Raw genomic sequence first — 56,382 nt, forward strand, 5'->3', positions numbered from 1 at the left:
TTGATGCAGTTTTAGTCATTTTGATGCATTTTAGCTCTGCATACCTGTTGTTCACTTGTTTCTGTCTGTAAAACCTATTTGACCAAGTCAAAATATTTAAACTGTGATGCTGACTGCTAATTACACCAGGTGAAGAAAAAACAGTTTATTTTATTGCATTGTTCTTTGTTAATTTTGTTTTTGCCTGGATTTTGACTGCTATATATCCATTTGGGTGCCACTTTATGTCACAGTTTGGTAAATATACACAAATTTGGCATCATAGTCTTCAGTAAACCCCTAGCGTACTTATTTAGGATTTTTTATTTTGTTGGTCCATTCCTAAATGTGGGGCATATAATGGGGTAAAAATTAAAGCTTTGTGACAATTTTCAGAAATTGTCAGAATGTTTTCCTTCCAAAAGTGCCAGCTGTGAAAATTCATATGCACTATTTTAATTTGGGTGCCTCTGTACACCACATAATTTGGTAAATCTCTGCATACTGGGCACCAGTGTTTAGTAGAACCCTGCTGTTCATATTTAGGATATTGTTTTCTTTATACCGAATGCTATGTGGGAGATAAGATGCTAGAAATTGGCAGCTTTAAAGGAAAACTATACCCCCAAAATGAACACTTAAGCAACAGATAGTTTACACCATATTATGTGGCATATTAAAGAATCTAATCAAAGGGGTCTATATATTTAAGTAAACGTTGCCCTTTTACATCTCTTGCCTTGAGCCACCATTTCGTGATGGTCTGTGTGCTGCCTCAGAGATCACCTGACCAGAAATACTTCAACTCTAACTGTAACAGGAAGAAGTGAGGAAGCAAAAGACACAACTCTGTCTGTTAATTGGCTCATGTAACCTAACATGTATGGTTTGTTGGTATGTTTGTGAGTACAGTGAATCCTACGATCCCAGGGGGCGGCCCTTATTTTTTAAAATGGCAATTTTCTATTTATGATTACCCATTGGCACATACTACTAGAAAAGTATATTATTATAAAAATGGTTTATTTACATGAAACAGGATTTTACATATGAGCTGTTTTATGCAATATCTTTTTATAGAGACCTACATTGTTTGCGCTTTGGAAATTTGGTAGTGTTTGATGTATACAAGTGAAAATCTCCATAAAACTATCCCTATTCGGTATTCCGCAAAAGTGGAATTGCGCCAAAAATTCCAGTACATGTTAAAAGCTTTGTTTGTCCTGAAAAAAAAACAGGGTAAACTAAACCAACCTCCCAGAAAACACCCCCCTAATGTGAAATGTGCAAAATGGTCTGGCAATTAAAGTATCAAATCTGTCCAATCAGCTGGCAGTAAAGGGGTTAACCCAATCAGTTCTACAAATGCTATTCTGCCCTTCCTACTAACTATACTGGACGAAATGAGTTTTTAAAGTTTTACAATTCTATTTTTTAAATATATGTGCAGAAAAGTTGTCGGAGCATCCTTGTGCTGTGTGTGTCTTTTACTAGGGCTAGTAAGTGTGTACCAGTTGTTCTCCATGCTAGCTCAGGACTAACCCTTGCATATCATTGCAAGGGGAATAAGTAGCATATAGGTGCCTGCAAGAAAACCAGGTTAGTAACAATTATGGGATTTATATTACAAAGGTGGAAAGATGACAGGACAGTAAAGGTCCAAAACTACCCTATAATTTAAAACATAGATAAATATATCTTTCATCAATATAAATGGATTGTAATTGGAATGACTTTCAAAGGCATAAGGATATTTCTTCTCAGTACTGTAATATAACAGTCATGTTAAAAAAAAATAAAAAACACATACACAAAAAACCAAATAAGCAGCATAGTATTTATTTGGTGTTGCCATAGGTGGTGCCCATCTTAAAAAAATATATATATTTATTGGACACAGCTTTGCTGTAGCATACTGTTATTCTGAAAGTTTATTTCTCTATCATGATTCAGACAATTTAATACATCATTTACACTGAAAGTTCAGTGTGTCCAGTTAAGCTCGAAATGAGTCCAGAAAAAAAACATCACTAAAATAAGAGAAAAACCACAATCAAGGTGAGTCACGTGATCAGAAATTTTATCCAAACAGATTACATGTACTGTACATACAGTACCTGGTTGAGAACCAAGTATCAAGACACATCTCTAATTTTACACACAATTAAGTCAAAATGCTGTACATCCTTATTAAACCATATATCTTTGCTAGTAAAAACAAAATGCATCGGGGGGGGTGAAGGGAAAGATCTCTAAATGTAATCAAACATTCCTACACTGAAAATTTATTTTATCAAAACCTGATTCCAATGACGGCTGTGAACAATTCCGATGAGACACTGAAATTGCACTTTCACAATTATATTGGACATTTGATTCTCATGATTGAAGGGATAATCCGCTTTAAAGTGTTTCATCAGTCCCCTTTTTTCCGAGAATGTTTGTACTTGTCTACATAAGCCTTTATAAGATTCGCAACTTTAGATGAATCCACTTCTCCACTCTTACTGTGGCAAACCTGAAAACCCAGATGATAAATCATACAAGGCATAAATTATATATATATATATATATATATATATATATATATATATATATATATATATATATATATATATATATATATATAAAAACATTATAAAGTAATGTGTTTTACAGTGCTTTTCATCAGGCAAAAGTATAATGAATATTTTCCAATACATCTGTCTGATCACCATTATATGCGAGTTTGCTTAAAGGGATTCTCAAAACGCATGAGTTAATAGTGCTGCTCCAGCAGAATTCTGCACTGAAATCCATTTCTCAAAAGAGCAAACAGATTTTTTTATATTCAATTTTGAAATCTGACATGGGGCTAGACATATTGTCAATTTCCCAGCTGCCCCAGTCACGTGAATTGTGCTCTGATAAACTTCAGTCACTCTTTACTGCTGTACTGCAAGTTGGAGTCATATCAGCCTCCTCCCTCCCCCCCAGCAGCCTAACAGAACAATGGGAAGGTATCGAGATAGCAGCTCCCTAACACAAGATAACAGCTGCCTGGAAGATCTAAGAACAGCACTCAATAGTAAAATCCAAGTCCCACTGAGACTGATTCAGTTACATTAAGTAGGAGAAATAGCAGCCTGCCAGAAAGTAGTTCCATCCTAAAGTGCTGGCACAAGTCACATGACATGGGGCAGCTGGGAAATTGACAAAATGTCTAGCCCCATGTCAGATTTCAAAATTGAATATAAAAAAATCTGTTCGCTCTTTTGAGAAATGGATTTCAGTGCAGAATTCTGCTGGAGCAGCACTATTAACTGATGTGTTTTGAAAAAAACATGTTTTTCCATGACAGTATCCCTTTAAGTATGCAAATCACACATATTTCTCAGTTAAAACAACTGAAATTTTGGTTCTAAACAAGAATATGAAGCCAGTATCACTTTAGCACTTCCTGGTCCTGCAGAGCATAAGAAGGGCTGTTAATACAAATTACCAATCCACAAAATGAGCTGCTCAAAGGCTGCTGCTTAGAAAAGGGAGGGGTGTGTTCGATAGAGCTGCCAAGTTTATAAACAAAGGGGGGAGGGGAAGGGCAGTTAAAAAATAGTAAGTAACTTTTTCTTAAATTTAAACCAATAGGCAGAATGTAATTTCAACGCAAGTCCAATTTATTAAACATTTATACATTCTTAAAGCTTTCCACAGCTTTAGTTTTCCACAAGCCAAATCATTTCAAGTGTTGGTTTAGCAGAGTGAACCAATACTTCCTACCAAATACTTTTTTACCCAAAGCCAGACATATTTTTTACTATATTATATTTGTATTTATATATTTTACTTACCTGAAGGTTGTCCAACTGCAGACATTAGGGCTAAGAGCGCCACAGAACTAAGTACGACAATTTTCACTGTATGGAAAACACAGACCTACCTTATCAACTGCTTTCTTTACAATCTCCTTGTATTCCTCTTTTGTTATATCTTTGTTTTGATAAAATGGTTTTATGGCTATTTTGACTTCCTGTGCTGCTCTTTCTTGTATGTGCACTCTCTATAATCAAATAAAACAGGCAATTAAAAACAATTTGAATTTATGGACAGATTTTTAATAATTAATATGGCACCAAAACATTGTAAACATGTCGAGCATTAGGAGTCATTTGTTAAAGGACCCATATGGTGGGCCAAAATTGTCTAATCTGATTTATACTAGAGGTAGGTCCAATTTCCAACCTTACTGGATGATTGTAAACTCTATACCTATACCTACAAGTCTACTATATCTAGTAATAGTTCAAAAGATAGATACAATAAATGAAAGGGGAACTAAACACGGTCATCATCAAGAAAACTTAAAAAAAGATATTTTTTTATTGGCAGTTTTATACCCCATCTCTGACAACTCCTGCCATATTCTTTAATCTAACAAGCTACCAATCAGCAATAGAATGGAGTATAAATGTGTCCAGAGATGCTTCCTATATCAGTAATTAACCCTCTGGCTAGACAAAAAAAAGAAGGGGGCCTCCATGTTTGTATCTTATGCTCAATTTATGAGAATAATCGATGTATTCTTTAAACAATATTGTAAAGTTATCCTTTATCTCTGTATGTTGAAGATGAAACCAAAAATAAAAAACTGAAAAAAATAAAGCAATAAAATAGAGTTGCCTGATGCCGCCAATATAATGTAGAAGATAACTCAGCAGAGCAGACCACCTGACATCTGAAAAAACAGCATAAGCTGACCCCTACACGTGAAAATAGGGCAAACAAAACAGAACGCTCACTCATTAATGACCCAGTCAGCCCTTTGAGGGGTGGACAGTTTCCGGCCAAGCTGTAATGCTATTTGCTAGGCCACTCACAACCCCACTTAAAATAAACAGGAGCGCAAGTAACGCATTTTCATTCAATAAACAAACTTTGGGACTAACCAGTCTAACATTATCTTACTGTGGGTTATCAGTCCAAGATGTTAATGGTGCCAAGACACAATTAATTACCTTTTGCTTGTTGGAGCTATCTGCAATGGCTTCCGCCGTTATGCTTTCTTTTCTTGCAGAGAATTTTACTGGATGACTGGAGGTTGCAACACTACCTGAATTTGGTCCCAGGATATTTCCAGCAATGCCTTGGGATGCTGTGGGAGCAGGCAAGAGCGGTGCACTCATGTTACTACTTACATGTGAGGCACTGGCATTCACCTGTCATCAAAAAAAACAAAACACGTTTATAGGTTGCTTAAAATTACATGTTCCAGTGTTGGGACATTTTGGGAACAACTCTTATATTTCACAGCAGAGACATTTTAAGGCTGGTCTAAAAGGGTTGGCCTTTGTTGATACAAAATATCCCTATTTTATTGATCTTCTGAAACACTAAGCCAAATTGCCTCTGCATAAAAACTATATATACACACACACAAACACCCCCCCCCCCAACATTTCGTGAGCCTTCGTCAGGGAAAAATACACAGTGCACAAACATACATTTAAATAGCGCTAAAAGGCGCCAAAAGGACTCTTTAGGCACCTGCCATTCTTCATTAGTGTGTAAATATATACACACACACACACACACAAACACACACACACATTAAAAGCTTACCTGCAAGTGTTTTCCATCTTGCTGTGAAGCAATGTAGTTAAGTTGTTGTGTTGGTGGTGGAGGAGGTGGAGGAGGAGGCAGTCCCTGAGGAACTGTGTTAGGAACAGCCACTTGAACGATAGGCAGCCCAGGGTGTAGATGCATTGGTAGTTGAGGAATATTAAATGGATTGTGTTGGATGTTTACCATGGGAGGATGGATGCCCACAGGATATGGGAAAATATTCATAGGCTGCTGAGGAGGTGGATTCATTAGTTGCTGCACTACATTCACTTGAGGCTGTACAACATTTACAGGGACTTGGGATGCATCTACTTGCTGACTTTCTGTCTCTTTAATGGTTTGATCTATGTGGAGATTCAGAAATAAAAACAAATATAGAAATTTAGCTTTTAGGTAGCTCAGCAGCTATTTCCAGCAAGAGGCCAGGCTATGGACAAAAACATGATACTGAAAGTGGAGGACTGAAAGCCGACATAATAAAGCACTTTAAATAAAGGCAGATAAAACCCATGTAATCTTTGTCCAGACGTCATGGGAAACATTTTTTTCCCCAAAATGAATCAGTTAATAGTGCTGCTCCAGCAGAATTCTGCACTGAAATCCATTTCTCAAAAGAGCAAACAGATTTTTTTATATTCAATTTTGAAATCTGACATGGGGCTAGGCATATTGTCAATTTCCCAGCTGCCCCAAGTCATGTGACTTGTGCGCTGATAAACGTCAATCACTCTTTACTGCTGTACTGCAAGTTAAGGTGAAGAAGAATTTCACCGGCACACAGGAATTGTAGTAGCAGGGCAAGCCCTTGCAATTTTATTATGCAGTAGTGCAACGTTTCGGGGTCACGCCCCTTTGTCAAGCATAGTGTGGACAAGTGCAGACATGATTTAAAGGGTGTGCAATTAACAAATTAGCATATTTAACAAGCATTGCTGTGAAAAAAGTACTTTGCATTGAAAAAGATTTTTACATATCAAGATGCCATTTAAAATGCAATGTTAAAGTGAAAAAATATGCATCCAGGTGCCAATTAACAATACACTGATATAAAATTTCATAGTGGAAAATGCAGTTAAAAAGGACAATGTTAAAAGATATTGCAGTAAAAACCTGTTTAGTAGAAAAATTTAGTGAAAATATTTTTATCAAAAATGCCCATCAAAAAGAACATAATAAAAGATCAGTTAAAGTCCATAAGTGGTAGTCCTTTATTTTGACTTCACGTAGTGCTGGAAGTGATGAAATATAAAGGTGAATATCTAAGAGAAAATTTTTTTAAAAAAACAATATGGCAACACAAAGGCCATGAAAAAAAAGTTAAAATTGTGACAGCTAGACAGATTCGATTAAAAGAGTAACAAATACTTAAAATAAGATAACCCTGCCTCCTAAAGGGATGGGGAAAAAAAAGGACACTTTACCTGTCCCTGAAGGGATCTCATAACAAAGTTTTTATCTGAAAGGAGAAGGAATAGCATTAGTATATATTTCTACCATTCCATAATTTTATAAATAACACGACATATTGTACTCCTCGTTAAGCCCCTTCGGGGCCCTGCTTTGCAATGCCCAGATCCAATAGCACTCCCTTTGTAGTAGAGCTCTTTTGATATCTTGGCCCTGTTTACACATAACTTTTTCTAACACCTGCCAGCGGAGCTGCGCCACCCTGTGGCCATGTGTGAAAAAGTGTTTGGCTAGAAGGGTTTCTCGTTTAGTTTTAACCAACTCCTTTTCTTTATCCGTAGTAGTTGCTTGTGTCCCTAAAGTTGTTTGACCAACGGCAGGTAGTTGATAATTCCTGATTGTGGACTTATGTTCATATAATCTTGTTTTAATGGATCTGGATGTCTGGCCCACATAGGCCAGACCACAGGGGCATTTCAGGCAATAGATCACATTGCTGGTGTCACAGGTGAAAAAACCTTTAATCGAATGTTTAGAACCTTGCAAAGGATGTGTGACATACTCCCCAGGGATAATCCCACTGCAGTGTCCACAATTCCGTTTTGAGTTTACATCAAAAGTGGAAATAAACGGTATTCTAGGGGATTTGCGTGTTTCAACCATCTTTTTCTCTAGTAACTGTTGTCTAGGAATAGCCCGCACCTCTTGTCTGTGTTTCTCTAGGGTACCTTCCTCGTATCCTTTAGCCAAGAACTTTTCAATCATCTGTGCAGAAGCATTATCATATAATTCCTCAGTGGTTGCTATGCGCCTGACCCGTAGCAACTGGCTCCGGGGCAAGCCCTTAAACAAACCAGGAGGATGATATGATGTGGGCCGCAATAAGTTATTTCTATCCGTTGGTTTGGATATTCCCCTAGAATACCGTTTATTTCCACTTTTGATGTAAACTCAAAACGGTGCCGTAAGATCGTACTTAAGTATTGGGGACTTCTTGGCACTGATCCGAGGTATGGTAAGCTGTTTCAGGCTCCTCCGCTATTCTCTTACCGGCGGGGGAAAAATGTGGGTGATTTGGTGAAAACGAAACCTAAGTGTAACCTAAACAACCAACAGCCTATGAGATCACACGGCACTTTCCCCTGCAGGAATTGTGGACACTGCAGTGGGATTATCCCTGGGGAGTATGTCACACATCCTTTGCAAGGTTCTAAACATTCGATTAAAGGTTTTTTCACCTGTGACACCAGCAATGTGATCTATTGCCTGAAATGCCCCTGTGGTCTGGCCTATGTGGGCCAGACATCCAGATCCATTAAAACAAGATTATATGAACATAAGTCCACAATCAGGAATTATCAACTACCTGCCGTTGGTCAAACAACTTTAGGGACACAAGCAACTACTACGGATAAAGAAAAGGAGTTGGTTAAAACTAAACGAGAAACCCTTCTAGCCAAACACTTTTTCACACATGGCCACAGGGTGGCGCAGCTCCGCTGGCAGGTGTTAGAAAAAGTTATGTGTAAACAGGGCCAAGATATCAAAAGAGCTCTACTACAAAGGGAGTGCTATTGGATCTGGGCATTGCAAAGCAGGGCCCCGAAGGGGCTTAACGAGGAGTACAATATGTCGTGTTATTTATAAAATTATGGAATGGTAGAAATATATACTAATGCTATTCCTTCTCCTTTCAGATAAAAACTTTGTTATGAGATCCCTTCAGGGACAGGTAAAGTGTCCTTTTTTTCCCCCATCCCTTTAGGAGGCAGGGTTATCTTATTTTAAGTATTTGTTACTCTTTTAATCGAATCTGTCTAGCTGTCACAATTTTAACTTTTTTTTCATGGCCTTTGTGTTGCCATATTGTTTTTTTAAAAAAATTTTCTCTTAGATATTCACCTTTATATTTCATCACTTCCAGCACTACGTGAAGTCAAAATAAAGGACTACCACTTATGGACTTTAACTGATCTTTTATTATGTTCTTTTTGATGGGCATTTTTGATAAAAATATTTTCACTAAATTTTTCTACTAAACAGGTTTTTACTGCAATATCTTTTAACATTGTCCTTTTTAACTGCATTTTCCACTATGAAATTTTATATCAGTGTATTGTTAATTGGCACCTGGATGCATATTTTTTCACTTTAACATTGCATTTTAAATGGCATCTTGATACCGTATATACTCGAGTATAAGCCGAGTTTTTCAGCAGCCAAAATAAGCTGAAAAAGTCTACCTCGGCTTATACTCGGGTCATTACGGTACCTAGTTGATTCACGCGACGTTCCCCCGGCAGCTCGCACACTTCCTGATTATGCGCATCATCACTCCGCCGTCAGCCGCACGTCAGGGAAGGGCGGATCATTTACGGTAGCTTGTTTGATTGCGTGTTTTGGCTCGTACCCCTGCAGGGCAAATAATAACAGCAAGCCCCATCATGTTGCTGTGCAGTGTCAATGCAGCTGCAAGGAACACTTTATGCTGCGCAATGAGGGAGCTGCCTTATTAAAAAGGGAATGACAGGCAACAAAAGTGTATCTACTAAGGAGCGTATAAGCCAATGATTTTCTGCTGGATTCATTGCAGTCATCTCCTGGAAAGCCTACACCGTGCCCTCATCTCCCTCCCTTTCCTCTACTGCATGGATGTAAGTTATTCCCCTTATTGTATTCTCCCTTGCTGTGAACTGCTGGAGCAGGCATCCTCACCCTATGGCCTATATGTACTACAACTCCCAGCACTGTGTAATCTGTCTGTGCCACTGCTTTGGCCTCAGTCTTTTGGGCTGTGTGTAGAATAAAGTGCATGGAATTGCTATTTAAATATATATGGAGAGGACTGCTTGTTTTTTCATATGGAGCATGGGATGAAAATTACCAGTAGCTGCTGCATTTCTCACCCTCGGCTTATACAAGAGTCAATAAGTTTTCCCAGTTTTTGTAGGTAAAATTAGGTACCTCGGCTTATACTCGGGTCGGCTTATACACGAGTATATACGGTATGTAAAAATCTTTTTCAATGCAAAGTACTTTTTTCACAGCAATGCTTGTTAAATATGCTAATTTGTTAATTGCACACCCTTTAAATCATGTCTGCACTTGTCCACACTATGCTTGACAAAGGGGCGTGACCCCGAAACGTTGCACTACTGCATAATAAAATTGCAAGGGCTTGCCCTGCTACTATAATTCCTGTGTGCCGGTGAAATTCTTCTTACCCTTGTTGTGAGGCTGCCGATTCCTCTATCACTGGGCACCAGGATAAGAACCTTTGGGAGTGTGTGGTGTGCGGCTTCTCCATATTCTATTGCAAGTTAAGGTGGCCATACACGGGCCGATAAAAGCTGCCGACAGACCGAGTCGGCAGCTTATTGGCCCGTGTATGGGGGCCCCCCGACGGGCTTCCCCGATCGAGATCTGGCCGAAAGTCGGCCAGATCTCGATCGGATGGGGTTAAAAATCCCGTCGGATCGCGGCCGCATCTGTTCGTTGATGCGGTCCCGCGATCCGACCGCCCGTTTGCGAACGTGAAGGATCCGATCGTTGGGCCCTAGGGCCCACGATCGGATCAGCCCGATATTGCCCACCTCAAGGTGGGCATATCGGAGGGAGATCCGCTCGTTTGGCGACATCGCCAAACGAGCGGATCTATCCGTGTATGGCCACCTTTAGAGTGCTATCGACCCCTCCCTTTCCCCCCAGCAGCCAAACAAAAGAACAATGGGAAGGTAACCAGATAGCAGCTCCCTAACACAAGATAACAGCTGCCTGGTAGATCTAAGAACAGCACTCAATAGTAAAAACCCATGTCCCACTGATTCAGTTATATTAAGTAGGAGAAATAGCAGCCTGCCAGAAAGTAGTTCCATCCTAAAGTGCAGGCACAAGTCACATGACTGGGGCAAATTGTCAATATGCCTAGCCCCATGTCAGATTTCAAAATTGAATATAAAAAAATCTGTTTGCTCTTTTGAGAAATGGATTTCAGTGCAGAATTCTGCTGGAGTAGCACTATTAACTGATGCGTTTTGGGGAAAAACATTTTTCCCATGACAGGATCCCTTTTTAAGGGATTCAAAAACAGACAATTTGTTAAGTCGAGAACTAGAAATATGCACTCAATGGGCTGATGTGAATGACCAACTGGTTCTTTTCTTATGTCAGATTCCATGTTTTTAGGCATATGGCTGATTTAACAATGAAAAAGGAAGACAAACAAGACAAAGTAGAGTAAAGAGAAAATGACTTGCATGACTGTGGATACCATAGGGTTTAGATTTCTTGACTGATATAATCTACAAGTTATGATTACAGAAACACAGCACAGCATGGCAAGATCAAAGAGCCCTGACACTAAATAATATTACATGGTGCTTAGCACTACAAAAAAATTCTAGCACTGAAGCTATTGCCTGACAAAGCCCACACTGCAAATGTAATAGCCTTTTTGAAGGTGAAAAAAAAGATAGTAGTTGAAGAATCAAACTAAACCAATGCAAGCGCAAAACACAAAGGACAAACAACCTTGTGTGCAGTTAATAGCCATTCACCAAGCCTTATTGCAAAATACTAGGTGTTACCACTTTTATAAATGAGGTGCATGTAAACATTACAGGGCACGTACAACAGACTTACAAGGGGCATGACTGGAAAAACTAATTTCAGTCTGCTTTGGTAAATGGGAACATACTGCATTGTGGAGATTTGCATGCACTTTTGTGCACTGCACTTGCATTAGTGAACGAGCTTTTGAATTCAATCTAAGTAAAGCGAAAAGGTACCTATCACTGAATGTGGTTAAATGTTATGCTCCTAATACAGGGCATAGTAAAATGTTAGAGAATAATAGGTGGGGAAATAGTACTACTGTTAGGTGGCAGCCAGAGGGGGTTGGCAGGTGCCAGTTGGGTGTAGTTTGCCCAAATGAACTGCCAATAGTCCCTACTGCATACTGTAATACCTACAGATCCCAGAGATCCTTTTTATGAAATTTGGGCGAATAAGCAATATTGTGCCAAAAGCTTGCCTTAGTTCTCAGTCTTGGTCACGTGACCGCCTCAGTCCTTTTAGAAACTACAAAAATCAAAAATGCTGTCCCCCCAATTTCCTTGAATGGGTAACACACTGGGGATCATTCTGTCCATATCACGGTTGGTTCCTAATGCATTCATAGGATTTCCACTAATTGTACTGCTTCCATACATTTAGGGCTACATCCTGCTTATTACAACTATGGATGTGTTCAGAATAAAAGCAGTCTGACATCACTAACCTCCTCAATCACTGTTTTTGGTAGAAATTATATTTCTACATGGCAAATAATTTACTAGTAGACGTAGTAGATTAATAGAAAACCAACAGATAACAGTTATGACATGCATGCTGCTGATTCTGTGTCATTGAATCATTAATTGAGGCTTGTTCCAAATAATAGCAGTGTGGAGTTCAATTAGTGAGGTCATTCATTTTGTGAAAAAACAGGTGTCAAGAAGGAAGGCAGGCAGCATATGCATGCTGGTTATAGTGCATTCCTCTCTGTAAAATGGGTCATTCCAGACATTGTTCAGCACAGCACAGGGAAAAACGTATAAAGAAGCGCAGAAAATGCTCAGCTAAAATGTTCTCAAATGCTTTAAGATGGCAACCAATGGATAGAATAGCCAAAATGGCTCAGCCAATGATCAGCTGCAGGGAGATCAAAGAAGGTGTAAAGTTACCTGTGAGTACTGTCACAATAAGAAGATGCCTATGTGAAGCCAAGCTATTGGCAAGAGGCCCCACGCAAAGGCCCATTGTTGAAAAAAATAAATAAAGACATGCTGAAGAGGTTACAATTGCCTAAGAAGACATTGACTGGTCTAAAGAGAAATGGCACAACATTTTGTGGACTGACGAAAAAAAAAAAAGATTGTTCTTTTTGGGACTAGGGGCCTCAGTTTGTCAGATGACCCCCAAACACTGAATTCAAGCCAAAGTACAGTGTGAAGACAGTGAAACATGGTGGCACAAGCATCATGATATGGGATGTTTCTCATACTATTTTTCAAACAGCCTAATATTCCATTTTCTTCACTTTCTGTAAAGGAATAATACAAATTTGATAATTTTTGGTTTGGAATAGAATGTGCAGTGTTCCCAATGCTTTTGCATGTATGGAAATAAAAGCTATTATAAGGATTTTGAGCAGTATGAGCAATATACTATAGAAAAATAGAGTCAGCTGAAACATTCTGTTAGGGAGTTAAACGCCTGTGATCCCACACAAACACACATTAGTGGATTATAAACAGAAGAACTATACTTGCCTTGATCCTGAGACACTTCTTGTCTTGACCACCCTGACTGAGGGCCTGCATTGTTTTTCCCCCTCTTCGAATAGTAACTCTGAACATCAGCTGGTAATGTTTTCCTCACAGCCCAGCTTGATGCAGATGACCATCCAGAGCGGTCTGCAGGTGGATTGGGTGGTTCTTGTTCATATTTGGGCCTAAAATTTCTATTATCAGTTAAACCAGAAGGATCAGGCCCAAAATATTGAGAATTTCCTGAAAAAGGCGGTCGATCATTCCATCGATTTTCATTTTGGTCACCAAAGCTTATTCCACCACGGAACCCACCTCTACCACGTCCTCCGCGACCTCTAGGTGCCCTCCATTCTGAGTTTGCATTTCTATTCCATGAATCCCCTGAATGGTACTGGTTATCAGACCAGGACGATCCCCTATTATAGCCTCTAGATCGGTTCGCTCCTCTTCCTCTTTTTTCAATGGATGTATTATTTTCTGCATTCCAATCTGGATAATTATTTTTATTTCCAGGATACTGCTCAGATCTCTCTCTGTTTATATTATGCTTTTCATTTCTAAATTGTTCATTTGGTACATCTGGCTCGTATGGCCAGCAATGGTTGTCTGGCCTCTCAGGCTCATTCTTCCAGAAATTACTGCGATTATTATCAGGTTCATTCCATCGGAAATGATCACTAGACTTCTCATGCTCATTCCTCCAGAAGCTTTTGCCGGGCCTTTCAGGGTCACTCTTTTGGAAATGATTTCCAGGCTTTTCTGGTTCACTGTGGTGAAAAATGTTGGCCTTTTCTGATTCATTGCACTGGATGGATTCACTTTGCTGCTCAGGCTCAGTTTGCCAGAAAGAATTGTTGGGTTTCTTAGGCTCCTGCTGGGAACAGTTATTGGGTTTCTCAGGTTCCTTCTGTTGAAAAGGAATAGAGGGCCTATCAGACTCATCCTGCTGGAGATTCTCATTCTGTAGGATATGTTCACTGGGTTTCTGTGGTTCATTGTGCATTAAATGTTTGGAGACATTTTCAAGCTCTTTTAGTGGCGAATGGTCACTGGGTACTTCTGCCTCATTTTTGGGAAACTTATTATTTTGTTCAAATCCCTTCAGTTGAAAATTGTCGCCAGTCTTCTCAGACTCATTTCTCCGGGAAAGATCACTGTGCTTATCGGCTTCATTCAACCTTTTTTCTGTCTCACTTCGATGCAAGTGCTCAGACTTTGCTTGCTCATTCCGTCGTGAATATTCATTTGACTTATACTGCTCATTCCGCCTTGAATGCTCAACAGATTTTTCATTATCACTTCTTCTGTATCTTTCATGTCCTCTAGAACCTCTCCAGTTTTCATGTGACCGCCTGTCTTTCCAGTGTGGAGAATGGCTATCATTGTTTCGATCAGGTGCAGAAAATCGGTTTTTAGTTCTGGGACGTGATCCAGAACGTGAACGACTTTTAGATCTGGACCTAGACTGTCTCCTATGTCTACGGTCTCTACTTCGACCTTTCCACTGTCCACCTCGGTCTCGATCTCTGTCCCTACTGTGTGTTCTAGACCTCCTTTTAGCTGGAGAGTCCCTTACTTTAGATCTTGAACGAGATCTTGGTCTATCTTTAATATCGGTTTTACTAGGAGACCATGTTGTTGACGGAGAGTGAAACCTAGATTTTCTTGTTCGGGTTTCTCTTTTAAGCTTTTCATTAACTTCTTTTGATTCTGAGTTTGGAACATTACTTTTATCTTCTTTTTCAGACACCTGAGAATCCGATTCAGATTTTAGAGTTTCCTTGTCCATAACTTCTTGCATACTGTCAATTTCACTTTGTTTTTTATCACTATTAACAAAATCGGAAGCAGATTTATCATCTTTACAAACATTTCCTTGCTCAGGATTAAGATCTGACTTATCACCATTCTCATTAACACTCAAGAGTAATTTGTGAGCCTCTAAATCAGCACCTGTGTTTATAGTGCTTTCCAAATTTTCATGCATTATATTACCATTTTCCATATCAACATTTACTTGCTTTTCACAGCCATCCACTTCGACATGCATTTGTGAAAAGGCAACAGTTGATTGTACAGGAAGCTCAGTTACCTTATTAGAAACAAAGTTAGGTTTGTCTTTATTTTCTTGTGGTGAATTTGCTGAACTAGCTTCTTTCCCAAAGCATTCTTTATGTTCTAAAAAGCCACTTGCTGTGTCATCATCTCCTGGTTTTGTTGGTAACATTTCCTGAAGCAAAGATTCACTACAATTTTGCATTTCAGGAACAGAAGATTCAAAAGTTTCTTCTAATTCAACAGATTGTTCAGTCACAGAATGAGTTTCCTTTGACAAAATATTTCCAAAATTACCAACTTCAGATTGTCCTTGTTTTTCTGAAGCAGGATGATATAGAGATCCCTGACCTGTCTGTGATACAACAATGCTTTCTAATGAAGGAGGAATGTTATAGCCATTTTGTGAAACAAGGCAATCACTGGGTTTGATTACTATGGAATGGCTATCACTGACTGATGAAGATCCATCAGAATTCTCTTTTTTACATTGCAATCCATCTTCTTCATTTTCCTCAGGCTCATTGAACTTTTCTATTGTCATGAATGGTAAAGTTGTTGCATTTTCAGATCCATCAGAATTCTCTTTTTTACACTGCAATCCACCTTCCTCATTTTCCTCAGGTTCACTGAACTTTTCTATTGTCATGCATGGTAAAACTGTTGCATTTTCAGACTCCAGAAGAGTATCAGAATCAGAAGAAGATGCAGAATGTAATGTATGCTCCATATCTTTCCCCTCAGATTGTTCTGATACAAAATCTGTACTCACTAAATTCTTTGGCTTCTCTATTCCTACAGTGCCAGGATTATGGTTTCCCTCCAAATGCAGCAGTTCAGGACACAAACCAGTATCCTCTTGAGCATCTAGTAGTTTTGGAGAAACAGACTGTGACAATACAATTTGCTCTGCAGGTGGTGAGCAATCTGTTTCAGCACCTATATGTTGTCCATTGTTTAACCCAGGAGATGCAATGTCTTTATTAAAATTGTCCTCCTTTTCAAAGTCAGGTGAATATTGAATTTTATCAGAGGATTCTATTTGAGGAGAGAGAGGCAAATGTTGTTCATCAAAATGTTTGTCAGTATCAGAAACTGGTATATCTGAAGACTGTTCATCCATATGATGCTCACACATTTCAGCAACTTGATCAGCAGATGTATCTGTATCAGTGTGTCCCATTTCTGAAGAGCTTTCTCTTGATATCTTTGACTTCTTTTGATAACTTTGCTCGGATTCACTTTCGGAATTCTCCTTACTTTCATCAGATTCTTCCTGTGTGTGTTTGTTGGATCGAAGGCTTTTTCGAACCTGTAATCTTTTTTTCGATGATCTTTTTTGTTTAGGTGGAGACTTTACTACATTTTGTGATGACTCTGCATTTGTGGAGGAGCTGTTGCAGCCAGTAGCACTGTGATCAGAATTGCTAGATTTTGGAGAACTCTGAAGTTGACCGACTTCCTCAGTTTTGCTATTTCGTGTAGACCTTCTCCTTGTGCTTGACTGAACAGGCTTTTTCCTTGTCCCTCTAGTACTGGAAGCACCAGCTGCTCGCTTCTTTTCAGTGCCTTCTTGTGTGCCTGATTGAGCACAAGTTCTCTTTGAGAAATCTATTTGCAATGAAGAGAGAAAAGCAATCAATTGTATGTGGTACAAATTCATATAAACTTGGTTGTCAATTTAAAAGGTCTACATATAAATAAGATACAAACAGGAACCCAACAGTTCCTTAAGCATCTGTAAGGTACTCGAAGTACCTCTGCTTGTTACCCTGGGTCTGGGTATTACAACTGCCAGATATTAGATATATATCCCTAAACATAACTGCTTTTTGTTTATGCATACATGGCAACTTTATGAGCAGCCAGGGAAACCAATGCAGACTTACTTTAAGCCAGGAAAGCCTACATTTTAGCTAAAATACATCCCTTTTAAGTGATGTTATTCCATTAGGGAATATTGCAAATTTTACATTTCTACATAAAATGTAACTTTACAACATTAGAGAAAGAAAGAAGGCTGTGTTGCATTTAAATTTAAAAAATATGATTTTCAAGTTACAGTTTTAAAACGCTTCAATTAAGTGCCTTGAACAGTTGCTAAAATTGACACCCAGCTCAAGCACTACAGGTGATCATCCAAAATACCTTATGCAGACTAAGTGGCTACAAAGATAGATATACTGTGCATCGTGTCCAGAGAACTATTTCTGTTTCATACAATATTTACCTCAAGGCCTGTGAAGGTAAAGTCAGAAAAAGATAAACCTAAGCACTAAACAACTGTAAATGTATTTCTGCTACAAAGGGGGTGATTAATGCTGTTATCACGCATGATTGAATACATTTAAATTCAGACCCATTATTAATCTGGAAACTGGAGGGACAAGTAAATCAAATGTAATTGGGTCAAATTTGGCTATAACTGTGTGACCAAACGAACAGTCAGAAAACATGAGAACATATCTACTATCTGGTAAAACTCATTTACTGGGGCTGAATTTTGATAAGCATAATTCCAATTTGGTCTTTATTTATGTAGTTTGATGTGTATGTTTATTTTTACTGCAGCCACAGGGGAAACCCCTCTGAGCAAATTTTAAGTTGATGCAAATTTATTAGGCACCCCATGTGAACATAATCATCTTATACAATCTTGGTCAACACTCTTAATTTGTTAAATTTGCCCTGGCAAAGGGTACTATGACCCAATCACCGCCCTGCCCTCTACTGATGTTCCAGTGAACTTCTGCACTGCCATGAATAGAGAGCACTCACAGTAGAGTCAAAGGCTGAACCTTAACACAGAATTGCTTAGTGCAGGTCAAAACTAATTGTCGATTGGTAGATATTGGCAACTGCATCTGTACAATTTAGCACTTATGCTAATAAATAAGTCCTAAAGCCTTGCCTCAGCTGTAGTAATAAAAATTAATATGGGTTGATCAAGGGTGGAATAGCTCAAGTTTAGCTTCTCTAAACTCAGGTTATAGCGGACACGGAAAGACCTACACAACTAGTTCAGCACAAATCTGAAGGATATTTTAAGGGCAGAGTGGTCCTTCAACAATACAATGTAAATCCACATAATCACATTATCCACAATTACATTACCTTGATTTCTGGACGAGTAGTGATTTAATGGGAAGATATGGTCAAAAAAAGAAAATGAAGGCAGTGGAAGCATCATTGTTTCCATTTCAGTAGAAAGAGGTGCACTGCTAGAAAAAAAAAGGTTTTTCAATCATTTTGATTATTCAAAATGTACGCATCAAATAATTAATTATCCCTTGTGTACACAGCATACTATTTTTTTTTTCAGTCTAATGTGACCAGTCTACTGTGTAAAACAATCAAGGAAGAAATCCACAGGGACTACTCCTCTTCTGAATGTTAATAAAATGTACTTGCACTAAACAAATCAGTCAAAATGTTTAAATTTTTTTGCAATCCACAATCCCAGCAAGCAGGCAGGCACTATTTTGTGGAGGCTGCTATCATGGTTTTTATGAATGAATGAATGAATGAATGGCAGGTGCCCTTTAACCATAATGCATACAGCCCCATCATAGAGGAACATGGGGGATAAGATAAGATACTATGGGACTAGGCAAATATTTATGACAAAATTATAAATACCATTAAAGGCAATGTTATAATAAATGTGTTATAATAAGGCTTCGTTTCTAGCGTCAGTATTGCGTTAAATGAGAACTAAAGCTTAACTAAAGAAGAAGGCTAAAAATATTGCACATTATGTTTTGGGCTTGTATACCAGCGGCAAACACAACTCTTTAGTAGTAAAGATTTGTGTCTTCGGAGATGCCCTAGTAACCCCCCCATTTTCTCTTAATTTAATAATCAGCCTTGTCGCAGCAGCTTATATTACAGGACAACCTTATTTTCTGCTTCATAATTTGCGACAACCCCTAAACTTTACTTCTCAACAGCTGCTCAGAGTGTCACAGACAAATTCGCCGGCGGGTTGTCACTCTGATCGCTTCATTTTCCAAATCGTCCAAAGTTTCCTCGAGAGGCAACTTCGGAAAACTAAGTGCTCAGAGTGTCACCCTGCCGTCGATTTTCATTCTAGCCTGCGGGAAGGCAGTTCGGGGAGATCAGTAGCCCCGAAGAAGAAGAGATTTGTCGCCGTGCGATTAATCTCCCCGAATCTGCCTGTGTGTCTCTGCCCTTAAAGGGGCTGTTCAGCTTCCAAACACTTTTTTTCAATTCAGTTGTTTTCAGATTGTTCCCCAGAAATAAAAAGTCTTTCTTCAATTACTTTCCATTGTTTATTTTTTACTGTTTTTCCAAAATCTAAGTTGAATGTTTCTGTCTGTGGTGTTTGAGGCATCTCAGTAATTCAGGCGCAGACTCTAAACTGTTACAATTTTGCAACATTTAGATGTTACATTTCTCAGCAGCATCGCTGGACTATTAGCAACTATTGTATCAATTCTAACAGCTGCCTTTAATGAAAAAAGATTATGCTCAGCAGGGACAAAGATAAGAAATGTATAAACTAAATGTACCCATTTGGAACAGTTTACAGGGTCGGCGACCCCCCTCCCAGAGCTGCTTCAGAAGGTGAAAAATTATACTTTACGCTTCAATTAGAAAAACGGTCACACATAGAAAATAGAAAGTCATTGGAAAAAGTTGTTATTTCTGGTGCTCTACCTGAAAACAACTAGTTGTTTGAAGGTGAACGGCCCCTTTAAAGGTTTTTTTTTATTACTTTGAAAACTGTGCCACAGTTCTGTTAGGTTCTTCAGTGCTATTTTAACTACCAGTGTTCACACTTTAGATACGGCAGTGCCAGGTTCCTATAGGGCTGTACTGCATGTTTACTGGACAACAAGATCAAATAGAAATGGTACTAAAAGAAAGGATTCCAAGTCATGTAGGGGTGCCTGTACAGACCTTTAGGAATGGGCTACATCACATACAAACACATACATATCTTACCATTGGGTTTGCCAAGCTACAGCAGGTGTCCTTAAGTAACTTAGCTCATGTCTCTTCATTTGGATCAAACTAGTTTCAGAATCTTGTGGCGCATATGACCTGGAAGAAATTTCATACAGGACATTACTAAAAGCCAAACTAGAAATTAAAACATCTTTAATTTATTATTTTGGACCCAGAAATGAAGGTACAGGTACAACAGAAAAGATAATAACATCTAAAGTTAAATTTTTTTAACTTTTTTTTTTTTCCTTTCCCTATATATAGCACATTTGTATAAAAATTTTTAAATGGATTCTGTCACACAAAGCGTTTTTTTTTTTTTTTTTTTTTCAAAACATCAGTTAATATTGCTGCTCCAGTAGAATTCTGCACTGAAATCTGTTTTTCAAAAGCACAGATGTTTTATAATTAATTTTGAAATTTGACATTGGGATGGACATATTGTCCTTTATGTGACTCGATGCACGCTTTACTGCTGCACTGCAAGTTGGAGTGATGTGACCCCCACCCACTGAAGCCGAAAAGAACAATGGTATGGTAACAGCTCCCTGGTAGATAGAATAGCACTCCATAGTAAAAGTTCAAGTCTCACTGTGACTACTTCAGTTACATTGAATAGGATGAACAATAGACTCCCTGAAAGCAGTTCTGTTGTTTCTGAAAGCACAGGATGACGAAAAATTACTGCCTATAAACCAATATTACAACTAAAAAAATATATATACTTGGTTCAGGCATAAAATTTTATATAGTGAAGTGCAGTGTAAACAAATTAATTTAGAAATAAAAACTACACCATAAAAATCATGACAGTATCCCTTTTTTAAGTAACAGTTCAAAGTAGGTGGGCTTTACAGTGCAGGCTGCTCTTCCATTACTCAGCTGGCTCTGTGGACAAATTAACTTTTTCAAGTACTTAAAGGATATAAGCACAGTAGGACTTTTACTTTGAGATATAATATTTACTGTGATAATAACAAGGGTTAAGCATTGCAGCGTTAATGTTACACTATGGGGGCATGTGCAAGGCCTGTCAGTCACATATACATAGTTAGTTAAATCGGGTTGAAAAAAGACAAAGCCCATCAAGTTCAACCCATCCAAATTAAAACCCAGCATCCATACACACACCCCTCCATACTTTCACAAATGATATATACTCATATCTATACTAACTATAGAGTTTAGTATCACAATAGCCTTTGATATTATGTCTGTCCAAGAAATCAGCCAAGCCATTCTTAAAGGCATTAACTGAATCAGCCATCACAACATCACCCGGCAATGCATTCCACAACCTCACTGTCCTGACTGTAAAGAACCACCTACATTGCTTCAAATGAAAGTTCTTTTCTTCTAGTCTGAAGGGGTGGCCTCTGGTACGGTGATCCACTTTATGGGTAAAAAGATCCCCTGCTATTTATCTATAATGTCCTCTAATGTACTTGTAAAGTGTAATCATGTCCCCTCTCAAGCACCTTTTTTGAGAAAACAACCCCAACCTTGACAGTCTACCCTCATAATTTAAGTCTTCCATCCCTCTAACCAATTTAGTTGCACTTAGTCTCTGCACTCTCTCCAGCTCATTTATATCCCTCTTAAGGGCTGGAGTCCAAAACTGCACTGCATACTCCAGATGAGACCTCACCAGGGACCTATAAAGAGGCATAATTGTGTTTTCACCCCTTGAGTTAATGCCCTTTTTTATGCAAGACAGAACTTTATTTGCTTTAGTAGCCACAGAATGACACTGCCCAGAATTAGACAACTTGTTATCTACAAAAACCCCAAGATCCTTCTCATTTAAGGAAACTCCCAACACAGTGCCATTTTGTGTATAACTTGTCTTTAGATTATTTTTGCCAAAGTGCATAACCTTGCATTTATCAACACAACCTCATTTTCCAGTTTGCTGCCCTGTTTTCCAACTAAGACAAATCAGTCTGCAAAGTGGCAGAATCCTGCATGGAACATATAGTTCTGCACAATTTAGTTTCATCAGCAAAACTACATAGAATATGTTCCATTTACCACCACTCTTTGCAGTCTATATTTTAGACAGTTCTCTATTCAGGTACAAATACTATGTTCCAATAAAGCAATAAGTGATTGGTGCAGGACAATATAAGGGGCAGACTAATTGGAATGGACCGTTTACAGGCAGAACCATGGCAAAACATACATCTGGTTAGTATTTTAAACCTCTTTATTTCACAAATAACATTCATAGAGGGAAAAAAAAGAGCAGTTTTTTGGGTACATCAGGACAAAATTTTGATGGAAAATCTGGGAAAACATTACTTAAAATCAGGGAAATGCACCCATTGACATATATTATAAATTGGCGGGACCACAAACAAAAAAATGTAAAATGTGGTAAAACTTAAAATCTGGGTACACTGTATTAAGTTTTAGGGTAGGCTGGCCAACCACAACTTTATGTTTATGCACGTGTAATTTTATTAAGTGAAAATAATGACTATGTCTCCTTTAAGCTCTTAATTAAATTTCTAACTCAGTTTATACAGAAATATGGCATTTGTAGCCACAATGTATAGCACATTGTATTTTGTCAGCCATATGTAAAATTCCTCATGGTGCTCAATGATTAAGGGTTCAGCACCATCCCAAATCAGTAGACAGAAAATCAATGGCACACTCTACAGGTGCAGTGGGAGAAGCCTTTGCCAATTTATTTGTGGAAGTGCAACATTTTGGGGCCATGCTAGGTTCACTCTGTTGCACCTGCTCTGCGTGCTGGATTTCTTTCTGCATTCAGGAGACTTCTCTCTCACTGGTGAAAAGCCTGTTAAGTTAGTACTTTTTTGCTGCTTTATTTATTTAGGGATAGATTTTACAGTCGCCTGGGCCCTAACAAGTCACCTGACTACGCCAGGTTCTTACATTCAAAGGTCTAATGTCATGGCTTCCAATCTGTATCTGGTTTGTAGTTCACTGGCAATATACCTAAAGTCGCCTTGTTAATGTCACATCATGACCAGATATTTGAGAGAGAGGAAAAAAAAAAAAAAAGCAGCATTATCCAAGATGAGAAATTTCTTTAAAAAAAAAATATTCTTTGCCATATCATTCATTTTAAAGTTTGTTACAGCAGTGATAAAGTAAGAAGAAACAATTCTGAATTTAAAAAAGCAGTCATTTCAGGCAACAAATCTTTAGACCCTTTTAATTCTAAAGACCAAAGTCTCTCCTTTACATACTTCATTTCAGTCAAGAGAATTTTGATTACCATAAAATACATTTGAAGTCATTTTACAATAGTAATTACAACAGTAATTTTTACAAAAATAAGGTTCAGAATACAACCCACAAGAAAGCTTAAATGCTGTTAAAAGTACACCAGTCTCAAAAAAAAAACTATAGAATTTTTATTCAAAAAACAAAAAAAAAACCCAGAAAAGAACATGGCATTAACAACAGTGTCCACAAAATGGCGCCTGTCTGCTTGTTATAATTCTGAGTTCACAGGTGGAAGGAAACAAGATTCAAATCATTTTTACAGTGTAATAAAAGTTCATTTTGCTTGACTAACATGATAACATAGGATTTGGAATGGGTTTTTTTAGGCGACGAGTCCCCTTTAAACCTCAGACGTTTAGTTTAGTGCACGCCTGACTGTTGAGGTGAGAGTGAACACCATGGTGAGATCGAAAGAGCTGTCTGAGGCCTTCAGAAAAGAGTAGCAGCTTATTAGTCTGGTAAGTGATTTAAAGAGAGCTCAGGGTTTTAAACCAGTCTGGAAAATAGTCTAAAATAGGACTTTCAAAAACAAATGTCAACATGTCCAGGTCTGGCCTTTCAAGCAAGTTCATTCCGAGAGCATGAATTCTAAAATAAGTTTTCAAAAACGTCATCACTGGTCACTTTTTACAAATGTCAGTCTCTTTCTACAATCAGAAAGAGATTGCACAGCTTTAACTTGCATAGGAGGTGTGCAAGGTAGAAACCTTTACTCTCTAAGAGAAACATCTCTGAAGTTTGCCAGAAAGAACATAGCCAAAGAACAGGATTTTTGAAATAATGTTCTTTACACAGATGACTCAAACTGAATTATTTGGACACCAGAACAGAGGACATGTTTGGCATAAACCAAATACAATATTCCAGGGACAGAACCTCATACAAACTGTGAAGCATGGAGGTGGAAGTGTCATGGTTTGGGGGTGCTTTGCTGCAGCAGGACCTGGCCAGCTCACTATCATAGAATCCACCATGAATTGTATATCAGAGGGTGCTTGAGGAACATGTCAGACCATCTGTAAGAAATTTAAAGCTGAAGCGGACCCCGCTACACTACAATGACCCAAACATACCAGTAAACATAACAGAAAATCCACCAAGGACTGGCTGAAAACTAAGAAATGGAGTGTCCTGGCATGGTCAAGTAAAAGCCCAGATCTTAATCCCATTGAGATGTGTGGGGTAACTTGAAACGGGCTGTACATGCAAGAAAACCTTCAAACATCTCACAGCTGAAAGTATTCTGCATTGAGGAGTGGGGCAAACTTTCCTCAAACCGATGTCAGAGACTGGCTACAAGAAGTATCTCACTGCAGTTATATCAGCCAAAGGGGGTAACACTAAAGGGTAGGGTGAACAAACTTTTTCCTCAGGTAGAATCCACATTTTTGTTGATATCTTTTGTTTAATGAGTAAATCAAGGTTATTTTTTGTTGTTTACCTGCAATGAAATCACTTTCATTTTCAGAGATAAAAACAAAAAAGATTAGACATCGATATGTGAACATTTCTTAATAAAGAACTAAAAATTTAATGGAATACGTGTGTGTGTGCGTATGTGTGTACATACATACATAGTACGTACGTAAGTATGTACGTACGTACGTACGTACGACACACACATAGTATTCCACCACTGGCCCACAGGCACAGTGTCTAGCAGGTCTTAAGATGTGCAATCGTTTTCTCTCCATCAAGCCCTGAGAAAAACATGCACCTTGCTCAGTTTATGAATGTAGCAAGGTTAAATTTAAAGGGGAAATACCATAAACTCATGTAAATCTTTCAAAACATAATAACCCTGTACCATTTGTTAAATAATTACCCCTCTCCATAGTTTGTCTCTTTATGCAGCCTTGGGGCAATGTCTGTTATTTGGGAAGGATAGCTCTAATACCTTGCAAGGCAAAATGAATACACACCAGTGTATCTGACCAGTTCAAAATTTGACTCAGACTCTTGCATGAAGAAAGCCATCTTAAATTGTTCTATATTTTGAAAGCTCTTTATTACCATGGGATGAGTCTCATATTAGGTTTTCATTTTTGCAATAGTTCCTCTTTAACAGTAATTTCACAAAGGACTTCAGACAAATGATTGTGAAAAGTTCAAAGCAGGCAATGCAGTTTAAAAGTAGGTATCTTTCTCAAAAAAGGGTGGGGGGAAGGCTATAAAAATTTGCATCAAATTTAAGGCCTGTGATATCTTCAAACTCCTTGAGGATCTCCTCACAACCGAAAAGAACTTTAAACTTGAAGTCTTCAATTATCATCAAGGGGATCATATGTTGGCTTGTTAGTGCCTGAAAAACAGATTTAAAATCCACTGTAGTAATGGAGACTTTAAATAAAAACTGATCTTTGTTATGTTAACGCTATGGTATATTAAAAATCTACAATCTGACTTCATAAAGCCAGAACTGTAATTGCTAACTTTGCCACTTCCCCAAAATGTGTCTCTCTCCCAGAAATCTCTTCATACTATCAATAAAAAAAATTACATTTGAATTTAAAATGAAATGAAGCAATTTATGGGTCAATTGTAATATACAATATAAAGATACATTTGGAGAAATGTTTTATATATAAAATGTATTTGATATTTGTGGGACTTGCTTTTAAGCTAGTTACTAGTAGGTTTTTATCGTCAATAAGGGAACATGTTTTTTATGTAGATAAGCCATACACCCAGATAAGGCTACCCCAAAACAAAATTCAAACTACTAAACTAAAGAAATGTTTGAAAAACACCTCTGTATTATTTGTATTAAGTACAAAACAGTGTTTTAGGATTCCAGAGAAAACTGACATTTTTAAAAATGTGAATGGTTTCGCTTTAAATAAACTCTATGGGAGATGGTCTTCCCATAACGAAGAGCCTTCTGGATAATGGTTTCAGATAATGTATTCCATACCTGCACTTAAATGGACAATTATGGTTTTGTTTTCATGGAGAAATGTTGCATTGACTACTACATTGGCATTTAAGGACCGATACATTTTCAGAGATTTCTACCTAAAACCTGTCAAGATGTAGGTTTTATAAAATTGGGGGGGTTTCAATGAGAACTTGGAAGCTGCCTTATAAACCCTTCCAGACTGATACAAGTTGACAACTTTGAGTTGGGCAAGTTAATAAGTGTATTTTCTATTTCTAATTACACTTTTTATACTGCAAATATTTCACTCTACAATACAACTAAAAAAAATACACTTGCTGGTTTACGAATGAAATTTTGTAATATTGGTGTGTAGGCAGCCATCTCAGGTCATTTTGCCTGGTCATGTGCTTTCAGAAAGATCCAGCACTTAAGAATGGAACTGCTTTCTGGCAGGCTGTTTCTCCTAATCATTGTAACTGAATGTGACGCAGTGGCACCTGGCTTTTTCTATTGAGTGCTGGTCTTAGATCTACCTGGCAGCTCTTATCTTGTGTTAGGGAGCTGCTATCTTGTTACCTTGCCACTGTTCTGTTAGGCTGCTGGGGGGGGGGTCTTAAGGATGATATCACTCTAACTTGCAGTACAGCAGTAAAGAGTGACTGAAGTTTATCAGAGCATGACTTGGGGCAGCTGGGAAACGGACACTATGTCTAGTCCCATGTCAGATTTCAAAATTAAATATGAAAATATCTGTTTGCTCTTTTGAGAAACAGATTTCAGTGCAGAATTCTGCTGGAGCAGCACTATTAACTGATGCGTTTTAAAAAAAACAAACATTTTTTGCCATGATCACATCCCTTTAACAACCAGTCAAAAGTTGCTTTTAATCAGCCTCTTACAGAATTACTTCCTTGTTTAATGGGATGTGCTGGAAAGATTCTAGTTCTGCAATAAAATGTTGAACGGTCAAACTGCAGGTGCAGAAAACAGAGCCAATCAGATATATCAGCTGAAAGATTACAGGAGATGGTCTGCCAATAATCACAGCCCTTCAACATGGGCTAAAACCTTGCAGAGAGCATAAATTGTTATTTTTCTCAATTAAAACTAGCTGTTTGAGCAGTTTGGCCCAAAACCCAAAGGTCTGGATGAACTTTTTCAACCACACACAACTGGCCAGTGTCCTTAATATGTCCCGCTTCAGCCTTTTGCACCCTGAATTTAGACATGTGCTTGCTCTGCCTTGGCCCTTTTGTGATGTGAGATGGGCAGGTAGGTTAGGATCGAGTGCAAGTTGATTTATTGCCAACCCACACATCACAACCGGGCTTCCTTTGGTAACTTTATTGCAAGTTTTACAACAGATTCCTTTAGGAAGCAGTCACAAGAAAATACAAATCTGACTCATATGCTCATCATAAACCATACCACGCTCAATCATGCAGGTCTGCCAGTCTCACCTTTTTATCAGTGGGAAAAGAAAGAATTTTTAGCTTTTTGTAGAAGGCATATCTTGAAAATGTGCAGCAACATGAGAAGCTATCTGGTGTTTTAGCCACTCAGAAATATAACACCACTTAAAGTAATGGCCTTCGAAACTATATCAACCTTTCCAGATTATTAGTTGCATAGTACTATTTTGTAAGTTTTCCACAGCATGAAAACTGGTATTTAAAGGAGTTCCCGTTATGAATTATCTGCTTCTGCTTATACACTGACAGACAACTCTAGAATAGCATGGTCAATTCAATAGTTTGCAAGCTCACCAACATTTGGGAGAATTGAGTGGATTATGACCACAAAGAGTAGTTTAAATTTTGCTAGCACAGACTCATGTGGCCTACCTACAGTATTTCTGTAAGAACTATTAAGCTGGCCATAGACGCAAAGATCCGATTGTACAAATCATCATACCATCGGACTTCCCCATCTCGTGACCTGCCACTAACCATTCCGATCAAATAATGTAGAAAAGAACAGATCAGCCGATGTTCTGCCCCTGAAAGCAATCGTACGACAAAAACTAGCGACCCACTGAAAACCGTACAATTGGCAACACATGCAGAGATATTATCGCCAGCCGACAAATCTTTTAACCTGTCCGATCGACCAAACGACCGATCTCTGCCGGACGAAAAATGTCAGGACTCTCCACACACAGTCTGAAAACCATACAAATCATCAGATCTTTGCGTCTATGGCCAGCTTTAGAGTCTTGTTAAAGAAACTGAACATTTTGTTATCACGTGGGGTCATTTTTTTATTATCAAGCAAATATTAACAGCACCAAGTAAAGAGGGTAAAAGCTAGTTTAAAGCTTTTTAATTACAGACAAATACTACCTTTAATCATAAGATTCAAGGTCTATTTTTTTTTTTTTAAACTCAGCGAGTCCTAAAGCGTTTTCCCAAGGGCATTTTTGCCAGTCGCATAGTTCAGCAATTTTCCCCTGCCCAGCTTGCCTTCGTACCCCCCTCAGGCACTATGTTAGATTTTTTTCTCTCTGAAGCCAGTAGGATGGCATGCTTTGCTTTCAGCCATATTGGCTCTTACAAAAGCAGCGCTAATAGGATGGGACAGCACCTATTTTTTTTCCCACATGGGAAGAACCCTGGTCACAGTTTTTAAAAGAGTGCACAAGTGAGATTCTTTGCATATGCAGCTAAATTGAAAATAGAACATTGCTTAGAATCTATACACTGATGATGGTGCAATGATTTGAGTGGGAATCCAACTTTTACAGGAAAGTGAATTACTTGCACTAGTATTTACTGATAAAAAGCGTACAATAAATGCCATTAAAGGGGATCTATAGCAAAAAATAAATAAATAAATATAAGCTTCATCTGACTGAAATAATACACTTTCTAAATTTAGTCAAATAGAGATTCTCTACCATTTCTGAAATAATCAAGTTATTCTTCAGTATCTCATTCTCTGCAATTTGTCACTCTCTGTGCTCTCTTCATGCAGAGGTCTGGATCATATGTTGATTGACAGGGGTCTCCCTTTCTTAGTAGATGTTTTAGAGCTTACTCAAATAACCAACTCAACCACAAACAAAAGATAACAACATAACTAACTTTGGCACACACCCTGCATGCAGGCGGGCCAGCTATTTTAGGGTAAGGGCACACCTGGCGATTCGGTGAGATTTAGTCACCTGGCGACTAATCGCCTCTTCTTTGGGGAGACTAATCTCCCCGAACGGCTTCCCTCTGTCTTCCACAGGCTATAATGAAAAAACGCCTGCAGCATGGCACAGGCAGCACTTCGTATTCCACAGTCACCTCACGAGAAAATCCGTGGTCGCCCCAAAGAAGAAGTGATTAGTCGCCAGGCGACTAAATGTCCCTGAATCGCCAGGTGTGCCCTTACCCTAAAAAGAGTAAGCTCTAATACATCTTTTAGACAAAGGGTGTAACCCACCCCCAAGGGATGTGTTATATTTGTCAATCAAAAACTAACTCCACCTTTTGCATGAAGAGAAAAGAAAGAAATGGTACAGAATGTTTAATGGATTATATTTAGAAAGTTTCTTATTTCAGAGTGATGAAGTTTATATAAAATTTTTATTTTAGCTATAAGCAATGTCAAGTTTATTCTCTCAACAAACAAGAAAAAGGTTAACCTTCATTTAGGATCTTGGATTTTACAAAATTTTCACACAAGAGATTACAAATAAAAGGAATAGTACATACATATAGAAATAAATTTAAATAGTCACAAAAGCATGTTTGGGCCTACCGTTTTAAAGGGCAAATGTGAGTTTATTGAAGAAAGAAAGAAGAGAATAAAACGACTATTTAACCATTCTACCCCCGCTTTCCTTAAAGGAGAAATCAACCTGTGGGGGGGAAAAAAACCCTAACCCCCACCCCAGGTAGACCTCCCTCCCTGCTCCCCCCAGGCTAATTCCCCCCCCCCGGGAATGCCCCATACTTACGCCTCAGCACAGATTCTTCCAGCGAAGTTCCATGGGTCCATCTTCTGTGTCCTCTGTAAGCTAACTGCGAGATCTGTATTTCTTTGCATTTGCAGTTGGAGCAGCTTTCAGATTTGCGCAACTGCACATGCGCCGAATTACACGGAAGTTGCCGATCTCCCAGTCAGCTTACCGAGGACCGGAGAAGATGGACGCGTGGAACTTCGCTGGAAGAATCTGTGTCGAGGGGTAAGTATGGAGTATGTGGCATGTCCCGGGGGGGGGGTTAGTTAGCCTGGGGGGAGGTCTACCTCGGGTGGGGGGTACGGGGTTTTTTTCCCCACAGGTTGATTTCTCCTTTCAGTTTTACGAATTCCCATTGTATTTTATTTTTTGGAATATTTGGAATATCTAGTAGCATGGCAACTGGACATTTAGAGTTTTTCTTGAAAATGTTTTACCACTCATCTGAGTGGCTTCTTCAGTTCAATTCTACTAGATACTTTATATCATGACCTGGATAGTTAGACATATTCTTTTTAAAATCTGCTCTTAAATATTCTAGTGTTAGTTTTGCCAAATGATGCTTGCATGAGTGTGCACAGCTGAAGTAAGGCCCAAGATCAGCTTCAACTGTGCATGTTCCTGCAAGCTCAGTGTAGACAGAAGTGACCCAAGAGGAAATATAATGGGAGAATATGGTACCTGTAAAATGTTGGGCAACTCTGCATGTCTATGGCAGATCTCATATATGAGGTAAATTTTCAGTGCAATAGACATTGCAAGTATGGAATAGGAGTAAGGGTGAGGATTTATTTCTCCTTTTAGTATATTGATTTTTGTATTGTGGGTGCCCTTAGTGATGTCAATATTTATGAAAGAATTGTTTGTCAAAACATGATAATGCAACCGTTTGTACAATTTCACTATAACGCAGATTTGACCAGAGTTGCTAAGATAGTGCTACATTTTATTTATTTAAAAATCACTAATTTACAAGAAGTAAAAATCAGGGTAATGCAGAATGTTAAGGACACATAGGGCTGGTTTGGTGCCTGAAACAGCAAACTCAATAGAAATTACCCTAAAATTGCGTTAAAATCGTTTTACTTAAATATGGCTCAAACTGCTCTGTGTACCATTGTTTTAAGTATTGGGCACAACATCAAATCCAGTTAAACAGCACTGTTATATAAACAGCCCTGCCGTTATATTAATAAACATTGTGGAAATCCCATTTGTGATTTCTGAATACATTTATCTCACATCTTTTGTGAGACAACCAAAAAGTCTGTATACTGCATGTGCAGATTGTTAAGATACAGTATATTGCAGTTTATCGAAGAGTTTGCGGTCTGTTCTAAAATTATTAACATACCTTTTTCAAACCTTTGTTTCAATATGCTCTCTGATCTTATATTTGGGGCTACAGTCACTCATTCAGTGCTTTTGTATTTTGTGACAAACTGAAGCATATTAGAACAATACAGAGCCACTTTTGGAGTACACAAAATGCAAAGCCAGTCATTTCAAACAGTACTTACCCATTACTAACATGGTTAGGTGTACCAGATGTGTTTACAGGAGGATATATGTCTGAGTAGCCACCACAGCAATAAGCACTAGACCAGCTTAATCTTTTGATCTAAAAGGAAACAGGAGTCATTCATTTTGCACTGTTCACAAGTCATAGCATAAAAAACAAAATTAACACATTACTTCATTATTTTCTTTAATTTAAAGAGGCAGCATAACCCACTTCTCATCAGCTTTATAAATAGGGTGTGCGGATCATACTTTTTGCCTACTGGGATATATGTAATGACCTCTATACACAAATTACCATGCTTATGGGTGGTGGCAGACGGAGAGATTAATCGCCCAGCGACAAATCTTCTCTACTGCGGGCGACTATTCTCCCAGAAATACAGATCATTGGCGGGATGGCATACGAATCGCTTTGGATTTCCTTAGTCGCCCCCAAAGGAAACTTCAGGCGACTTTGTAAATCTGAAGCCATTCATATGCCATCCCGCCGGCGTTTCATATTCACCTTCCAACATTTTTTCAATTCAGTTGTTTTCAGACTCTAAACGGATTTAAATTGATATATTTTTTTATCTTTGGCCCTGCAGAATCTGGGTTTCCTTCAAGTTTTAGGCACACAAGCTTACTGCCTGCTTCTCTCCGCCTAATGAATATTAATGAGGTGGAGAGAAGAAGATACGCTGAAATCAGTCCTTCCTAAATCTGCTTAGGAAAACAACCTTTCTCAAATCTTTCCTAAGCAGTAGAACATCAGAGCAGCCTCTTTCTTTCTCCTGACAACTTCCTTGACTACTTGGTGGTCAGAATGGTCAGAAACTGACCAGCAGGTGGCACTGTTGTAACAAAATTTATTCATATTAACAGCACATGCATCCCTTAATATCTTGGAATTAAATAATAAAGGCAAATTTCAAAAGTTCTTAGAATAGCACTCTCATCAGTTTTAAATTCACTTATTTTAAAGGTTTACTTATCCTTTAAAACATCAATTTGTGCCTGATAAAGCATAGTGGTGGACCACCCGAAGTATACGAAAGCAATCATTTGCTTTGGAAGCTTCCTTTAAGGAACTGCTGATCTGCCTTAAAGCAGCTGTTCCACTTGATACAATAGTTGTTAATGTTTGACAGATGCTGCTAAGAAATGTATCAACTACAAATGTAGCAAACTGTTGAGAATCTGCACCTGGATTTGTGAGATGCCAGGCTAAAAAACTAGAGACAAAAACATAAAATTTTAAACTTTGGAAAAACAGTACAAAAATAAAAGCTGGAAAGCAATTGCAAAAAGTCTACATTTATGGTGAACAATCTGAAAACAACTGAGCTGAAAAAGTGTTTGGAAGGTGAACAACCCCTTTAAATGTGTGTCAGGTGACAAGACACTATTGGGCCTGGGCAAAACGTTTAGGATTTATAGTTATGTGAATAATGTCTGTAGCTTTCTCAAGCATCTCTAGTGCAGGTTTAGACTTGCACAGTGAAATTCTAAAGTTTTACTCTACTGCACATCAGCGAGTCTTCCAAAGTATATCTGGATTTTTTTTCATAAAAGTAGCACAGACCTGGGTGGGTGGAGGGAAATTAGAGATTGAATTAACTGGGAGATGCCAGACATATTGGCACCCCTCACTGAATTTGCCTTTGACCTTTAAAAACACGATATTTAGGAAACATTCCTTTAAAGGGGTGGTTCACCTTCAAACAACTAGTTGTTGTTTTCAGATTGTTCCCCAGAAATAAGACTTTTTTCAATTACTTTCATTATTTATTTTTTTACTGTTTTTCCAAAATCTAAGTTTAAAGTTGAATGTTCGTGTGTCTGGTGTTTGAGTCTGGCAGCTCAGTAATTCAGGTGCAGACTCTAAACTGTTACAATTTTGCAACATTTAGTTGATCCATTTCTCAGCAGCATCTCTTGACTATTAGCAACTATTGTATCAATTCTAACAGCTGACTGAAATGAAACCCAGAGATTCTGCTCTGCAGGGACAAAGATAAAAAAACTAAATGTATCCATTTAGAACAGTTTACAGGGTCAGCGACCCTGCCTCCCTGGGCTGCTTCAGAAAGTTAAAAAAAAAAAAAAAAAAGACACTTTACACTTCAATATTAGAAAAACTGTGACAGAAAATAAAAAGTCATTGGAAATTCAGTCATTATTTCTGGTGATCTATCTGAACACAACTAGTTGTTTGAAGGTGAACAACCACTTTAAAGGAATGAAAATGTACTGTTGCTATGCATTAGCAAATGTTATGTGTTTGCTTTAGAAAGACAACTATAGTATATGTAATAAGGCTATTGTGTAGCCTGGTGGCAGCCATTCAAGCTTAAAAATGAGAAAAGGCACAGGCTTCTTAGCAGATAGATGCATTTTGAGAATACCATTGTATTCTATTGCAAAGCTTTTCTGTTATATTCTATGTAACCTGTACTTTTAATAGTTGTCCCCATGTTTGTTTATATTAACTATATTAGTGTTTCTGCAAACTGTAGCAGTGTAGGGAAACAGTACATTATATTAACTTACTTTTTTGGTGTTACGGTTTAAGGACAAAGCTGTCTTAACAGCTATAATCAGGCTATTCAATTGACCCAATGTAATGGATAATTAGATTCAGGAGATGAATTAGAGCCTAGACTGCTGAATCAAAACCTTGCTAAATATGGAACCTTAGAACAGGTTTTCTACAAGACTCGATTAAAAGGAGGTTCCAGAAGGATGGGGGGGGGAGCCGTTAAAATATTCTATAAAGAATTACATAACATTTCAAAGGCTTCATGAAGCCAATTATTCACAGTGAAAGCCATCATTTCCAAATGCAGAAAACCATAAACCGTACTAATCAGCAACTTATATAGAAGTCCCAAAAACATCCCAGAAAACATTCATCATAACTTCAACATAGGTCAGTGTTCATCATAACTACATGATATGAAAAATAAAAAAAAACTGGACAGAAATGGAATATATGGGAAGAGTAGTCAAAAGTGGAACTCTTTGGACAACACTCCTGTTATGTCTGGCATAAAGAAATACAGAATTCCACAGTTAGAACATAACACAGTAGAGTGGTGCTTTGATGCCTTAGGATCTGGCCACCTTTCCATTATTAAAGGAAGAGTAACAATAAAAATGTGTTTTAAATTAATGAAAATATCGTAGTGTTGCCCTGCACTGGTAAAACTGATCTGCTTGCTTCAGAAACACTACTATAGTTCATTTAAACAAGCTGCTGAGTAGCAAAGGCGGAAATTGAAAAAAGGCTATATGGTTTTGCTAACCTTTAGGTTCTTTGGTTTCCTTTTTCCTATGTGAACGTATTCTGCTGGCAGTTTAGTGACTGGCCAGTACATGTCATTTTATAAAAGGGTAAAGGTTTTCCTATACCCCAGGGAATGTGTTAGCCAGCAAGGCTGGGTCCTTTTTCACAGAGGGGAGGGGGAGTAGTTCCCCACCCAGAGATTATAAAAAAAAAAGGGATGTTGCCATGTGTTCTGCCTCTGTCCAGTGCACCCATTGCAAGTGGGGTGTTGCTGCTAGGGCCTGAGGTTGAGGTAGGCCTCAGTATAAGTGAAGCAAGCGTCAGGTCAGAAACTGTAATAGGTCACTACAGGAGTGAGAGTTCAGGAAAGTTAGTGAGAAGGCTCCAATGAGGAGATTAGCACCCTGCGGTGTGACTATGCTGCCAGGTTAAGGACTCATGTGGTTAAACTCGGGGACAGAGAGATCCTTGGAAAAGTGTATCAATTCACAAAGCTGACTAACAAATGATCAGACAATATCTGTTAGTAATACAATTGTGTATAAATTACCTGCTGCCACTATTTGCTTCGTGGAGTGTACCATCTGAGCACACATCTTGAATATGTGAGACTATTGAGAAGTGTACCATTAGTTCAATAAATGTTCTGCTGTTTTAAAGAACCACTGGCGCCCAAAGTTTATTTGATCAAGAGTGAATTCTGTGTCTGCTTATACCAAGTGGTAATCCCTTCCTCCATACCATAAGCAGGGGGGGCCCCACCTGAGTATAAAGAGTCCAAGTATATTGTGCCTACTGGGAGTTGCACTCCTTGCCTGGGTACAGAAACCAGTGGATAGTAACCCAACCACCTGTTACACAGATAACAGCCTTATGTTCTACGGAGGTTATCTGCTGTGTAACCTGAGCCTTTTCTCCTCTGAATGGCTGCCCCCATTGCTACACAGCAGCTTGTTTATATAAATAATAGTTTCTGAAGCAAACAGCAGTTTTACCAGTGCAGGGTAACTGCATTATATTTTTACTATTTTTATTACTTTAACATCAAAAAATGAAAGTGTTTTAGTGTTCCTTTAAGAACCATGAATTCTACACTAATTGGTTTAGGAAGCAAGACAATGAATAAACACACAAACACAAGTCTACTCCAAAGTCAGATATGCTTTTGGGAGGACCTAAAAAAAGCCTTTAATGCGCAAAGCCAAAATGCCTGAATTAAAGCAATCGCCTAAAATTCCACTTAACAGTGTTTGGTTGCAATTAGCTGTATAAAGTGGTGATTCATCTTTAACCAAACTTTTAGTATGTTATAGAATGGACAATTCTTAGAGACTTTGCATCCTTCTTATTGTTAAAGGAACAGTTCAGTGTAAAAATAAAAACTGGGTAAATAAGATAAGGCTGTGCAAAATAAAAAATGTTTGTAATATAGTTAGGCAAAAATTTAATCTATTAAGGCTGGAGTGACTGGATGGCTAACATAACAGAACCAAACCCAAACTTACTGCTCTGCAGCTATCAAACTCTTGAATTAGGCAGCGACTTGGGGGGGGGGGCACATTGCACAAAACTGTTCAGTGAGTTTGCAATTTATCCTTAGCATGCAGCTCAGATTCAAAAGCAAATAGTTGTGACCCATGTGCAGCCCCCCCAAGTCTCTGATTGGTAGGTGTTCTGGCTATTATGTTACACATCCAGTTACTCCAGCCTTTATTCATTACAATTTTTAGGCCAACTATAAAAGAAACATTTATTTTTATTTTGCACAGCCTATTACCAAATTTTTATTTTTACACTGAACAAGTCGGATTGGGTTGGTATATTGGGGAAAAGATCCTCTCATTTGGCAACCTTGTGCTGATTCGGCTTTATCTTGGGAAAATGCCTGTTGCATTTTCCCACGATTAAAGGGGACCTGTTACCCAAACAAAATATTCAAAATCCTATTTTATCACATTAGTCAAGCAGAATGAACTTTAATTACACTATATACATTATTTGAATCTAGTTTCCTTCAGTCTGGGAATTCATAATTATAGCAATATGACTATGAAGATTTTCATTCATCCAGGTCAAGGTATATCTAGTATAGGTTAATCTAAAAACAACTGGACTTGCTGAATAATCATTGGAGATGTTTCACTACTCATCCGAGCAGCTTCTTCAATTCAACTGACTGGTGTGGCATATAAACTCATGACACATTGGATAATCCTATCACAGTAACTACACCTCTGTGAATTTTCAAATGTCAGTCTCTTTGAAGAGTTACAATGTGCCATTGTGATTGGATTAGTGGAAGAGTTTCTATCCTGAGAATTTCCCACACCAATCAGTTGAACTGAAGAAGCTGCTTGGATGAGTAGTGAAACATTTTCAATGATTACTCAATAATGGACCTGATGTCCATCCCCATGCCCTGGCTACACAATTAAATTGTGAAGAGAACGGGGGAATGTATGTGTTGCGACATCTAAAAGTACTGAATGGAAAGTGAAATCAATTGTGTGCCCCGCCTCTATGCCATAGAAGAGGGACAGGCAATATTAGATTGACAGCTGAGATTTTTAAATAAGTTTACAACTATGCTTTAATAGAAAATAGAAAAAATAGAAATTGGATTTAATGTTTTTAAAGGACTTTTATTATACATCTTTGTGTGTCTGTGTGACAGGTCCGCTTTAAGCTGAATCGCCTAAAGTTAAGTAATTTTTTGCGGTGATTACAAGGTAAGTAAATAGCAAGGCATTTTCAGTAAGATTCATTGCCTGCTGTAGATTTTTTTTTTAATGCAGGTAACAAACCTCCCCATGTGCCATTGCCCTAATATTTGCTTAACAGCAGCTGATGAATCATCAATACAATTCTTTCACAGGGAAATCAATATATAAAGTTCCAATTTACCTTCAATTTCAGGTCAGTTTTCTCTTCAGTGTTGCACTCTGTTAAAGAAAGTTACTGCAAGTTAATGCATTTTAGCAGCAAATACACAAGAAATACACAGATTCTGCTGTCTTTAGTGCAAAACACAATATCTGAATTAACATTTAATTGTCCTTTTAGTATAAAAATGTACAATGCTAATATGTATTTTTAGGACTAGAGTAGCACCCTGTTTCAGAAACAATTACCACATGTTAAAGAATAATTACCCTCCAAAACAAATATTAGGTAAAATTTTCTTTTATATTCAACCAATCTACTTCCCCATGATTTAGATAGAAGTTTTTTATTATATAAAAGGGTAATTAGGTAGTCCTCAGAATAAGATAACTTGCAATTAGGGATGCATCGAATCCAGGATTCGGTTTGGGATTCAGCCGAATCCTTCTGCCCAGCCAAACAGAATTTGAATCCTAATTTGCATATGCAAATTAGACGTGTGGAGGGAAATCACATGACTGTCACAAAACCAGGGAGTAAAAAAATGTTTTCCCATTCCCACCCCTAACTTGCATAAGCAAACTAGGATTCAGATACTGTTTGGCCAGGCAGAAAGATTCTTTTTTTTTTTTGCCTGTAGCAAGTTTAGAATTTCAACGGCTAGTTCTTAAGTATTTGCTAGCAACCAGGCAGTAGTTTGAAAGTTACAAAGGCAGAGGAACAGGAAAGGTCCTGAAATTAAATAAGCATAAAGTAAACTTTCAATGTTTCTGCTTAAGCATGGGCTAACATGCGATTGTTTTTTCATGCAAAACCTAAAGGTGGGCATAGATTTAAAGATCCGCTCGTTTGGCGACATCGCCAAACGAGCGGATCATTCCCCGATATGCCACTAAACTGCGTGGCTATATCGGGGGTAATTCGAGCGTTCGGATCGAATTACGATGCGCCAAGCGGCTCCGACGGGTCGGTCGGGTAAAAATCCAACCTTCCCGATCGATATTGTGGCCAGATATCGATCGGGATGACCTGTCGGAAGCCCCCCATACACGGGCAGATAAGCTGTCAAATCGGTCCAAACGACAGATATCGGCAGCTTTATCTGCCCGTGTATGGCCACCTTAAAACGAGATGAGAGCCTAATGAGCCAAAAGCATGAAAGCACAAAAATCGGAGTCTTCTCTATCCCAGTCTGATTTTAACAATGCAGGTTCTGAGAAGTGTGTCATGTCTCAAAGGCGATTCTTGAAAACCTCCACAAAACATTGACGTTATTGATGCTCACTAGGCTGAAAAAAAGTTTGCAACACCATTTCTAGAAAGTTTAGACTCCTCCAGTACACTATTGGGAAGATCATGTACAAATAGTGCCAATTAAAACACATTTGTTAGCCTCAGTTCTCAGGAGTGGCTGATCAACAAAGATTAAACCAAGAGCAAGGAGTGTAATAATGCTCCAATATCTTATAGAACCCCAGGCTCAAAAGGCATTAAAGGATTTATATTTTGGCTAATGTAAGTGTTCATTACTCAACCATCAGGAGAACACATGGAATAAAGTGCTGCCTTTAATCGTATAGCAATGTTGTGGAAGAACCTGAAGTGCATGCAAGGAAACCCACAAATACCTGTTTTGAAGCTGAACGGGAAATGGACTAAAAATCCTCCAATTCAATATGGAGAACTATCCAAAGCTACCAGATTTGTTTAGTTGCAGTTATTGCAGCGCAATAAAGGTACACACAATACCAAGGGCGCTGCAACAATGAGGTAAGTTGAAAAACTTGCCTGATGGCAACAACCAACAGGTTACCATGGTCAGCAAAAAAAAACCCAGAAAATTTGGATTTTCTAGTGTGAGAGAGGACAATTTCACTCTGTACACTAGCAATATGCCCCCCTTAAAGGTAAGTGGGGGGGGGCAGGATTCCTGCCTTAGAAATACGCCGCTGCCATTCCTGTAATCAAAACATACAGACTAACACCACATACAAATATAAAATCTTGGTTAATGTTCCTCAATAATTAACTAGCATTATATTTTCACATCTAGAGTTAGGACTTTAAAACATCACTACTCATATACAGTAGTTTAAAAGTTCTAAAACTTTGCTAAAACAAAAAAATAAATAAACTTACGATTTTTCTCATAAGTGCTGGCTTTATAATTATGAAGTGGAGTTTCTCCAGCTATATCAGTTCTGTTTAAACAAAGCATGAAGCATTTTAAATATGGATTTTAAAAGGTCTTTTAAGAAGAATATTGCAGTGAGTGTGTGTAATGAGAAAATATTAGTTAACCAAAACATAAGGTGCAAAAATATAAATACAAAATACGTATATAATTATAACATTACAAAATATTCCTGTATAGTTTAATTCATGCTGCGTACATGTATGGGAAACCCAGCATGTAGAACAAATAAGCATGCTGAACATGTAATTTCTAAGAAAAAAAAATGAAAAATTCTTCCATATGAGAAGATATTTGCTAGAACAAGCTTCCCACATTTTCATGCACAGTCACTAATTCAAATGGCACAAATGCTGTTACAAAAATAATGGTGACAAAATTAGGCTAAAGTGTGTGATAGTAATCTTGAACATCTGACTATAACTGTAGCATTTGTGTTAACATTTCCATTTAATAAATCAGCTTGCATTATAAATTAATCATGGGTTAACATCTGTTTTTAAAGGGGAACTAACATTAAATATAAAATAGGCATCATGCTGTAGAAAGAAATTTTCAGGAAAACAGATTGAATCAAGCAGCTCCAGGCAGTATTTTTAAACTGCAATGTGTTTATTTAGCAGTGTAGGCACACTACATGTTTCGGGCGTAGCCCTTTATCAAGTGTGTAAGAAATTTTCATAATATACTCAAAAAAAAAAAATTATGTACGGTTTCTGAAATAAGTTTTTCTTCACTCTCCCCTTCTCAGCATCCGATTCTCTTCATGCAAAAAGTTGAGTGTCAGATTTTCATTGCCAGTTAGATCCTATATATCTTATAGGGGAGGGTCTCCCTTTCCTAGCAGATGTATTAGAGCTCACTCAAATAATGAAGGGTGGACACACACTAAGATCCGCTGGATCTTTCCACGATATGCCCACCAAACGCAGGACAATATTGGGCTAATTACAGAGATGGCAATGGGGCAGAAGCAATGAGGTCGTCCATCGCAAAGGAAAATCAAACCTGCCTGATATCGATCAGGGAGGTCTTTCCGCACCCCCCATACACGGTCAGATAAGCTGCCGAATCAGTTTAAAGGACCGATATCGGCAGCTTAAATCTGCCCATGTATGGCCACCTTAAATTAGCATAAATCCTGCATATAGGGAGACATGCTTTCTTGTGATTTTAAAATAGTGAGCTCCAATACAACTCTTTAGGCAAAAGGAGCTCCACCAAAGGCTATATTAGAGCGGTCATTAAAAATCAAACTTCCAACGGTAGCATGAAGACAGAATGAAGAGAAACAGATGCTGAGAGAGGGATAGTGAATATAAAGTCTATTTCAGAAAGGAATCAGAATTTTTAATATATTAAGTTAAGGAAAATTCTTATTTCAGTGTCATGAATCTTAATAAATTTTCACTTTCACTATGGTTCCCCTTTAAGTTAAGATGTACTGGGAGAAACTATACCTCTAAACAAAGCAGGTCACTATAAAAAAATAGATCATATCAAAATAAGTATTTACATTTTCCCAGATTTTACACAGGATACTGCTGTACATATTTCTTTATTAAAAAAATCCTAAAAAATGTATGTTCAGTATAAAACCTAGTCATTGAGGTAATGTTAGAAAAAAAAAACAAAAAAAAAAAAAACCAGATACTGTGAACACTGCAGAATGCTGCCGAAATAAGTTGCGAGCTTATGTACCTGAAATAAATTTTGCCATTTTCAATACCAACAGAACAGCACTGTTTCTTATCACAGCTGTATCTTTCTCTGGATTCCTTAGTTAACTTTGTCTTGACAGGGATCTGAAATGTAGACAATGTGCAGTTGAGAAATGAATTGAAAAAAAGGAGTCTGATGCCATAGTTTAGGGTTGACACAATAGCAGTATAAGATATTTTATCACATGGAAGAAACACGTTCAATGAACAATGGGGTAGGGCCTCCCACACTCACACCGGTTATCATCCCATAAACACGTGATTCTTAAATTCCCCTTCAAATTAATTTAACAGTGTATTCTAGGGATTTACAACTGGATCTTTTTTCTTAATGAAGAAACGAGCAAGCATTGTGTTTTTGACTCATTTATGTAAAGGAACAGTAACACTAAGGGACAGATTTTACTTAGGTTCAAATTGGAATTTTGGAGTTGGGATTTTTGGTAAAAACTCACAATTTTGAGTTCTAAATTTACCAACTCAAATTCAAATGTGAGATTTATTACAGTCAGACCGTTCAAAAATTCAAATTCAAATATTCACCACCTAAAACCTGCCAATGCCAGAGGTCCCTTGAATTATTTAAAGATGTAAATAATAGTGAATGTTTCACAAAGTTTCGCTGCAAAAATTATGCCTATAGACTCCAATGGAAGAAAAAAAAAAAAAAATGTTGGCGTCTTGAGTTTTTTTTACCCCAGAATTCTATTTGATTTTTCAGGTCGGGTATATTCGATCAGATTTTAGACTTTCAAATTTTTTCTTAAAGGAGAAGTAAAGGTACGGAGACATTTTATTGCCAATAGATTAGCTGCAATAGTGCAAGCTAGAATGCAATATTTATTCTGTAGAATATTTTACCATACCTGAGTAAAAAGCTCTAGAAACTCTCTGTTTGTTTAGGATAGAAGCTGCAGTATTAATGTGGTGTGACATCACTTCCTGCCTGAGTCTCGCCCTGCTCTGGGCTCAGATTACAGTAGAGAAAGGAGGGGTGGGGGAAGAGGAGCAAACTGAGCATGCTCTTGCCCAGGGCAATGAGGTTTAAGCTGAAGGCAGGAAGTCTGATACAGAAGCCCACGTGTACACAATAGAAGGAAAGAAATGCTGTGTTTCTTTTGACAGAAGACTCAGAGCAGCACCATTTTGAGGGTTTACTGGTATATTTAGGTGGACCTTTCTGATAAGGCCTACTTAGTTTTAACCTTTCCTTCTCCTTTAAGATAATATACCATTCGTTCTAATCTAATTCCTAAACGAATGAAAATATAATGTGTTGCCCTGCACTGGTGTAACTGTAACTGGTATGTTTGCGTCAAAAACTCTTCCATAGTTTATATAAACAAGCTGCTGTGTAGTCATGGGGGGAGCCATTCAAAGCTAAAAAAGGAGAAAAGGCACAGGAAACCGCACTTAACAGATAATCTTTGCAGCGTACAATGGGATTCTTGAGAATTTGTTATGTACTCTGTGTCCTGTGCTAGTTTAGATCCATTTTACTTGAGAAGACAGAGCAAAGTATTGCATATATAATCAAATGATTAGAAGGCTACCCAATCTTCAATCGTAAGGTATAAAAAGGTACGAATATAAATGTTGAGGTCACACCTTTGAATTAAACAAGTTATGGATCTGTAGCCCTCTAGTTGCATTGGAATTGTTGCATTAGAACTTCAGACCTGGGGCCCAAAGGCCAATTTGGTGTGCTTTTTTTTCCCCAAAATTATCCGAATTACGCAAAGGCTGTCTCCCATAGGGGCAAATTCACTAAGATGCGAAGCGCCGAACGCTAGCGTTAATTCGCTAGCGTTTGGCATTTTCGCTACTGCGCAAATTCACTAACGAACGCTGGCGTAGTTTCGCTAGTGTTACTTCGCAACCTTACGCCAGGCGAAGTTTCGCTAGCGACGAAACTACGCAAATTCACTAACTTGCGCAGTGTAATGAACGCTACCTTTTACGCTAGACTTCCTTCGCCACCTCAGACCTGGCGAAGCGCAATAGAGTAGATAGGGTTTGTTTAAAAAAAAGTCAATTTTTTTTCTAAGTCCCAAAAAAACGCTGGCGTGTTTTCTACATGATGGCTGATAGGCTGAAAAAGATCGAAAATTTTTTGGGGCTCCCCTTCCTCCCCCCTACATTTCCTGACTCATGGCAACTTACCTAGACAGTGGGCACATGTGTAGGGCAAAATAAAATTTTAATTTGCAAATTTGAAGGTTTTCTAGGCATTTGTAGTGCAGATACGTGTTCCTCCATTGAAATTTGAATTTCGCGCCGTATGCAAATTAGCCTTCGCTAGCGTAACTTCGCTTTATATAGCGAAACAACGCTAGCGCAACTTCGTAACTTTACGCTACCCCTGTGCGCAACTTTGGATTTTAGTGAATTTGCGGAGCCCTGGCGAAACTACGCCTGGCGAAGTGCGGCGAAGTTGCGCCTGGCGCAACTTAGCATCTTAGTGAATTTGCCCCATAGACTCCATTATAATCAAATAATCCAAATTTTAAAAAATGATTTTCTTTTTCTCTGTAATAATAAAACAGTACCTTGTACTTGATCAAAACTAAGATATAAATAATCCTTAATGGAAGCAAAGCCAGCCTATTGGTTTATTTAAGGTGTACAGGATTTTCTAGTATGACGGTATGGAGATCCAAATTACAGAAAGATCCGTTATCCGGGAAACACCAGGTCCTGATCATTCTGGATGACAGGTCCCATACCTGTATGTATACACACACACTATATATGTGCACTCTATTGTTGCAGGCCACTCAAATATAAAGTGTCCTTGCAGTGTTTAGAATAGCTACCGTATATGACTACTTCTTTACAACCGGACAGCACATTTTCTAATCAACCCGAGTGCACACCTCTACCTAGAAATATTGCCCGCTCGCAGCGATGACAGACTTTTCCCCGGGAGGCCAAAGTGGTGATATCAAATAGCGGCTTTATGAAAACAGTACACAGTGGTAAAGTAATGGTGGGTGTGCAGCAAGCTAACGTGTTTTTGGTGCACAAAACGCATTAGTTTGCTGCACACCCACCATTACTTTACCACTGTGTACTATTTTAATAAAACCGCTATTTGATATCACCACTTTGGCCTCCCATGGATAAGTCTGTCAGCACTGCGAGCGGGCAGTATTTCTGTGTATTCAAATTATCGGACGAAGTAACCGAGATCCTGCAATAGCTGCTACGGACGAGGTGAGGCACTGTGTGCGGGTGAGCTCCGCCATTAACACTTCTCTAATACATTCTGGCACACCTCTACCTCACTGCTATTTATATTGGGTGTTACAAAGCAAACTGATGCCCTTGATTGCCCTAACGGTGCCGTGGACAGCTCGTTATTGTATACCCTATGTTGGATATACAGAGTTTCTGTGATGAACAGTACCTTGGTGAAGTACTTCTAGCCTTTATGCAAAGCTTGTAAACTTCATTTACTCACCATGTCATGGTGTACAGCATAATTTGTTTTAGTGCTGTTTATTATTTTAACTATTTATTTCCTCAATTCTTTCCTCTATGCTTACACTTCACTTTCTAAACATTTTTTCTTATCTGTATTAATATTGGTACACTATACCATACAGCATGTAGTGCACTATACCATAGAGATGGCAGCCTCTATGGTTTATTATGGTTGCCATAGTTACCTCTCATTTTGGTGCAATTTTTTGCACGGACTGTTTTTAAGGAGTGGGTCACTTGCAGTTCTGTTTTTTGTTACTGAGGACGGTCACTATGCAACAAATGTTTTGTTGCCAAGAACTTATATGCAGTATTCGTGTGTGTGCGTGTGTATACACACACACAGATACATATAAAAATACATACCTTCGTACATCCAATTTTATCTATTTTCATAACAGCTTGAAATGGCTTTCGGTCAACAGGGCATGAAGTAGAAGTCTGAAAAGAAAATAAATACATTTTTTCTTCAGTAGTTACAAAGCACTGTAATAGACAACTAAAGCATTAAAATGTTTAATGATAGTACTATTCTTTAGTCAGAGAAGCAAATAATTGCTGAACAGTTGAAGATTAGTTATAGAAACTAACAAAATATTAGGTTAAAAATGCAGAATAATGGACATGTTTGGCACATAATTCAGGGGGCCTTGACTGCTCTTTCATTACTGCTTTGTTACATGGCAGGTTACTTATTCCTTCTGCTACTCCTGGACAAATTCCTTGCACAGTCGTAGCTCTAAAAAAGGTTAAATGTGTTAACCATATCACACACAACTGAATATCATGTTGTTAGATTTCAGAATTATTGCCAGACTGTGTGTATATTTACTGACACCATTGGAAGTAGTTTCACTAGATACTGTATTTCCCATCCAGCAAAGAAAACAAAAGGCTACTAAATTTCCCTTGGATAAGCTAAACATTGGAGCACATGGGTTATCTTTAGTTTGACAAAGAGGATGCAAAGGAAATGCAGTTGCATACTTACTTCAGACCACTTTAAGATACAGGTGAAACAGAAAGCATGGTAGCAATTTTCAGGAAATGCAACATCATCCTTTCTTAGAAAATTCAAACATATTGGACACCGTTCTTTTGTGAAACATGATACAAGATTAGACCAGGTGGAATCTTCTCTTGCATCATCTGTGGATCAAGAGGCCAGAAATATATTTTTATAGAGAATACTGTAATATAAAAACTCATGTATTGTAATTGAATAGGTCAGACCCAGAAGTTAAATTAATTTTGCATTTTTCCATTGTCTTTCTCTATAGGCTATACAATACCTTGAGATGCAGATTTTAACTTGGACATTTCCTGCATGCAATACAATTATTCTACATAGAGCTGTTCACAGCTTTACTTAGAACATGTTTTAGAAGGACTGAACTGTAAAATTATTTTCAGACACTTCGTTGCCCACAGATTTCCTGCCATCACACTAAAGTTGATACTTCAGAATATTTAAAGACCATAAACATAAAGAGACATGTGAGGATGGGGTGGACTCAAGTAAAAATTATCAACTTTGCAAAATAGACAATGTTGAAGGGTTTTGAAAGCCAGGCAAATATTCTCAGTTGTACCCCCGAGCATAGTGGACATGATCAATATTCAAATGTTAAGCAACGCTGATTACAACAGTAGTGCACAGAACAAAATACAGGGCAGACAACAACCACTGCTAAAAAGAGCTGGGTTTTGTAAAACCCTGCTTCATGTAAATAAACCATTTTCATAATACTTTTTTGTAGTATGTGCCATTGGGTAATCAAATAGAAAAATGCCATTTTAAAAGGGCCTCCCCTGGGATCCTACAATTCACGGTGCACACAAACAAACCATACATGTTAGGTACCATACATGAGCCAATTGACAGAGTTCTGTCTTTTACGTTCACACTTCTTCCTGTTATAGTTAGAGTTGCAGTATTTCTGGTCAGGTGATCTCTGAGGCAGCACACAGACCATCACAAAATGGTGGCTCAAGGCAAGAGATGTAAAAAGGGCAACATTTACTTAAAGAATCTTACCAAACTGGTGTATATATTTAATATGCCACTTCATTTTATATTAGGGATGCACCGAATCCAGGATTCGGTTCGGGATTCGGCCTTTTTCAGCCAAATCCTTCTGCCCGGCTGAACCAAATCCTAATTTGCATATGCAAATTAGGGGTGGCGAGGGAAATCACGTGACTTTGTCACAAAACAACGAAGTAAAAAATGTTTCCCCATCCCTAATTTGCATTTGCAAATTAGGCTTCGGATTCTGTTCGGTATTTGGCCGAATCTTTCACAAAGGATTCGGGGGTTCTGCCGAATCCAAAATAGTGGATTCAGTCCATCCCTATTTTATATAAACTGTTGCTTAAGTATTCATTTTGGGAGTATAGTTTTCCCTTTAAACACTCCTGATGCAAAGTTATGCAGTTGTTTACACTTTTTGCTACAAGGTATAGAATGTAATCATATGTAAAGATATGCTGCATTTGGCCAAACACACAGTTGAAGTAACTTCAATGCCACTCTGGGTCTGCAACTGCACCTATTTCCACACCCCATTTTATATCTATTGAACAGCTATGTCATGCACCTTTATCTGCAGGGGTCACTGATCCCTGCTGCCAAAAATATTTTTGTTATCAAAGTGTAATACAGTCCTTACATTTTTTATAAATTCATAATCAGTAACAAAGGGATTTTTTTTCTATGCGGGTCAAAGAGGGTATATAGGTAGGGACGGCATGCTAGTTTGGGGTGGACACAGTTCAGTTTTATATTTATATATTATGACAACTGCACAAATGTCTCAAACACAGGCCAAAAAACACATGAAAATATTTTACTGTGAACCAGAATCTTCAATACAAAGATACAAAAGAGTGTTTTGCTGCCGGTGCTTGAGACGATTTAATGTGGGTGCTAAAATGTCCCATGTGCAATTACCCTAACAATTAACACTGAAGGATGTTAGCTGAAACTTTTTTTTATGCAGCGATATATTTAATGTTCAGAGTGAGCCAAATTCCTATGGAGATTTATTGGCTGCTTTAACACAGTATAATATTTTAAATTAAATTGTATAACTGCTTTTTTTAATATATATTTTTATTTAGCTAGAATGTTACAGTAATATATTTAGACTTCAATCAGGTGCAAATAAGCCCAGTGTTAAAGGGACAATATTCCCCCTTGTTCAGCATAAGTTCAATGAATAGGGCTCGTGTCTAACATACTTTTTGTATGAAGCCTGAAAAGTCCACAGTATTAAATTAGAATGCCTGTTGTATTTTGTACTTTTTTTTTTTTTTTTAAAGGAGAAGGAAAGGTTAAAACTAAGTAAGCCTTATCAGAAAGGTCCATTTAACTATACCAGTAAATCCCCAAAGTAATGTTGCTCTGAGTCCCCTGTCAAAAGAAACACTGCATTTCTTTTTCTATTGTGTACTCATGGGCTTCTGCATCAGACTTCCTGCCTTCAGCTTAAACCTCATTGCCCTGGGCAAGAGCATGCTCAGTTTGCTCCTCTTCCCCCCCCCTCCCTCCCTTCTCTACTGTAATCTGAGCCCAGAGCAGGGAGAGACTCAGGCAGGAAGTGATGTCACACCACATTAATACTGCAGCTCCTATCCTAAACAAACAGAGTTTCTAGAGCTTTTTACTCAGGTATGGTAAAACATTCTAGAGAATAAATATAGCATTCTAGCTTGCACTGTTGCAGCTAATCTATTGGCAATAAAATGCCTCCGTAGCTTTCCTTCTCCTTTAACTATTTTTATAACATTTTTGTATAGCTTTGTTATCAATATACTATGAATATGGAAGTTTTAAGTCTGGTTGGAAGATTCATATTTTTGTCTCACTAGGTACTTAGTTGTATTGTCATCCCAACTATATTAAAGTCTGGGATCTGATCTGAAGGGAGGGGATTGGAATACAGGTATAGGATCGGTTATCCAAAATGCTTGGGACCTCGGGTTTTCCAGGTAAATGATCCTTCTGTAATTTGGATATCCATCCTTTTCAACAAAAAAATAAATTTAAGCATGAAATAAACCCAAAAGGATTGTTTTGTCTTGAATAGGGATTAATTATATCTTAGTTTGTATCAAGGTGCTGTTTAATTATTACAGAGAAAAGGAAATTATCTATAGGAGATGGCCTTTCAGTAATTTGGAACTTTCTGGATAATAAGATTCCAGATAATGGATCCTATACGTGTAATAGTTTAATCAGTATAAGAAATTCTTCATGATTAAAACACTGGTAGAAGTATTCAGGATAAGCCCAATTTGTTAAACAACATATTGCCTCTAATTCTTAGCCCCATTATACACTACTACAAACATTAGTGCTTTCAAAACTTACCATCATCATCTTTGTGCTGCTTGTTACTTCCAGCCAACATAAATCTCTTGTTCTTCATGTTTCTTAAAATGATCTAAAACTAAAAGTGTAACTGGTAAGCTAAAGTTTGAAAGTAGATATATCCAAGACACACAAAAATTAACTGTTGACTGGAAAAACTCCCAGGTTATCAGTAGCAAAAATATTATAGTATAAACAATTTGCCTATACTGCATATCAAAATCAAGTACATGTACAGGCATCAAGCTCAAACCAGGAAATCTAGCTGCTGTCGACATGGTCTGCAGCAAAAGTAGTCTGGTCTACATCCAAGTACCTGGCACAGTTTAAGAAACAACACGGATTGGTATCCCTGTGTGTATATATAAATATATTGGATCCTTCTTTAACCCAAGCTATAGGTGGAGGTCTGACCGGGTCAGATGAAAAAATATTAATATAGTTTGAGAAAAAAGAAACCCCACCAAATAGAAGTTTCTATACCTATACCAAGTCAAATTGAACCATGAATTGCAAAATCAGGCTGATTAATGATAATAATAATTCATTAATAGAAGTGCTGGCTAATAAATTAAGTAAAGTGCTAGTGCAAATAAATAACGTGAAATTAATCTCTTATATCAATCAAAAAAAAAAAAAGCTGTATAATAAAAGTCCTTTGCAAATTTAATAAATAATTTGGGTTTCATTTTTAAACACCCATACTGGTTATAACCCCATTTAAAAGTCTCTGCCATCAATCATATAATAATAATTGCCACTCCTCTGTGCCTTAGGGGCAGGCAATTACTTTCACTTTCTCTTCTGCACTTCCTATATGTCACTGCCCTCCTCAAATTTCTCCTTACCATCTAAATGTGTAGCCATGGGCATCAGGTACTCCATTCTGGTGCATAAACAAGATTTTGCCATGATGCAAAATTTGCCTTAATAACAGTGTCCGCAAAATGGCACCTGCCTGTGTGATATGATACAAGAATGTAGAGAATTCCCTTGACAAAGGCCTCTAAAAACGTTGGGGTTATACTCATTGGTGGCAAGAATATCCGCTCCTTGTTGCTTCCTTTTTGCCTTGTACAAACCTTGGGATAGTATGTATACTATTGTCATGGATGCTTATTTTTTTTTGCTAACACATTTGTAATTGCCAAATAGTTTTTTTTAACAGTAAAAAGTTTTTTATTCTGATACCACCTGAGTTTATGATTGGATTCATTATTTCTAAATGTGTGCAAACCTGAAATATAGTATGTGTGATATGATTTCCAGGACTAGAAGAATCAAGATTATATAGTGTAAGCGGAGTTACTTTGCCTAACATCTTTACATAGGATTTATAATTATTTGCTAAGGTCACATGTCCCCTTTTAACTTAAGTTACTATGTATCATCCTGGCTGTCTATATTCTATGCAGTACTGGATCTGACAAACAATAAAATAAATATATATATTTATTTGTTTTCAAGAAAAGTTTCTCTACAGGTGCCCTATGAACAGACACAAACTTTAGATATTCTGTCATGATTTGAATACCATATAACACTAACACTCTGCACATTGCAAATAATTCTACAATTTAAACATTTATTTTTGAACCAAAGCTAAAAATACCCACTACTTAAAAACGTTATTCAATGTATTTTGGATGTCACTATCTTTGGCCTCTCACTGTATGTATTTAGGATAAAATATGTCCTTGATAGTCACCATTGTTTACAAGTGCAGTGTGTGTGGTTACTGTACAAGCTATGGCACATGGGGCAGTTTCTGAAGTGTATTTAGGTGGCAGACAACGTCTTAAATCACCCCTGTGTTTTTAATTTTTAGTTATAGCCAATGTGAATTTGGCTTCAGTGAAAAATATAGCAAAAGGAGCGGCAGCATGAGAGGAAAATAATCAAAGTAAAAGAAGGAAGCGGGGCGGGGGGCAGCGATTTAGCAGTCACTGGGAAACTATAATATGAACACAAGATAAACTTGCAGCCAGGGCTACCATCAAACTTTGGGGACCAGTACTGGTTATTTATATGGGGCCTCACATAATTGACAAATGATCAAATAGGGGTAGATAGGACAAGTGTTTCAACTTGTTGGATGTTTTTTTTTATTTTAAACCGCAGCTACTATGATACAAACTCACCAATCATTTTAGTAAAAAGAAGGGCTGTAACTATAAGGAAACAAGAGCATGCAACTACTGGAGGCCCAGAAACTATAAAAGCCCCAATGATAAGCACCTGCAACATGTTTATGGAAAATGTCTTGTACTCAAGGTTTAGGGGTAAAATAACCAATCCTTTGCTTAAAAGCTCATGTGGCAGATAACTCCTATAATGAAGTGTGTTTCAGTGGAAGCAAGGTTTCATTTATAAAATTAAATGTAAAGTAAATGAGATTGATTGATAGGAAGTGGCAGCACAAAGACATGTTGATTATATAGTTCAGGAAGATTTCCCACCTTCAAGCAAATTCAATGTGCGCAGCTATCTCCCATGTACGCAGAAGGAAGCACTAGAAGTTTAACATGCGGCCAGTGGCGCTTGAAGGAAATCGCGTATTGGCACGGCAGCGACAACGCTTCTTGCTTCCAGTTGTCTGTGTGCGATTGTCAGCAGCAAGTCTAGTCCGGGGTGGAGAAGTATCCCCAAAGCGGCAGCACAACACGCCTTGCAAATGGAGGCCGAATAAACACACGACTAGGTAGCAGGCCTTCACAAACACACACACAAACTCCGCCTTCTCAGGGACTCGGCGAGCACACACACATACACGCAAACACACGAACGGAAGTCATTTCGGAACGGTACCTGTCCGGCTCAGGCCTCCTTCTCCCGGTACTCGTACAATCGCTCTGCACTGCCGACAGGGCTTCGGACTAGGCTAAACCACCGCGTCCTCCTCAGCGAAGCCACATGTCCGAGCCAAAAGCGATAAAACAAATACAGTCACACCGCTCGATGGTTCTGAACGACTAGGCTCACAGCACAAAAACACTCGCCGCCATCTTCGCTATCGACTCAAGGAGGGACTGTTTAGAGGAACCAATCAACTGCAGCCTTCAATGAAAGCGTAATGACAGGCGGGCGAAGCCAGAGGGAAGGGTATTATACGCGGGGCTGTGATGTTATGCGAGCCGTTATTGCTTGGGACTTGTAGTTGCGAGACTACAGATACAGGCGCTGGACAGGGTCAAACTAAAGCGCTTCTTGCATCTGCTGTTCGCGCCACCTCTCGGTAATGCACACTGATCACCTCACATCACCTGAGGAGATGGCCATTTTTTTTTTCCATTGTTTCGCCTTTGTTGTGCAGAAGCAAAATATGAAATGCTTACTTTTGACATTGTTGTGGCCTCTACTGCAGGCATAGGGGCAGATTTACTAACCAGTGAAAATTTGCCAGCGTCCGCTTCGCTCAGACAACGCTTATTTACTAAAATGCGGAGTTTCGTCCAGGGCACCGCGGGCACTGGAGAATTTTCAATATCATTACTTCGGCAATTCAAAGCGAAGATTCGCTAGCGTTCATTCCTGCTTAGTGCAAATTCGCTAGAGGTCTTGCACTCGGTTAATTTGCATACAGCGGGACATTTAAAGTTGAATGGACGTCTTTATGTTATATGTTGCAGCAAATACATTACATTTCCACTGTTAATTACACAAGTCCAGGGAACCTTAATAAAGAAAATAGAGTTGTTATAATGCCCTACACATGAGCCCACTGTATAGTTAATGTTCCATATGTTAGATGGGGGAAACCGGTTACCCAAAACGTTTTTTTAGTACTTTTGCAGCCTATCTAAAAAAAAGGAAAAGACGCCAGCGGTTTTTGAACTTTGATGCTTTTTCCACTCAGAATATGATGTAAATGACAGAAGATTGAGGAAGATCTATGCACTCCATTGCACTTCGCCTGGTCTGAGCTGGCGAAGGCAAGTCTGGCGAAAGAGGTAACGTTCAGTAAAATCCGCATTTGAATTTGCAGAGTAACGTCCATTCACCAGAGCGAATTGTCACCTGGCGATAGAGTGCGAATGAGCAACAGCACCTATCTCTTTCGCTAGCGAATTGGCAATGTCCCTCGGGGTGGTAGCGAATTGTCGCCAGAATTTGCCACTTCGCCCTTTAGTAAATCTATCCCCATAGTATTTACAGGACTAAGTTGCAAGGTAAATAAATACCCATCAGATGCTGTGCCCCAGCTCTGAAGTTCACTGTCTGCATGAAATAAGAAAAGGCAGTGATGGGGTGAGGCCTTCTTGCTGCAGAAAGTAAAAAACACCATAAACCCAGACAACAATGACTTCTGGGAAAACATCACATAAAGGCTCCTCCCTGGTCACATAATACAAAGGAAATGGAGCACAAGAGTTGTCACTTCTTTAGGAATCCCATTCCCATACTACTAATAATACATTGAATCATCGGACTGGCCCACAGGGATACCAGGAAAAGTACGGGTGGACCCAGGTGTCAGTGGGCCCTCACGCTGCTAAACATTGGCCTATTTCATCGTATAGTATGTATAGAAAAGAGACTAGGAGAATAGAGGTTGAATAAGGAGAGGAAGAAAGCAGAGGAAGAGTGGGCCCCTGGTCTAAAATTAATTGGTGGGCCCCTGGTCAAAGTTTTTGGGTGGGCCCCTGGTGTCCCATTCCGACACTGGACTGGCATGTGAGAATGCCACTTTGTGAATAGCAGGAATGCCCATACTTTACCAATACGTGGTCTACTTTTAGTGATGTTGTCCCATTATGATCTACATCCATAAAAGCATTATTAGCATTCTGTTCCATGGAAAATATTACTTCAATATTATATTGATTTATGAGAGAATTTATATTGCTATATTTAACAATTCTATATTTTGTAACCTTAACGTAATAAATATCTGAATGAAAGGCATGAATAGGAGGGTGATTTAGACAAGCTGTTTGTTGACATTGTCTTGATGGTAATGGTCTACTGGTAGATCCTGATCTACCTTTTTGGCACCCCTGGTGTATAGGGATGGAAGCCCCTGGCCCCACACTGTGCCACAGGAGAATTTGGGATCACCCACACATAGGGTTGCCACCTTTTAATAAAATTTCCACCGGCCGGTGGTGGGGGCGGGAACAAAAGGGCAGGCCATGATGTAAAAGAGGGCAGGACATGACATAAAAAGGGGTGGAGTGTGATGTAAAAGGGGGTTGAGCCACATAGCGTGATGACCAGAAGGAGGCAAAAAGGTACGTTTTGAGTGGATTGGGGCTGGGCCAAGGGATTTTGTTAGGGGTATTACAAATTTACTGGCAGCTACATTGCCGGTAAATTTGTAATCCTGGCCCTGGTTTGGCAGGTGTTTTACTGGCTAGGCTGGTAAAATACCGGCAGGGTGGCAACTCTACCCATACAAAAAACAGCTGAACAGCATGCTCCTGCACAGCACTGGGAAGACAAGAAGAGAAGCATTTGTGCTTGCAATATACTCTGGGATCTTGGTCAGACTTAGGTCCAGAAAAAGCATTAATCGGGTCAGGTCTTAAGGGGAAGGATGTAGATGCTGGGGCCACACGTTATTAAAGAAGGGGGTAGCAAGTTGTACACATCACTCTGCATCCTAAACATGCACACCTGCACATATGGAGAGTTGGACAGACTAGCACAAAGAGCCAGAGAAGCTGAACCAATAACAGAATTTTTTTTTCTAGGGAAAAGGTAGTGGTGAAGATACATTAACCCAGTCATTTTTTTTGGTAGTATTTTGGCTGTGTCTTGCTATATGCTCATCACACTCCCAATTCTGACAAACACCCATCTGTGTATGAGGTTGTTTAGTATGAATTTTAGTCCCTTTCAGTAAAAATGGGAAGCAGAACACTGGGCCGTTATAGTGACCCATTGAAGGAAGTCAAATAAAGGGGCTGGTTTATCAAAAATTGAGTTGGTGACTTTCGTTGATTCGAGAAAAACACGAACGCAGAAAAAAAAGCACAAGTATTTTTCGAAACCTCGAGTAGTTGGAATTTATTAGAGGAAAAAGCCACGAAAAGTTGCCAGAAAAGTCAATTTTAAATGATTTGTGCCAATTCTCCTGGCTGTAAATACATACAGTCCATTAAACCGAGGGTTATGCATCCGACTGTTCTAGGGAAAGGAAATTTCAAGCTGTTTATAAACCTTGTACTCATCCTAGACAGTTATTGAAAGAGATGGTTGGGTGATGCTGATAAGGACTTTTATACTTTAGAGAGTAGTACATAATAGGAATATGGGAGAAATTAGAGTTTAAGTATTGATAGATATCCTGGTCAATCCAGCTGGCTTTCATGTGTAAGTACACCTGTAGCTGTGGGGTGTACTCACCCTCCTGGCTTAGTGGGCTGGTGGGGACGCCTGCCAGGCTCTCGGCGGGGACGCCGACCCTCCTCTTCTGCACCGGTCTCTTAGTGCGCGCTTCTTCTGTGTATATAGGGAAATTGGCACTGGCGCAATGACGTCAGCGCGCAATGGTGCCAAATTTAAACTATTTAA

The 56,382-nt window shown here is 38.4% G+C and overlaps 1 protein-coding gene and 1 long non-coding RNA gene across 5 annotated transcripts; both read right to left on the reverse strand.

Moving 5' to 3' along the window:
• Positions 1–1,802: 1,802 nt before the first annotated feature.
• Positions 1,803–53,079, reverse strand: scaf11.S (SR-related CTD-associated factor 11 S homeolog). Of its 4 annotated transcripts, none has more exons than XM_018253975.2 (15): positions 52,675–53,079; positions 49,867–49,945; positions 46,483–46,640; positions 45,858–45,932; positions 41,986–42,089; positions 40,230–40,291; positions 38,112–38,149; positions 31,936–32,036; positions 20,322–20,420; positions 18,468–18,571; positions 13,299–16,964; positions 5,578–5,924; positions 4,974–5,174; positions 3,899–4,018; positions 1,803–2,497 (listed from the first exon to the last, which is right to left on the reverse strand). In XM_018253975.2, the coding sequence occupies exons 2-15, from the start codon at positions 49,922–49,924 to the stop codon at positions 2,396–2,398; spliced, it is 5,235 nt and encodes a 1,744-aa protein (XP_018109464.1). In that variant the 5' UTR covers positions 49,925–49,945; positions 52,675–53,079; the 3' UTR covers positions 1,803–2,395.
• Positions 6,365–7,919, reverse strand: LOC121402190. Its single transcript, XR_005966672.1, has 2 exons — positions 7,002–7,919; positions 6,365–6,839 (listed from the first exon to the last, which is right to left on the reverse strand). It is a non-coding gene; the product is annotated as an uncharacterized LOC121402190 (long non-coding RNA).
• Positions 53,080–56,382: the final 3,303 nt, after the last annotated feature.

Source organism: Xenopus laevis, chromosome 3S (assembly GCF_017654675.1).
Source record: "Xenopus laevis strain J_2021 chromosome 3S, Xenopus_laevis_v10.1, whole genome shotgun sequence".
Taxonomy (NCBI): domain Eukaryota; kingdom Metazoa; phylum Chordata; class Amphibia; order Anura; family Pipidae; genus Xenopus; species Xenopus laevis.

Coding starts and splice junctions, on each gene's coding strand:
- scaf11.S (XM_018253973.2), bottom strand. CDS start 49,924: ATGAAGAACAAGAGATTTATGTTGGCTGGAAGTAACAAGCAGCACAAA. Junction 38,150..40,229: donor CAGCACTTATGAGAAAAATC/GTAAGTTTATTT, acceptor TTTCTTTAACAG/AGTGCAACACTGAAGAGAAA. Junction 18,575..20,321: donor GTAGCTTGGCAAACCCAATG/GTAAGATATGTA, acceptor TTTTTTTTCTAG/CAGTGCACCTCTTTCTACTG.